Source organism: Passer domesticus, chromosome 11 (assembly GCF_036417665.1).
Source record: "Passer domesticus isolate bPasDom1 chromosome 11, bPasDom1.hap1, whole genome shotgun sequence".
Taxonomy (NCBI): Eukaryota; Metazoa; Chordata; class Aves; order Passeriformes; family Passeridae; genus Passer; species Passer domesticus.
Window position 1 is genome coordinate 2,962,603 of NC_087484.1, and position 60,948 is coordinate 3,023,550.

General features: G+C 42.4%; 2 long non-coding RNA genes across 2 annotated transcripts; both read right to left on the minus strand.

Moving 5' to 3' along the window:
• Positions 1-37,202: 37,202 nt before the first annotated feature.
• LOC135278601 (uncharacterized) lies at positions 37,203-50,808 on the minus strand. Its single transcript, XR_010346053.1, has 7 exons — positions 50,432-50,808; positions 49,956-50,031; positions 48,024-48,069; positions 45,288-45,374; positions 44,290-44,390; positions 39,531-43,101; positions 37,203-37,722 (listed from the first exon to the last, which is right to left on the minus strand). It is a non-coding gene; the product is annotated as an uncharacterized LOC135278601 (long non-coding RNA).
• A 2,817-nt stretch (positions 50,809-53,625) lies between these two features.
• On the minus strand, positions 53,626-54,730 carry LOC135278835 (uncharacterized). The gene is made up of 3 exons (XR_010346238.1): positions 54,599-54,730; positions 54,141-54,342; positions 53,626-53,895 (listed from the first exon to the last, which is right to left on the minus strand). It is a non-coding gene; the product is annotated as an uncharacterized LOC135278835 (long non-coding RNA).
• Positions 54,731-60,948: the final 6,218 nt, after the last annotated feature.

Here is a 60,948-nt window from a genome sequence, read left to right on the forward strand (position 1 = left end):
GCAGAAACAAATGGCCATGGAGGGGAAGACACACGGCTTGCCTGGGGCAAACTGGGATTAAATGATGAAAATCAAAGACTTTTACTTACAGGATGACTCAAACAGATGAGAGGGAGCAGTTTGAAGCTGAGATTTTACAGAATTAGAAACATCATTGCTATAAAATATGCTGAGACAAGCTCAGCAGAGCTCTGGTGTTTTCCATGGAGATCCACCCAGAGCTCTGGGATGTTTCCAGCTTTTAATGATGATTTTGGTTGGGACCACCACGGGCTGGGGAGTGAGGCACCAACAGCAAGGAGACCTTTAAACACCAGCATCACTTCCAAAAGGCTGCTCCAGCAACCATGAGCTCCCTTGGATTATGGACACAATCCATGTATTTGCTTCCTAGAAAAAAATACGAGTTTTTTTTCACAGAGTGTGCTGAGATTAAAAAAAAAAAAAAAAAAAAGAAAAAAAAAGAGAATTTTCACTGTTAACAACAAGGTTGACATAAAGTATATTTTTATTAAACTCCACAGGTATCTAATAATAAATAGAGAAACCAGAGAACGAGAGAAGATGAAGTGTATTTGCAGAGAAACACTGAGAGTTGCAAAAATATCATTAAAGCAATTTCATGTGAAAGTTCTATTCAATCTTTCTAATGTAGCTCAAAAATAATTGTGATCTGAAGTACAAAAGTGTAGCTAAATTTACTGTCACAAATGCTTTGATGACAAGTGTGCTGAGAAGGTTTTTAATGGGAAGAAAACACAAGCCCTTTTTTCTTAATTACTGCAACATAAAGCCACTCTGAAGCACATTTTGACACTTTAAATTTCCAGGGGGAGTGCTCATGTGATAAATTATTACAATGGGCACAGCAGATCCTGTTTTCATATAAATAACACACTCAGCATCAAACCAAACTATTGCCAATATTTCTGCAGATCTCTAAGTCCACAAGATTTTTTACCATTTCCCTTTCTGCTACAATTTTAAAGAAAAATTATACCATGGGGGCAGAACCTATACAGCTTTACTACCGTACTATTATCAGAAAATTTATTGTAAATTGATAAATATAATTTCACTGACACTGGGGCCTTTTATCACTTTTTTGCAGCTTCAAAAGTGTCACTTCAAAGATAGAAAGAAAATTACCTGTAGAGTTTGTGCACTGAAAACCTTCTAGTGGTGACTTCTTATACTGGGAAAGGTGAACAGATTAAGATTAAATTAAATAAGTGAACCAGAATTATAATTTGAATGCAGTAAGATTAAGACATAAGATGTTTTTAATGCTTTGCAAACTGCTTGAAGAGAAGAAAAATTGAATTTTGCTACATGGACTGGAGGCAGGAAGGGGTTGGCATTGGGTTTTAGGGGACGAGTGAGTGCTAGAAAGCTTTCCAGTGCTTCAGACCTGATTCCCTTGCACCTGCAGCCACAAAAGCCCTGCACGTTTGGTTTTCTGTGTTTAGTTAACTTGGCTGCAGCAGTTTGCCAGTGATTAATAACACCTTTGCACAGGAACAAATAAACACGTAGGCTGCACCGCGCTGAGCACCGAGGGCCCTGAAATGCAATTAGCCACTCGCATGCTTTTTACTGGCAAATATTAAACTACACAGCAAACAGAAATAAAGGACAAAACCGAGCTGAGCAACGCCATTACTCAATAAAAATGATACATTTATAACCTCATTACTCACATTTTATGGTGGTGGTTGCTGAAACTCGGAGAAGGGGCTGTGCAAGGTCACACCAGCAGAGTTTGGAAGAGAAACCAGACATCTCATTGCCTAGCCCAGTGTTCTTCTCTCTTTTTTTTTTTCAATTTAAACATAGATCACCATAGCAAACTTACAGAAAGGCCTCATGTGACACACAGATAACTCTGGATTTAAGATAAGCTGCATCTCTTGAGCTTCTCTGGCAACAATGGAGTTTGTTGATTGTAATAAACCGTGTGGAAGGAGCATCAATGTTACCAGAAATATATGGAATTCTTTATGGTAATGTTCTGGTCTCTCTGAACTCGGGGATGAAATTTCTATTGTGAATAAATTGTACACACAATATTGGATTTGGACTTTTGCAGCTCATAAATTGTCTCATCCAAGAGTGAACTGCTGCCAACCCAAATCCTTGCATTCTCCCCAGTGCAGCCTGGATCCACTGCTGAAGGAAGGCCAGTGGAAAAGGCACTACAACCTCTCTTTGCTGCTTGGTCTTCATGAGAACTCATTTGTTAATCACTCTTTTCCAGTTTGCCACTGGAACATTGAGTGATGCCTCTGGTGAAAGAAAGGTAGGGGAGAATGGGGGTTCACGTCAATAAATCACAATAAACTTTTTCTGTAGAAAAAAAAAATTGGGTTTTTTTCCCCCTCTCTCCAGAGCTTCCTTCTAATTTCTATTTTCTGCAAGTAATGTCAGACTTCTTTAGACTGAGATTCCACCAAATTTGACCAAAGTTGGTTCTGTGATGTCCCTTCCCAAGCTGTGGGATTTCTGGGGTGTAAAACCTCCAAGGTTGTGCCTGTTCCCCTTCCCAGTGTCTCACAAATGCCTGTGACACCGTGCCTGAGCACACTTCCAACCAAAAACAGCCTCCCCACGAGCCATGCCTGGCCTTGAGCAGATTTGGGCTCTGCTCCAGAGCCGTGTTCATCTCCCACAGGCTCGTGACTGATCCGAAGGAGAGGAAGATTGTTAAATCTTAATCCAGCTGTGAGAGAAACTTGGCAAATGAAATGACTAAAAACTGTCTAAGAGACAATGAACTCTGCTCAAAGGTTTTTGGGTCTTCTCTCAGCATAAAGCAACTAGAAGTGACTCCAGTGGAGTCCATGGCATCTCAGCAGATTTCTTTTGTTGTCAGAAATCTGTCAGAACAGATCTTTAGTTCTTCTTACCTCAGCATTACATTGAAAATAAGATTTGGATTTTTTAGAGTGACCGATTCTTATTCTTAAAACTGTAAAGAAATAATCCTTGTGAAGGATTTTTAAGAGAACCATGCCAAGGTTCAGGTCAATGAAAATATCAGAGGAGGAAATGCCGAAGTTTGTGTCTCTCACAGCACAGAAAATCTATTAATTATAAGTGTAAATAAAATTGGTATCACCTCCTTTGACAGTTGAAAATCATCATGATGAACCAAAGTCCATGATTTGGCACCACTAGGAGATGATTATTAGGAAAAATGCCCAAGAACCCATTCACTGGGGCTGCAGAAAGCACCATCCAATCCACCAACACCGACAAATGATGTCTGTGGTATCAGCAATCCTTTAATTACCTTTTCAGAACTCCCTTGTGTTTATATTTTTGTCCAGGGATAACAGGACTAGGAGCAAAGGCAGCTCTCCTGGGCATGGGAGGAATTTGGAAGCAATTAAACACCTACCCGATCTTTTACATCCTGCAGGCTAATGGAGTCCAGGATGGGTTTGGGACTCTGAGCTGCCAAATGACACCACAAACCTTGGGCCTCTTTCAGAATAAACCCGGTGTCTCATCCTGCTGCCCTCAGCCACCCCTGGCAGTGTCTCATCCCACAAATACATGAACTCAAAGCCAAGTGCTTAGTTGCAAAGTAAGGTCCTTTCCAATGTGAGTGCCACAGAATGGAACTTTTTCTCAGGCTGCATCCCCATCATCTCTTTGTCCTTGCAACACCTGAGGCTGCTCAGTGAGTGGAAGAACACGGCACCACAAACAGAGGAGGGAATGTCAGCTGTCACTGCCAATATCTTGGGTTTGTTTCTTTGCTTGCATGTACTGGGAATAGAGAATTATATTTCAGTTTTATTGGCAGCTGGTTTATTTTGTATTTACAATGACCTAGATTGCCAGTTTACAATCTGCCTGCAAAGCAGTTGAAGCTCTGCTCTCTCCCAGATGAAGACTTTGGGAATCAGCTGGCAGGGACAAACTGTACAGCACCACCAGTACTTGCCTCTTCTAATGCATCAGTTTCCTACAGAACCAGGAAAAAGAATATTGATGTAATGTCCCTAAATTTAGGATTCACAACAACAATTTAAAAAATTATAAATAAATCATAGAGTAACAGAATGGTTTGGGTTGGAAGGGACTTTAAAGCTCACCCAGTGCCACCCTTGCCATGGGCAGGGACACCTTCCACTGTCCCAGGCTGCTCCAAGCCCTGTCCAGCCTGGCCCTGGGCACCTCCAGGGTTGGGGTAAATCAATAAAGATGAGAAAATAATTCTGATATGGGTATATTACATGGAGCTGTGACTTGTATTGAGAAACATTTAACAGCAATCTATCTGCTTTCCTTCTCAGATTTTGCAAGCACTGCCATATCCGCAAAGACCCAGACTTGTTTATATTTTAAATATGTTAGAAATGGGCCTCAAGTTCAAAAAAAATTCAGTGAGATTCTATTAAGCATTGAACTTCTCAGCTTTTTTTCTTTTCTTTCCCCCCACTTTTTTTTTATGCTGATGTCTTTCAAATCTGAAAGACAATTTGGGCGGATTCACTGCTTGCTTCAGAACAGTTGTGGTGTTTTTAAATAACACTCCACTACCCAAATCTTTCTCTCTCCAGTGCTCACTGAGAAAAGGAATTAAACAAAACTATTCTGCAACATGCCAGACTACAGAATATCATTGCCCCCATCCCTGGCTTCAAACCAGGAATTCATAATAATACCTTACATAAGCATTATTTTCATTAACAGATTGATAAAGACAATGTCAAGCCCAAGAACAACCCTGACAATAAAATTGCAGCATCATCCTATTATTAGCAGCACAATCACTCAAATGCTGAAAGATTTTTAAAGGAATTTTGGGATCAGGGTTGTGTCAGCAATATATTAATGATGGCAATTCATGGTCACTTCAATCACACATTTAGGGTTTGTTGTTCCAAGGTAAAGGATTTGCTCTTGTTCTTTCATCCTTGTCTCTTCTACTGTCACCCACTGCACCATCAACATTATTAAAAAAGTTTCCCTTCATGTTCCCTCTCAAGAAAAGGTTTCCCTTTTCCTGTTGTCCAAGTCCCTCTGCAGGAAGGAAACTCAGATTTATATAAAAGTGAGAATGCACTGTGGACACATTATAAACAGTATTTTAAGGGCAATTTAAACCCTGCTAAAACAACATTTTGCATGGTCATTCAAGGAGAGGTAAAACATTTCCTCCTTATAAAAGCAATGGGAATATTAAAATGATGCATTTCTGCAATCCAAATGATGTTTTGCCTTTGGTGTGAAAGAAGAATTCTCTGAAGGACAAGATAAAATGAAGACGTGACATCTTTATGAGAAACAAGGAATGACGTGGGCTGTCCACCTTCTTCCCATGAAACTCCACCTGTGAATTGGTGTTTGGGATGAAGTTCTCATCACCTCTGTCCACTGAATTAACAAAATACTCAATTTACCCAGGGCAGGTGCCTTGTTTGTTTAATTGATTAGCTTCTCTAAGAGGTAAATGTGTACCACACTTGGAAGAGGTTCCCAGCTGAGGAATTCCAGCCCCTGCTATAGAGATTCCACTGAAGTCAGCAAGTCCAGCACAGGAGCAGATGGAGCCTCAGTGGGACCAGGCTGAAGCTCAGATCAGATATTGCCTTTGTGCCAGGAAAAAAAAATGTATCAAAAAGCACCACGAGAGCTCTGATCAACATCTTCCTCCTGGATAAAGAAGAGTACTGATAAAAATTGTGCTGCTTGTGGAAATGGGTAATGCTGCAAATGGAACAGTGGCTGATTTTTAAATCCAAATTACTAACAAATTACACACCTTACTAACAACCTGCACATCTACTCACAAGGGCATACAGCAGCCCCAGGTGTGCTGTTTGGGGACCTGATGGAAAAAAACACATGTCAGAACACAAAGGAAAGCCCTGTAGAGCAAAACCTGAGCTCACAGTAAAAACAGGAGATAACACCTCCCCTGGTTTTTTTGTAATTCATCACACCTCTTGCAGTGTCACAGCAGTTTTGCAGCTTGCAAAAGTTATTAAAGCTGAAATTAATCACAATTACATTTTTTAAAAAATATGAGAAGGTAGAGAATTCAAAATAAAGACCAAATGAAAATAACCTGAGCTAGCATTTCTCATTGTCCAGTCTGTAGCTGGAACTTGTCACTGTTGACAGGTGAGGAGAAGAAGCCTCATTATTTCTCAAAAAAAAAATAAAAGTAATCCAGAAGAGATGCATATGAGAAGAGAAACAATCAGAAGGGTTTTTCCCCCCCTTCTTTACATTTGGGCACTGAGATTTATTCCTTTACCATCACATAATTCCCACCCCTCAGGAGCTGGTTTCCCAAGTATCTGTAGGCCCAATCTGCTGCAGTTAGAATTCACTTTTCCTGCCAGGCTGACCAAATGTTCAGAAAACTAAACCTGGGACATTTCTATTTGCATCACATAAATCTGTCTGGTTTGATTCACAAGGGTTGTAAAACCCAGGTTTACCTGGCTCCCACTGAGCTGAGCATTTCATTATTTTTTTCTCCCAGCCAACAAGCAGGAGGACAAGGGGAAACAGCCCCAGGCTGTGGCAGGGGATGTTCAGGTTGGACATTAGGAAAAACTTCCTCATGAAAAAGTGAGGGAAGTGTTGAAAGGAGATTCCCAGGGAGGTTTGGAGGTGTCCAAGGAAGGGCTGGATGTGACACTCAGAGCTCTGTGCTGGGTGACAAGGTGGGGGTCAGGCACAGGTTGGAATCAATGGTCTTGAGGGCCTTTCCAATGTCAGTGACTCTGTGATTCCATAAACATTGACAGGTCCAAGCTGCCGTCATCCCTCCTAACTCCATCAGCCACCACCCAGCACCCCACTCCCACCCAGCCCTCACTGCTCTGACAAGCAAGCCCAGCTCCTTTCCTCCTGCTCCACACCTGAGCCATGAGGTTCAGCAAGCTGACAATTGCTTCTTTTGAGGGTCATTTGCCTGATCACTCTCATTTCCACAGGCAGAAAAAAGATTTCCTCTCCTGATGGATAATGTCTGCACCCAAGAGAGGGTGACAAAAGCTCCCATGACTATTTCATGACTCCACGTAGTGACTGGCACAGTCAGTGGTGAAAGCTCCAGAACTAATCCATCCCTGGTGATTGCTCCAAGATTAGGATAATAAATTACTCTTTTTTTCTTCTTTTTTTTTTTTTTCCTGTTGGCTGGCACAAAAATCAAAAGGGATTAAGAGCTCACTTGCTCTGTCCCTCACCTGAGATCTCTCCCTCCCAGAGTGACCCACGGCTCTCTAGGGTTAATTTTGTCAGGCAGAGGAGCTGAGCAAAGCTCTCCCACCGTGGAGGAGCTGCCCCATCTCCCGATGAACAGGGACATCTGAGCACCTGCAGGGAGGTCACAGCTCCTCTGTGCTCCTGGCTGACCACCCCAGCTGCTCATGAGGAACCCACCAACCCAGCCCAGAACAGCCCAGAACCACCCAGCCACTAATTTATTCTCAAGTCTGTGCAACCCTAGCACAACCTCACGAGGATAATTTGCATTTTTTTCCTACAGTGTCAAGATCAAAGAGCTTGGCTGGCCCAGAATCCAAACTTTCAACACTCCATGGGTGAAGCCTGAAGTATGTAAGAATTTTGGGCATGACCAAGTTAAGGAATTTGTCACATATTAAGGAGAAGGCTGTAATTATCTTTGTTATCCTTCACCCAAGGAGACATATTTATGTTGTCTTAGGGGTGAAACCATAAAAAGCCAAGCAAAACTTATAAAAAGACCAAATAAAGAAAAATCCATATCATCATCTACAAAGTTTGACCACAGAACTGAGTAATTTCTGTCCCCAGGAAGAGATGGAAAACAGGCCATAAGAACAGGCAGGGAGCATCAGACAAAACATAACTTACTCACTTTTAAAATATGCCTTTTCACATTGTTCTGTTAGATTTTGCACTTTGCATTCCATGCTGAACCCTTGAATGATTTGTTCTAACTCTCTGCAATCTCAGGTCTATAATTTCCAATGGTGTTATTGCGTAAGAGTGATAAAAATACAGATTTTGCAATTTAATATTTAATGAGAAGTCTGAAGTTGAAGAGCTATGTTACGATCTGTGGATTTAAATAAAAACACAATATGGTGCTGTTTGGAGATTTCAGAGTTTCTAATGCCCGCCTAGCTCTGAAAATGCTCAGCTCTGAAAATTTGTCTCTTTTACCTTGAAAACAGAAAGTAACCAGAGTCAGGCACAGCGTCATAAAACCAACATTAATAAAAAAGGGGTGAAACAGCCACCAGCAGGTCACTTCTACACAGAAATTGCAATTATTGCACAGAGAGGGCTCAATTGTTCATCCAGCTACACTGTGCAAATGCAGGGGTGGGATTTGCATATGCAAATGTTGGTCTTTTCATATTCAGATACATACACCTGCAAAGTGTTTTTTGGAGGTCAGCTGAAAATACTGCCTAAGGAGTTCAGACTTTTTCAACACATCAGGTATTTTCACAATTATTCCTCAGACTGTCTTGCCCTTGATTTCTAAATCACTCCTTTAAATCAAACTAGCAAGATTACAAGGGAAAAATATCATTAACAGATAAGGGATTATCCTGGAAGGAAATTAATACAAATTAACAAATTACAAACAAGGAAGAAGAATAAGAAAATCTCTTTAGGGCTGCATTTTCTCTTGTCATACAGCACCCCTCACCATGACATTACAGAGATCAACCAACAGGAAAGATGAAAGACCTGCTGTGGTCTTCCCTGCTTCAAACACTTCAAAACATGGAATTCATCCAGTAAAGGATCAAAAGTTGCATCTTTCACTGGAACTGCATCTCGTTTCACAGCGCACATGCAGGTTACAAATATTTCTGTGTACATTCTGTGCATGGAAAATGTCTTTGGCAAGGGCTCAGGCACCAGGGAGGATGTGTGGAGGCCAAGGTGTTTGCAGGGGACCAGCTGGAACAGAATTTTGGCCATTTGCAGTTCCATGTTGTGATACAAGAACAGCTGAAGTGAATTTTGTCTCCAGGAGCACACGCTGCCTCTTGCAAATGCCCTTCAAAACACCACAGTCCAAGTGAAGAGAACGGCTACTCAAAAAATGGGGAAAACTGGCAATTTGGACAGGATTGTGGCTCCTTTGGTTGAGCACCTGAGCCCCATAAGCACATCTGTTCCCTCAGAGTCTGTGTTCTGGTCATTTCCATGGCAGCCAGAGATGCAAAAATGAAGATAAAGCACTGAATTTCCAAAGCTACCAGAGGATGAAAGCATGGATACAAATCCAGAAGCCCAAAAAAGAGGCCAAGTTCCACAAAGGCTCAAAGGCTGATACTTGACAGGGCCCCAGGTTGACATCAGAGTACAGAAATTCATAATTACTGTCTTGCAGCTCATTTCTTGGGAGACCTGGTAGGTGAAACATGGCTGTGCCATTTATTCTTATAATCCCAGGGTTTGAGACATCCTGCAGGAATTCTGATAGATGAGAAAAAAATCAGTGTCAGGTAGAAGCAAAGAAATGTTCTCCTGATTTTTGCAAACGTCTACCAACATCACAATCAAGAGTTTTTCACCTTGCTAGGCCAAACTTACCGAGTTTCACCTTGAAAAGATTAAGATGGCTGCTTTGGGAGATGCTGAGGAGGAGTAAATCCAGTTGAGTACAGTTCCCCAGTAGAAATGAGCGTGGTGGCTCAGGATGATGCCTTGTGAAGGCTGAGCTAGAGCAGAGGCTGGCCAGAGTTCCAGAATAAAGCAGGGATTGATTCAAAGGATCTCCTCCATGGATCCCCCTTGGGCAGCACCAGAGCCCAGCCAGGGCTGCCCCCAGGATGAACCCAAATGGTCCCAAAATGCACGAGCGCTGCCGGGGTCTCTCCCTGGGCTCAGCTCTGCTCCATGTGCACATTGCAGTTCAGTGTCCAATCCCACTGCAGCCCCTGCAGTCCCACCCTGCTTGTTTTTCTCTCTGCAGCCCACGGGCTTTGTGCTCCTGGGCTGAGATTGGGATCATTTGTCCTTGGTGCCCAGCTGGAGCAGGAATTGTTTTGTCTCCCTGCTCTGTGCACAGAGCTCACCATGCCCTGATGTGAAGCTCAGAACTGCACACTAAAGCAGCACAGAACCTGAAACATAGAAAAGATAAACCTGAGGCATCAAGGACAGTTCTGGGTCTCCTCCCATCCAGGAGCAGTGCCACCAGTGCTGCCTTCTGAGGGGACCCCTCTCAGTTCCTCTCTGGGGAAAAACCAACAGTGAGAGACTTTCCACCTCCAAACAACTCCTTAGGTTGTGTCCTTCCCTCACCCAGGCAGGAGAGATGGCAGGCCTAAATCCCACATTATCACCTTTCCCTGCTGGTTTTTTCATGTGGAATATCAGAGCAGGATGTTTGAGCACATACAACTGGTGGCAAAATCAAATATTTCCTTTTAAATTAAGGCCGTAGCAGGAAAACCACCATTTGCTCAGGACACCAACATTTTATCCTTGCTTTTCCTGCAATTTCCAGGACATTTTTGAGAACAAACTGAACTTAAAACCACAGAACTTGTCTGCACTGCCCTGTGTGTACTTGCGTACCAGTCTGGGTTTGTATTATGCTGCTGTGGCAGAAGAATCATAAAAGAACCTCAAAACCACTCCATTAAAAGACAAGTTCTGAGCCCTCACATCAGCAGTTTTCCAAGTGCTGGTGCAGTCAAATGAGCCAGCATTGTCATCTCTCAGCTCATTTGTGGTTTGGGGAAATGAATCAAGACTTTCCAATGTCTGCTCTGTGGTGAAAGATGCCCACAGATAAGTAGGACTCCTTTTATTATCAATATGAAGTGGTATATAAAAAAATATTCATTTCCAAAGAGTGAAATACAGGTAAATCTTGTGAAAAGTTGTGTCTCTCAAAGCACATTAAAGGAACTTTTAAAAACTTTTCTAAATAAAATCCTTAACTCTGGAGATATGCTTGAGGAGGGGGGAAAAAAAGTAGTAAAAACAAAAACAACATAAAGTCTACAAAACCAGAAGGAAACATAATTTGATGGGAATTGCAGGTCATTCCTGCTGCCATCAAGAAAGGAATTAGGGTGTGGGGGACTGCTTAATGCTCCATCATGTGGAACATAAGTCAATAAAATTTTAGTTATTCAGTAAAATGCCATTGCAAAGTCTCCTTGCTTGACTTTGCCAGGGCTGCTCTGCATGTCAGGTCTGAATAAGTTTGCTGGGAACATTTTCTGTTTGCTCTCCTTATCTGAGCCATTTATTACAATTGATGTAACAATGTGTTATCACATCAATATTAATAGGAACACACTGATAATAAGATGACTTTTCATGTTTCACAGTCATGCGTGGAAATTGTATCCCATCATACAAAATATTTCATAAATTACTGGCAAACTGTGGTAAAACACAGTAATTCAATAACATCACAACATACAAAGAAGTCAAAAATAGCAAGACTAATATTAATTTTTCGGTTTTGGGGTCATATAGGAAGAGATTGGTGAAATAAATTAAACTGATTTTGGATCAGCACAAAATCTCCAAATGGTATGCAACAGGAATCTTCTGCATACAGAGATTAATGCCTCCACAATCAGCTCACTTAAGGCTGCAAGGAGCAGAAATTCTGTGAGGAGTAACACAGCAACAATTACTGAAAACTGAGACAAAAAAAAAAAAAAAGATGGAAACCACACCAAATTTCAGGTTGATAAACAGCCAGGCAAACCAAGTGCAAATTAACACAATCACCAAGGAACAGGTGATCTGCATGACCTGTAAGTGGGAAATGTGGCCTCAGTAATAAGAGAATCAATGAGGAATCAGCCAGAAGAGCACTTCTTTCCTGCATGGCATGTTTGCTGCCTAAAGGTCAGGGAAAATGAATTGTTATCAGCACCTGGCAGCCACACAGGGATGCAGAAACATCCAATTCCACATCCCCATTGGTCAGGCATCCCTTACCCTCAGCAGGTTATCGTGGTTAAAACTTCACCTGGTCTCAAAAAAGGACCGAGCTGAGGACAGGGATTTGAAATTCAATATATAATTAGCTATTCACAGCTGGAATAGTCACTTGCCATTCTGAAGCAGACAGCAGGAAAAACAATGGGCAAGGGAGGGTTTTCACACACTTTGCACAGCTCCAGCTCTGCAGGACACGGAGTTTCTGTGGAGGGAGCGGCGCAAATGTCAGTGACACGGTGACATTTCATTTCTCACCGAGGTTTCTCTGCTGAGGTGGAGCCCAGGCCTTACTCAGAGTCTAATTTTAGGCACTGCTCTCTCCACAGAGCCTTGGGCAGACAAAAACCCCCAAGGTGGAGCCCCCAGAGCTGCAGGGCCAGCAGCTGACTCCCATCCAAAGGCGTCACTGCGCCGGCTCCGCGTCACGCCTTGGGTCAGAGCATCCATGGATGCAATGACACAGGGAGAGGGCAGAGCAGGCTCAGGGATGAATGAAAGATAAAGCTGGACATCTGCCAGCTGCAAACTCAAAAAAAAAAAGTCCCAATTCAATAGCCCAGACGTGATTTATGCCTGGTATTTAGTAACATAAACACCGCGTGTGTTGAACAAGATTTATGTGCAATTTGGGCATTGCTTGTACCCGAATCCATCTTTAAATTAGAAACACCACACACTTCTGATCAGGGAAAAACAACCAACCCCTAAACCCAGGTAAAGCAGAATATGACAACGAGCTGGAAAGAGCAACATTTTTGCATGTCAAAATTAATAAATGTCATATCTTTTGCTCATGCAGAAAAAAAATGCAAGGTCACTTTCAGCAGCTCCAGTGAGCACTAGCATACTGTATGTGGGGTTTTAACATAATATAAAGCCATCTGGTATGGAAACTCGAGCTCAGCAGATGCATTTGGAAAACAGAGCATTCATTTTTATTGTGCACTAAAATTACATTTAAAGTGTGCTCAAAAGCATAACTAAAACAGATTGTCCCTTCCAGCATTTGTGTTGCAGACGTTGATGGGGCCTCTGTTTGTGGAGCCTGTGTTCAGACCTTTGGTCTGCCTCCTCTCCCTGTCATAATATTAAAAGGGAAACATCTTTCTTTCTGATAAATACAACTCCAAATAATAATCTAAATGCTCTCTTATGCTTGTTAGCTATTCAGAATTGCCTAAGGAAATACAGTATTAGATTTCAACATTTGTGCTCAATGAAAATCCATTTGACCAGAAAAGCAAAGCATTACAGGCTGACTGGTTTTTCTATTAGCTGCATTAATTCTAGGTCTTCACAGCAAAATAATTATATAAGAAAAAAAAGGCAAGCAACAATATAAGGTATTTTTTCTTCCTGGTACTGAAAAAGCCACAGATCTGGAACAGTGGTAACACTATACCCAACACCCTTTTAAGTAACAAGTTCATCTAGAACTTCTTATTATGAATCCACATTTTTGGAGTTTCAGTGTGATTAGGTTTTGTCTCTAGAGAATGGAAATTGCTTACCTTCCACAATGAAATAAAGACAATCCTAACTAAACCAGCAGAATATTTGGTCTTGCATACAAAGTATGGTAACTGAAGAAGTGAAAACAATTCTTGATCTCTTTGTAAGATTTCAGGAAGACAAAATGTTCCAACACAGTTTTCAGTCAGAGAGGTCTGAAATCAATAGGGGCAGTAATGTTTTCTTTATCTGGTGAAGTGGGCAACGTAAGGAAACAATCTCAAAAGTGACTGCATTTTCCATAAATCAGAATTAACCTGCAAGAAACTTTGAAGTCTTTTAAAAAGCTGTTGAATATTTTATTTTTTGGTTGGTCAACTCTTTCCAAAATCCCACACTCACCAATTCTATTCTTTTAGTGTTTGCAAAGAGAACTTCCCATCACCATCAATTTTCCTCTCATTTCTGCTAAGCCAAGCTTATGTCCCAGAGAGGCACAGCTTCAAAGTGCCTTGAAACATTCCCTAGAGTTACTCCTCTTTGCTCCCCTCCTGCTTCCAGACCCACACATGCCTCCACACTTACCTTGCTCATGGACTTAGGTGGCTCAGACCAGAGGATCTCCAGGTCTCCAAATTCTTGTTTCTCTCCCAGATCTTCCATTACAAGTGGAAAGAATTTACCCATGCCTCAGCTGTAACAGTGCTGGCTCTTTTCCTTCTCTTTGCCTACCCTAAATTCCAGCTCTCAGTATCTCCTATAATGCAGTAGTCAAGCTTATAATTCACTTTTGCTAGAAGCCTTTAGATGATGCTTTCAATGAAGGGCTCTACATGCATAAAAAATAATAAATACGTGAGTTGGAATGTATTTCAGCAATATTCCTCCTTGGAAACTTATTGTTAATGTTGAAGCTCTGGAAAACATAGAACACAAGTCATATTTAGCTTTCTTTCCTGTTCTGCCCTTTTGGTGTCACAGATTCATGCAGTGGCTTTCAAGACTCTTGTCACATAAACCAGTTTGATTCCAATACCAAAAAAACTCAAACCAAACCAAACAAACAAAAACAAAAACAAACAAACAAAAAAAAAAAAACAACCAAAAAACCCCATTGAATACTTTGAGGTTTTTTATTGTTTGCAGAGAATGAAAATATAATTGCACCTGGCAGAGGTATGGAACTGCTGAAAGTGAAATTGATTCTGAATCTATGGGCCCAGAGTAAGAGCAGAGAGAGGTCTGAGAGCCTAATTACCTCAAAAGTGATCTGAGATGTGCAGTGAGCTTCTAGAAATGTCCTGCCTGTCAGCTTGTGTTACTGAATGGTGCCTTGTGGGTGGTTAAATCAGTGACTGGATGAATATTCCCAAGGATCTCACCATGCCCTCGGAAAGAGCAACTCATCCAGCGCCTTTTCAATTCTGTTCTCTCTGCTCCTCCACCTTTCAGATGCAAGTCCTGCTCCCAGAGCTACAGAGAGCTGCTGGAGCCAGGACTGCAGCCCGTGGCTGGTTTGGGAAGGCAGTGGATGGCACAGGTGGCACAACATACGCTGTGTCCTCAGCGGGCACCGCTCGCGCCACAGGTGCCGCCGTGTTCACAGCCATGAATAAATGAAAAGACATAACGCAGAATCAGGCTGCAAATTTTTTAATCTACTTGTCAAAAGTTATTTGAAGGATTAATTACCTTCAGCTACCGGCTCGCTCTGTGTTCTGGCCTGTATGATCACAAATTGCATTTGTCAAAACAACGGGGTTGTTCAACGCGCGTGATTCGCGTGTGTCGTGTTCAAGGTGCTGGAAGGGCTGTGCTGTGTGACAATCCACCACACCATGGCCTTCCAGACCTGAAGGGACGGTGGAGTGGGACTTTTTACAAGGGCATGGAGTGATAGGACAGGGGGAATAGCTTCACAGTGAGAGAGAGGAGGTTTACATGGGATATTGGGAAGGAATTCCTCCCTGTGAGGGTGCACCCTTCCAGGCCCTGGCACAGGGTGCACAGAGAAGCTGTGGCTGCCCCTGGATCCCTGGAAGTGTCCAAGGCCAGGCTGGACAGAGCTTGGAGCAACCTGGAATAATGGAAACTGTCCCTGCCCATTGCAGAGGGTTGAACTGGATGATCCTGAAGGTCCCTTCCAACCCAAAATTTTATGATTCTCAGACTTCCACTGTCTCTGCAATGGCGTCTGCATAGAGCCCTGCATGGATTTTGAGAACAAAATATTAACATAATTCTGTCATTCAACAGAAAAATTCGAGGCTGAGGATGGCAAATCAGCCTGGAAGTGAATACAACAAGTTAATGAACTGTTGGATGGACAAGCCTTCAGAAGCAGTTACAATTCTGGCAGTCACAGGGAGGGCTGCCTGCTTTCTGTTAGAAGCAAAGAACAATTCAGGAGCTCTTAAGGTTTGACATTTACAGAAGGTCAGGCTACAGACTCTCTTCTGGCCTTAAACAATGCAAACAAAAGGAGTTTTCTCTCTCATAAATTTTTGTTAGACGAGATACTCTTAAAATCTCTGGAGCTGTGCACAGATACACTGGATGAATATATTTCCATCTTTTAGACCCAAGATAGGTGTGGAAAAGAGAAAGAGCAGATCTCAACATTACAGGAGCAACTTCCCTGAGAAGTATTTCTCATTTCTCTTGTGAAAAATAAATATATGGTAATAAAAACAATGAGGAATGATGCAGAAGCAGCACCACAAACAGCAGCAATTGTACCATTTATTTACCAATATGATGGAACCACAGAATGGTTTGGGTTTGAAGGGACCATAAAGCCCATCCAGTGCCACCCCTGCCATGGGCAGGGACACCTTCCATTGTCCCAGGCTGCTCCAAGCCCTGTCCAACCTGGCCTTGAACACTTCCAGGGATGGAGCAGCCACAACTTCTCTGAACAACCAATTTTCCCCGAAATCTTAAAAATAAATAAGCAACAACAACAACAAAATAATCTATCCATTCCTTTGTGGAATTCTGGATCTTGCAACCAGCTCTCTTTCACAGTAAAATATCTGCGTATGTGTACCTCAGTTGTTAGTGCATCTTCTGCCTTGATTAAACAGCAACAGCTGTTAATCACTAAATTTCCACAGGCATGACCCAGACTGTCCTTTGTATTTAGGTCCAAGCCACACATAAATTAAAATAATGATGAACTCCATTAAAATAAGGCAGTGAACTCCAGCTACAAAGGTTTGTTATCTTTGCCAACATCTACAAATAACTCCTCAATTTTAATGAGATTTTTCTCTGTTTACCATACGCCCAATTAGTGAGCACTTCCTCTCCCTGTGCTTTACAACCCTGGGAAGCTTTAGGCAGAGAAACCCAAAGGAAAGGGGCTGATAGAGCTGGTAGTGCTGCAGAAAAGAGCAAGATTTAATACATACAGTGGAGCTGCATTTTATATAGGTTGCTCTGGCATAAGACAATGACTTTTGCAGCAGCCACCTGGAATTAATTGTGTGGATGCAGAGCTGAAGTTTAACCCAGGGTAATTTGGTGAGGAAGGAGAGGTCAGTGCCACTGGGAGTGAAAGTTCTCCCTCACAAAAAGTGTGATTTGAAGCTGTGCTTCATTAGGCTAAAGGTAATAATGAAATCACTGTGTTTGGGAGTCTGTGTTTACACTGAGCTGCAAAAAAGAAAATTTACCCCAAAGTGAATCTGGGCAGAGGGGTAACAAAAGAAACCCTCCCTTCTCCAGGGCTCTAAAACTGCTACACAGGTGGATGTGGATGAAGTTTACAAGCAAGACTCAGAGTATTTAACCAGAATGAGCAACATTTACATAAAACACCACTGGTTTAACTCACTTTTTGCATTTCCAATGTTCCTACAGCTTCAAAATGTTTCTACATTTCCACATTTCTACAGCTTCCAAATCTGTGGCTTTCTCACACCCAGGTGACACTGCCAGTCTCTCACTGGGAAGTTCTGAGTGTCACCAAACAGCACAAGAGACCATGAAAATATCTTCAATTCTTTCAGGAGGAATTACCAGCTCTTAACGATTTTAGAATTGATTTCCACCAGACAGCGAGTACAGAGGGCTGTGCCCCAGCACTGCACACCTGACATGTCACCTGTGGCTGTGACAAAACCACCACAATAGGACAAAGTTTGCTTTGTCAAACATTTAAAGCATCAGCCAAGTGTTTGTAGAAGGACCTACTTCAACTCCATGCCAGCACCTCACATTTGGCACTGGATGCTAAAACCCCTTGCAACAACACATTCCAAACTCTTGAAGGCTCCCACTGTGTTCTCCCCAGGAGAAAAATGGAGATTACACTGTCTCCCACAGTAATAATACCAACTTAAACAGGGATGAAAGAAAAGAGGGAAAGGTAACAAGGGTGAATCTTTTTCACTCTCTGATTAAATCAACTCTTTACTCAGACAAGAGTCCTTGCTTCTCCTGAGCTCTATTTTAAAGTCTGAGTTCAAATAAAATATCAAATGGTGTTTCCTTTTCTCTCCTGAAGGAGAGATCAGTAGAAATGGTTTGGTGGTGAGCAGGCAACACCATCTAACTGAGGAAATTTGGGTCTGAGAGAGACAACTTTATATCCATTAAAAGCATAACAGGCAGCAGAAAATACAGAAAAGGGCAGACACAAAGCCAAGGCTTTAAAAGCAAAGAACAGCTTGTCTCCCTCCAGACCCAGGACACTTTTAAATCTCCTTTTACCTGAACTCTCCAATCAGGTGTCTGGATGATTAAAGAGGCACCTGTGAGGGCAAAGTTTTCTATTAACTAACAAACTTAGTTAGAAGTGAAACATGCTTGGACACAGCAGAAAAAAAATCCTGATCTCAACACAATACTCACCAATACAAGGTGAAATCTTTGGGATGAATTTGGATAAATAAATCGACCCTTCCAAAAATTCCATGCTGGAGTTGACAGCTCAGAGATCCTCTGTTACAAAGGCCAGTCTTGTCACCTTGCACCACTCTGGTACCAGATCTCCATCCAGCTCTACCCAAAAGGCCAACAAATCACTCCCACTCTCTCATTTTCCCATAAAATTACTGTATTATTTAGGCCAAGTTATGAAAGCTCTTTTATTTCTGAAACTTCCTCCATCCTGATGGTAATAAACCAAGGACGTTGACATTAATTTTATCATTCTCCATTGAGCTGGCACCCCCAGGATGCTGCAATTCCCATACTGGAAATGCACTTCAGTGAACTTCCTATAATGAAAACTTCATTAGAAAATTTAGACTTCAATTAAAATGTGAAACAGCCAGAGTTAAAATACCATTTGTGGTGAAACTGTTCTGCTAAATGCAAGATTCCAAGACACTAAACAAAATGGATCTAGTTATTACACTGAGTTTTATCTGTTTTTCTGATCAGTACTAAATGCCATTTGAGACAAAAAATCCCCATATATTTGGGGATACAATATCAAGCTGATACATTAGTTGATTATTATTTTCTCGTTACAATTTTTAAGGACTCCTAAAGATTTATGTGAGTAACTTGTGTTTTGTGCTGACAGCAATTTTGCATTGCACTTTCTCACTCCTGTGATTTGCTTAATTTGGTTTTATATTTGCAAGTCCTCGAACATAACTTGCCCTGATTAAAGAAGGAAGAAAATCCTCCCCTCAAACCCAGTTTTAATTTCTCAAATTGTGCTCTGATTACTCTTTTAGTGAGAATTCTACTGACAAATTTCTGCCAGAATATTTTTTCTCATGTTCCCACACTAAGACAACTTTTAACTTACAGCTAAGACAATTTCAATTCAAAACGTTGAGATAATCAAAAGAACGAGGCAGTGTATGAAATAATTCAATGTCATCAGTTTTATACAGGGTTTCTTTTGCTGAAGCTGTAAATATTCAAAACAGGTGAACAAATAATTTATGGGCCATTTGGGCAGCACATGGAGCAGCTCTGCCCCAGGGGAGCCCCCAGAGCATTTTGCCTGGAGCTCCACAGGTACAGACAGGAGAATACAAATTGTTCCTCCTGCCTGAGACTGTGCCCAGGGAAGGAGATCACCTGGGGAAACTGCAGCTGCTCAGACAGGAAAGTTTGTGGAGCGAGATGCATTCCTGTCCACTGATGTGCATCCATATTCAGGGAGTTTTATGTGTGCTCCAAGGGGAAACAGTGACTCCAGAAAAGAACCTGGAGGATTTTCTTTCAGCATTGTTTGCTTTAGGATTTCTTGAAGTGGGAAAATGTTTTGCACTGCCACGCCACAGAAGGTCCAACAAAATTCCATTTTCCCCAAGTTTTTGCCACTAGTTTTGTCAGGACCACAGATTTTTACCCCACATTACACCCACCCACTTTGCAGGGTTTATCTGCTATACAGCCTGTTGAAAGATATTAAATGCCATTAATTTGGAGGGAAGATGGCAAATATTTCAACGGATGATAATGGGGTTTAATGGTGTGGCTGGGGGGCTTTTACCACGTCAGTTACAAAACACTTCAGAAATGTTGCTGCAATTTCTGCCAGCACCATCAGGAACTGCATCAAGGCAGTTGTGTGAACACAGTCAGAGCTGAGGATGTGCACAATGGTTCTCTTAAATATGAAAAGCAAAGAGATTTTAAAAAGCTTTGCAAAACTTTTGCTGAAATATTTCTGATTACCCTAACAGAATATATGGGATGGTTCTCAGCTTTTCCCTTGTACCTCAAGCTTCTTTGCTTATTATTCTTGGCTAAATCTCCTTATAAAAACCTTCTCAACACCATTTTTTCACCCATAAATTTGATCCCATTTCTGATTTGAAAAACCATAAATTGCTAACAATAAAACTCCCAAATCTCTAGTTTTCATATATATTAAGCCACTGCCCCATAGACTCAACTTATTGCACAAAAATGAATGGATCAATCTGCATTCTGCCTTAATTTCACAGTTTATAAAGTTTATTCCCTAAACCACCTGCAAGACACAAGGCATTGTTATTTGCTTACCTTCTTGTTCTACCTTAAACTCTTAATTAAGGAAAAAAAACCAAAAAACACAAAACCTAGGTACATTAAGTTCAGGACCAATTATCTTGCATGACATCCTAATTTTCCACTCTTTACTTTTCCCTCCCCTAAGGCTGGGCACAAGAAGAGTTTCCACGGCTGGGGAGGGTTGGAAACAGCTCCAGCAGAGCCACAGTGCCAGTGTGGGTGCTCCCCCCAGTGCTCCCCGTGTCCCAAGGAACAGGGACCAGCCCAGAGCTGATCCCCGTCAGCAGCACCCCAGAGCCTGGCCACTGCATTAACCTTAAAAAGACCTTTTAACCCCAAATTAACCCCAAATAACCTTTCAAAAGAACAGATGGCACAGAATCATGGACTGGTTTGGGTTGGAAAGAGCCTTTCAAGCTCACCCAGTCCAACCCTGTCAGTGCAGCAGTCACAGAGTTCCCTCAGACAGGAGGCTGCTGTTGTGGGTTTCCCTGACTCTTTTTCCTGAGCTCAGGGCAGAAGTGATGGCAGTGCAGTTGTCCCAACACCAAACTCCCTCTAGACACCAAAACTGCCCCCAGCAGCCTCCTGCAGCCACACGTAGGCTCATTCCCAGTTTGGGGAGAACAGATCTCTGGCAAACCAGATGTGTCAAAGGACAGCAGAATTACAGTATTACCATAATAATACACACAATTACAATAATATTAATAATAATATATAATATTACACATAATTACAAGCAGAAGTCATTACCTCTCTGATGGCTGTCCAACAGCTCAGTGAAAGCTCCTCATGCCCACGTGGAGCTCCTCAGGACCAGGACAGCTCCAGCCCGTTGTCACTGCAGGGACACAACTCTCACCTCACTGCTCTTGCTCTGCTGCTCTTGCTGGAATTAAAACCACTTCAAGAAATTTTTAAAAATATTATTTCATTGCAGCAACTACTTACGGCAGCAAATGATAGCCCACAGGGGGCAGGGTTGAAAAACCAGGGATTTGTTTGTTGTAATTCTTCACATTCTTGGGCCAAATGTTCTGCCAGTTTAGCAGTAAACAACGTAGAGAAATGTAAAGGTGTCACTCTGCAGACAACTAAAGCCAAAGCTACTTTTATGTAAACTCCTGGGCATAAGTACATAATCTGCAGCACTCAGAGAAGCCCTAAGACAACAGAGTGACTCAGAAATGCTGCTCCTTTGCCTTGTTTTGGGGGTTTCTCCTTTTTTTTTTGTTGTAATCAACATGCTCTGTTTGAATCACAACACAGCAGGTAGACAAGAAGGAAAATCCTAAGATCATTTGATTTTTGAGGAAGCCACTCTTCTAAAAGGATGGGAGGAGATGCATCTTCCAACAAACCTACCTTAGGTTTTCCTACACCATCCTCAAACCTGTAACTCTTCAATAATTTTTAAATATGTAAACAGAATGACAGACTTCAAACCAACCAAATACACAAAAAGTAATCAACATTTAACTGAGTGGGCTGACCAGGCAGAGCAGAATCCATTTTGTCCGTGTTTTTCCCCTGGAAGCACTGGAGGCAGCAGTGACAGCAATATTCCAGCTGGCTGTGGAAAGGCCTCCATCCTGCTGTGATCCAAGCAGACACACACATGTGCTCCTGCAGGGTGACACATCCCCCAGAACGGAAGAAGAAGAAAAGCAAATCTCATTTACAAAGAAGCCTCAGCTTAGGAGGCAATTTGAAAGATGAGAATGAGGAAACATGTAATCGACGAGGCTGGTAATTAGAAATGATTTATTGCCTTCCCTTGTTAAGCCTATTATTAAGACAGAATATTTTCCTACTCCTACTGCTCCTAACGTACATAAAACCTCAATTATTTACGTCTTTTGTTCTCTACAAAAACTGCAGGACAACTGGTTTAGCAACTTCCACTTAACTGAGAATCAAAGCACTGTTAGCTGCATTTGCTCACTAAAAATCTTTCATGAAGCCAGCAAGTCCAAGGAATTTGAAAAACTCAACTTTATTCCCCAGTGAAAAGCAATCAACTGCTCTCTCTGTGTCTGCATTTTCTGTGCTACCACAGAAAAGTGTTTCCCAAAATGACTGTGCATCTCAGCACGCTTTGCCTGCAAAGCTTAATTTTTCCTGACACTTGTCCCAGGGTAAATTTTTCAAAAGAGGTTGCCTTAATTTCAAAATTGACTTTTAATGATACTCATATTTCAAAAGGCTGGATCTTAAATATACTGATTTTTTGGTGTCACTTGGATAAATTCATGAAAGGACACAGGCCACAGGACCTAAAAAAAAAAAGAAAAAAAAGAAAGAAAGAAAAAACTCAAACCCAACCAGAACCAAACACCACAATTCCCTGGCTCTATGCATCACTGTCCTTAACTCACCACACAGCCAAGGCCCCTCGTGTAAAGACCTCATAACACCCTCATAAATTAGGATTTTTTTTTTCCTCAGCTAGCAAAAAAATAAAAAGGAAAAGCTGGGGGAGAAAATATCACTTCCATTTATTTGGCTGCTCAGTAGTTGGGTTATTCAGAGGCACAGGAATACCTATATCCAATTTCTTACCCAAAAGAGATTCAAGTCTATATCATTGCTTTTTGACAGGTTTTAAGCTCTTGGTCCCAAGCAGCTGAAGCTTGTTCTGGTGTAAGAGCAGCTGTCAAAGTTAAGCAATTGTACAAGAAATTATTAAATGCTCAATAGGTTAAAATCAGAGAGCAGACACAAGCAGAGCTCTCCAGCACAACTTCCATGATATTTTTATTAGTGGTGACACCCACTGAAAGCAAGTGCATGAAATATGAAACGCTCACCTGAGAACACACCTCTCCCACAGCCCCTAAGACTCCCTGTGAAATCCCTGGCACTGAATTCAGCACTGTTTTCCCCCAGCTTGTGTCAGCACACTGCACCAATTCCAAGTGAAGCCAGCTCAGAGCTATTTTTCCCAGCCGGAGTCCCCTGACAGCTCCATCAGCACAATAGCAGGTATTTTCCACTTCTGCACAGTGCAAGTGTCCTGCCTCCTGAGCAGCAGCCTCACAGGGCTGCCAGCTCCTTGAAATACAAACTGTGGCACACAACACACCCCAGCAGTGCCCAGGATCTGCTCCTTCATTGAGGTGTGTGCCTCGAATCAGCTGAACAATAAATGCTACCTGTTACTGACCTGCCAGGGCTTTCTGCTGGAATTTCCCTGTGCTCCCACTGCTCTGGGCTGCAGGAGTGGCTGAGCAGAGCAGTGCTGATAGCGAGAGCCCTGACACCACTCCTGAACAGACTTTCTTTCTTTAGGAGAACTGATGTGGATGGACAAGAACAAATCACTTCTTGGGACCAGACTGAAGAGCAGGAAGCTCAGAAGCTCATCATGTTTTCAATCATGAAGCCATTCTAATTTAAAAATGATTGTCTTTGACTACAGGGCTTGCATCTCTGGTCTTGCTTTTTGGGGTAAATGAAGTGTATTTTATCCTCCATACATACATATATGTATGTACACGCACATATACACACATACATAATATCATACCTATAATACCATATATAATATCATACATAGCATGTATTTAAACATCCTTTAATGCTATCTCTTCCACTAGCCCCAAGCAGCCCCTCCATGACCCTACCAGCTGCTGTGAGACCATTTCCCACCTCTAACAATGAATCCTCTCACTTACAAACCTCCTACAGCAAGCACAAAAACATCAAGGATGAAGCAGTCCCATCAGAAATGCAGCCTGTGGGGTCAACACCACACCAACTGTCCCTTTCCATGGAGTTTCCATCCATCACCAGGGCTGGGAAACCCACTCAGGTGGGAAAAATCCCCTCCACCCTTCCTGGCATTTGAGAGCTCCCAAAGAGAGCTGTAGAAAAGTGAACTGCAGTAAATCTGCTCCTCACCATCTGTACCTCAGTGCTGAAATCATCCCAGGAGGATCAAAACCAGTAAGGAAAGGATGAATTTAAAACATTCTTGTTATTCCTTACCTGGACACAAACCCTTTCCATGTCACCTTTTCCACACTGACGATTTGGTGATGCACTCAAGACTTGGCAAGAAAACATCCAATAATATTTAAATAATGTTTAAACTAGTACCTACTAAAATTGAGAAGTAAACATTTCTGTTTCGCTCTACTCCACAGGCAAATGTATATTTTCATAGATAAGCCAATTATTTTAAATTTGCAGATATAAAAGCATTTTACAAATCATACCTCTGTACCCAGCAATTAATTCTAGGTACTATCTCCGTGCTCATGCACTACAATTATACACTAATAAAAGATAATTATCTCAGTTTCAAGTGTCAGAAGGTTACATTGCTCTTTTTCAACCTAAAATATGCTTTGTTTTTAAATGTAAGGCTCTCAATGGCATTTAGGATGATCTAAACTCATTTTTGGGGTGTCCTGGACTAATAATTTTGCTCTGCAGCAATGCTGGAATATGAACACGTGTATTTTTCTATCCCACGCTGCTGCAAGCTTACATTTTTCTAGTTTTTATAAAATACCCTTCTATGACTTTTGTGATTTCACAGTGCAGGGGTGGGAGAAGGGCTGGCCTGAATTGTTGATCAATGAGGGTTAATCAATATGAAAGTTTCAGGTTAATAAAACACATGGGAAGAACAGGATTCATGAGTGAACTTGTGTCTCAGCCCTGTGAAACTCTAATTAGGATTTCTCACAAGACTTTTATGAGCTTAAGTGACCAAAAACCTCACCCTAGAATAGTTTAATATTACTAAACATAGAAATATGAAATATTAGTAAAACTTTCTGCAAGCAGTTCCCACATGATAGTGCAGATTGAACCCTTACAAAGCCAAAAAGGGCCATTACACCAATATCTGAGTGTGATTTACCTAACTGTGACCAGTGAGCACCATGCTGAGAAAGGATGAGGCACTGAAGGGTTTGTGGCTTGAATTCATGCACTCATCAGACAAAGTAACTCGAATTTACACAGCTTTTCTTGGGAACTTGCAGAACTGCATCAAGACCCCATTTGCCAGGTTTAGGGTCTGGCAGCAGAGCCCAGCTGATTTCCCAGTGGAACTCCTGGGTTTGGGAAGGGTTGTGCCCCTGGCTTGGGGTCTTCACAGGGAATTTAAGTGCATTAACTCACAAGTGCTTACCCCAAAATCCCATCCCATCAGACAAATGCAGACCCTGTGCTGGGAAATGAAGCAATTTCTGCTGTTTGAGAAGCACCTCTTGAGTTTCCCAGCCCTGGCAGCTCCAAGCCATCAGTGCCAAGCTGCCCCTTGCCTGTGGAGGCTCAGCACAGATTCCCCTTCTCCTGACAAATGACAACTGCTCAAGATGGGATGTTCTTCCTGCTCATTTTCTTTCATAGGTGGCTCTGTTCCCAGGGCTCTAATGTGATTCAGCTTCACAGCCAGGCTGCTTATATTTCTCCTGGAGATTGCAATTATATTTCTAAACTATTCTTTGTGTTGCTGCAAGAATCAAACAAAAGGGGGGGAAAAAATGTTAACGTTTCAATGAAGGAAATTTCCATAATATGTGGTGGCTGTCACAATCTTGCTGATAGAAATAATTACTCCTCCTGATGTAACTACACTAAACCACTGAGAAATGGGGATAAAAACTGTTACCCATCTGTGCAAAGCTCTTTCATACATGCATATGAAAGAAGAGCTAAATACAAGATTAGAATACTCTGGGATGTGCAGCAGGACACAGATCCCAAGGTGACAGGCACTTCTTACCTCAGGCCCTGAGAGGAAGGAGGAATTACCTCTCTTTTTAACAGCTACAAAGGATACTGGTGATTTGGGATAACTTTTCTTTGGCCTCCACGTGATCCACTAGATTATGCATGCAAATCCCCAGTTCTGGCTGATAAACTGAAACAAAAGCACACTCTACTGTAGCACGAGCTAATGATATTTTTCTGAGTGAGAGAAACCCACATTCTCTGCAGACAGCACACATTGTTTGCAGATAAACCACTGAGAGGCTGCACTGCCGAGCGGGAGAACAAATCAAAAATTAAAGAGCATTTCCAGGGGTGCTGGGGTTCTGCTCTCACCCAGACACCAGCCAGAGGACAGTTCAATTTCTCACCAGGTGCATCTCTGATCACTTCAGGATATCACTTGTACAGCTGGAGAATTCAGCGTGCTTGGAAGCACCTGGGCACTGCTGGATTTGCTGTCTCAGGCACTTGTAAAGGTTTCAGCAGCAAACCTGCCTGAAAGCAAAGCAAATAAGCATTGAGGCAGCAGCTCCTACACAATTCCTGAGCAAAGCTGAATGTGGGAAATGAGTTAAAAGTTAACTCAGAAAATGTGGCTGAGTCCCTGTGGGCATGCAAGGGGTGCCATACATCACAGCATTGCAAAAATGTGAGTAGGGAGACAGTGGTTGTTGAATTAGAGAATCAGAGAGTGGTTTGGGTTGGAAGGGATGTAAAAATCCCCTTGTCGAAATCCCCCTGCCACGGGCAGGGACGCCTCCCAGTAGGACAGGCTGCAGATCTGTTCTGCTACGACCTAAGCCAAGACCTAGTGTTAAACTACTCCATAACTGCACTGCCAAATTAGAAAGTGCCCCCAAGGTTAGAAAAATTGCACATTGCCAACTCCAGAAAGCCACAGGCAGTCTGTTATGGGAACTCCTGCCTGACCCTGCTGAGCAAAATGACCTTCCCTGCCCGGTGGCAGCCAGAACCCATCAGCACAGCCCAATTCCACTGGATATTCCAGAACTTCCAGGAGCCACAGAGCCCTCACAGCACGTCTGACTCCCTCCACAGCCATCCCAGCACAGACAGCTCCAAAATCCTCCCAGCAGGAGAGAAAGTGAACAGCCTGGATTGCCTCGGGGTGGAATTGCACCTGCAGCCCAGCACAGCAGTGAACTCCCCATGCAAGAGCAGAGCTGCTCAAACCCTCCCTGCAGCAAACTCAGCCCAGGAGATGATGCCTCATGTTTTGACTTTTCTATTTTTCAAGTTCTGTGCTGCTTTAGTGTGTGGGTCTGGGCTTCACATCAGGGCATGGTGAGCTCTGTGCACAGAGCAGGGAGACAAAACAATTCCTGCTCCAGCTGGGCACCAAGGACAAATGATCCCAATCCCAGCCCAGGAGCACAAAGCCCGTGGGCTGCAGAGAGAAAAACAAGCAGGGTGGGACTGCAGGGGCTGCAGTGGGATTGGACACTGAACTGCAATGTGCACATGGAGCAGAGCTGAGCCCAGGGAGAGACCCCGGCAGCGCTCGTGCATTTTGGGGCCATTTGGGTTCATCCTGGGGGCAGCCCTGGCTGGGCTCTGGTGCTGCCCAAGGTGGATCCATGGAGGAGATCCTTTGAATCCATCCCTGCTTTATTATGGAGCTCTGGCCAGCCTCTGCTCTAGGGCAGCCTGCACAAGGCATCAGCTGAGCCCAGGGCTGCCATCTCCAGACCCCCACTCTGAGTGATTGGGGCTTCACTGGGGCTGACTGCAGGAAATTAATCGCTTTTTTTGGAAAATCCTTACAAAACAACTCAGTTTTCCACAAGGTTTTTAAGGAAGGGGAGGATGTACAGCAGCAAGGATTACTGGGTTTAGAAATTTGGGTTGTTCTGGTCACAATTTTACTGAGCCTGACCATCCTGATGGCACTGTGCACCGAGTTGTTTTTCAGGGATTTTCCCTTTATCACACATGGAGGCTTCTCCAGTGGGCTTTAACCCCATCATGGTCAACACAAGCTCCTCAGAGCAGTACAGGAGAAAATTATGACTTTGGTGATCCATTGGCCACTCTGGGACATCCCACTGGGTTTTGATCCTATGGTGCAATTCCTGAGTGTGGGAAACAGTAAAGAAGATTTTCAGAAAGCTGAAAGCAGGCCTTAGAAACAGGGAGAAAACTTAAAACTATCTGCAGCTGCAAAGTCTGAAAGTAGAAAAAGTTACAATAGTACAGCAAGCAAGGACATGAACCAATAGCTTGAGTTTTAGGCTTGGCTGAGACGGACCTTAAGACTGCAGAAAAATATCTCAGCAAGATGGGAGAAGGTTTTAAGCTTAATAATGGAGTATTGTGTATTTCTAACAGAGAGCAAACAAGCATTGTGTGCTTTTAGTGGTTGGCTGGAACAATTGTCTGTGAGCTTTAGCAATGTGCCATTGGCTAGAAAGTTTTTTAAATGCTCTGGAACAAAGAAATCTTTACCTGCTGCTGGCAGGACGTGAGCTTTGCCATCTTCCTGTGGTCTCAGCCCTGCAATGAGGCTGATGCTGCAATAAAGCTCCAAGAACAAATCCCACATTCCATCCATAAAACCACACCGAGCAGCAGGAAGGCTCCAGCCCTACATCTCTGAGCCTCTCAGGCTCCTCCTCAGCCCCGTGGCTTGGAGGATGCTGCCACCAAGAGTTTCCAAGCCATAAGTGGCACGGTGACAGCTGCTGTCAGTGAGGACAATGAAAATTGGCAGATTTAGCCGAGTATGAAGCATGACAAATTGCAGGAAAGCAGAGGGAAGGCAGTGCTCCACTCGACTGAGGAGTCAGATGACATTTGCAGGGAAGCTTGTGGGAATTCTCCAGACAGCCTACAAGACGTGCTAAATGTTATTTGCATTAGAACAAATCATAAGGTATCGACTGCAAAATCATTTCCCTTTAATGAAGACTTGGAGGGAAAAAAATATCAGAGTCAATTAGGAGAGTGGAACTACAAATATGTTGTGCTTTACACATCTCTGAAGCATGAAGGAGCCAATAGAGTGCATTTAATAAAAATGAACAACAAAATTGCTGTCTGCATTCCTTAGCCCATGCTCCTCTCCCTCCATCTACATGAGTGGTGCATTTCCCAAAAACATGTTCTTCTGCACAAAAAGAGAGATCCCACACTTGCCTGCTGTTTCTTACCACTGAAGGGGAATTGTCACTTCATCTCTTCTCAAAAAACAACCCAACTGCACTGCATCAGTGCCTCACAAATCCACAGCTGAAACCATAATCTACCTTTGCTCAGCATGCAGAGGAGGGGCCCTTTTATTTATGACAGATGTTATTTTACTAAATAATGAATAGGTTTTGTTTTGTCGGTTGTCTGTTTTCTCCTTTCACAATATTTTGTTTCAACTGCTTTAGAATCTGAGTGAAATTCTGATTTTTCATTGCACTGCTGTCAGGTGACGAGTGAGAAAAAATGCAACAAACATTTTCAAGTGCTACCTAAAAGAACTCTACAAACTGATATTGAAGAAGGATTAATTTTCCTCCAAAACACTTTTAACAACACTTAAACAGTGCATTTCATAGCTCTAACAGAAACCAGAATGCATCTGAATTTCAGCTTGCATTTTAAAAGCAGCACAATCAGTAACAATGTTATGCTATTTCTTCACGATTTACTAAAAGGCTCTATCTAAAAATTACTGTTTTTTCTTATCAATTTGACTGTCATGTAACTTACCTGGAGATAACCAGGAGGAACAGCGTGGGCCACCCACAGACATCCCTTATCTCTCAAGTTTGAGCTGCTCAGATAAGCCCAGGGGGTGACAAGATATTCCAGGAGTGTCTGGATGCAATCCTGTGCCTGAGCAGGGAGGGAGGTGAGACACAGGAACCCCTTGGTCCCTTCCAGGCTGACCCCTCCTGTGGCTCTGTGACAGCTCTGCTGCATTCTGTCCCACTCCTTGGCCCCTCCGTGGCAAGGAGTGACAATTACAGCACACAAAGTGACATTTTTAATTAGATACCACACTCTTCTGAGCCAAGCAAGTGACCCAGAACACCTCAGTGACAAATATGGCATTTTACTGTAACATGAATCTAGGTGAAAAACATGACTCTTAATTTAAATGCCTATTTTTTTCCTATTGGGTAAATTTTTAAACACCTAGCTCTGAGGGATGAAAGGGTACACAAAGAAAAAAAACAGATTGAGAGTTTTTTCCTTCTCCTTCATATTTTATAATAAAATAATTTAAAGTTATTAAAGACCAATTCCAGCGCTTCTTTCCTCTCAAATTTCCCACCAGCCAGTTGAGTCACAGCACCTCCATCCTGCTGGACAGGAGGTTTTATTCCAATACTTCAGAGCAGGGAGTTTGAGCTGCTTTATAAAACCCTCAAAAAATTCCACATTCCTGTGGTAGAGCAGAAAAATAACAACAGAGGCACTGGATTGCAAGAGAATTAAACCAAACCCAGCTCTGTCAGGGAAGGTAGAAAGATAAAAAAACCCTGAACATCCCTTTTCCACCACCCCTGGCCACATAGACACAATTCCAGACCTCACACACCACAAGGAAGCTGCATCCACACAAGGGAGGAAGAAAAGTTTGGAATCAAGACCATAAATGTTCTATATATTGGAATTCTCTGCTTCTGAATCTCATTTAAAATAGAAACAAACTCAGATGGTTCCAAATCCAGTGTCTGTAACTGCTGTGGTTAGAGGGAGAAATTGTCTCCGGCTGGACAGAAGCAGGAAATGGGGAAATCCTTGGGAAAAACCTTTCTTAGAAGTTTTCAACAACCTAACAGAGTTTGAGAACATGATGTGGACACTAATTATGCACTAGGAACAATGAAGAGATTTTTATGATAGCAATCCACACAACAGGCTGTGTTTGCAGAAAAAAAAAGCAAAAAATAAATAATAAATCAGTAAATGTTGAACAAATTTTCATCCACCTTTCTACTCCTCACATACAAACGCTGCTGCTCCCCCCAGAGACTGAGGCATCTGCAAGCTCTGCTGTACATGAGGGGGAAAAATAGAGCAAGACAGTCAATATTTTTGATAAAAGAGAGTTAAAAGGGAAACCTGAAATCCCTAATGTTGTCCTCCATGTCAAAGAGGAATACTTTTATCTTCCTAGAAAGATTACAGCAACAAAAAGAAAATATTCCAAGTCCTGATTTCTCAGGACTTTCAAAGATAAGGTGGTGAAAAATAAACTTTTGGCAAGATGTAGGAAAAAGGTCTTTGCTGCGTGTCTGAATTCATCTGCAGCTCAGCAGTTGCCAGAAAGCACTCGAGGTTTCAATTAATTATCTGTTTCCTATTGAGATAAGAATGAGCTGCAAACTCTGCCTGGGCTGCTGAATCTGGGTAAAATCTGTGTTCAGTGCTGGAGTGACAGTGGGGAGAGACCTGAGCATCCTCTGCTGAGTGAATCCTTCCCTGGGAGGGAGGAAAAAGATCCCTCTGCTCCTCCCCAGGACAGAATTTGCCATTTTGGATCATTCATTGTTTTCTAGGGATTTCTCCTCCCCAGGTTTTCCTCTGCCTTAAACCACCGAATTTTCAGGCAAAGCAGGGTGATAAAAAATAGAGTTTAAACCAAGCAGATGGCTGAGAAAGAGCAGCCACACCTTCCCATGGAATAAAAGCACAACAGGGTGATTTCAGGCTTCTCAATTCAAACGTGGACCGGGGTTTTCTTGAGAAAAACTGCACTTCTTAAAAATAAAATACTCTTAAAACCCACTTTTTCCTTCCACCCCTTCTTCACCTATTCTGAATTCTTGGAGAATTCTCACACACCTACAGCTTCATCTAAAGAAAAAAGCCAGACCCTTCCTAGTCATAAATTTTGCATTATTAACTGTAAAATTCTAAATGTCTTAGAACACTGAGCAGCACAACAGCACCTTGAAAAGGGATGTGAAACTATCAATCCACAAACAGTGGAATGTCACAAATATTAAAATAAAAATTGAATACACAAAATCTGCTGTAAATCTGGGGGGAAACAACCCACAGAGTCTGAAACAATTTTGATATTCCCTTTCAAGAATCTGAATTGATGGAAACAAGGTCGAAAAAATGATGGAATTGAAGTCAAACTTCAATTTTAGAGGCTCAATATGTTGCAATTTCTTCTGAAGTTTTCAAGACAAGAACTTCCATTTTTTTAACTAAAAACAATCTCATCTGTCAACTGCACAAAATATTTTTTCAAGATGGTTGGCTGGAGAAACAAATCAGAATAAAGTGGCTGTCATCAGTAAATCAGCTTTGACAGAGCAGTACATATCCCCAATTTTCATGGGAAATACCTGTTAAATTCCCTTCTCTCAGGAACTGTTTTTCTCAAGGAAGAAAAGTGGCCAAGGTAAGAGAAGTAATTGATGTATTATCCATGATTATCTCTCATTATTTTCATCCTTGCTTAACATGCCTCTCCTTACTGCTGTTCAGAGTGATTCAAACCACACACAAATCATCTCTGCCTTCCCCCAGACACCCATCCTGATAAAAACAGGATTTTGCAGCAACAGAATATCAGGCAGAAAAATCTCAGTAACCATCAACCACTTGAAGCATGGTAGCTCTGCAAATAAGATGTTTAACAGCAAGGTTTCTGCTGTTTTGCACAATCCTGAAATAAATGTAAAATGTATTTATTGATTTTGCAGTCGACGAGTCAAAGTCGCTGTTCCAACAGAAGAAGCTCAAAGAAAAATATATTAACAAAGGAAAATACAGCAGATATTTATATTTACTTACATTTCTGAAAGTCAGCACTACAGGCACGGGATACTGCTGGTTGACTTTTAATTGCACCTTATTAGAAATGTTACCAGTGATGTAAATATCCCCGAGAATGAAGTTCTTTAACACACATGGCAGCACAGCTCTGCCATGGTCTGGTGACACTGCAAAAGTCAACAGTTCTACAGAGAAAGGCTCCAGCACAGCTGAAAATACAAGCCTAAATAGAACCTGCCATTTCATCAGTTCAAGGTCTATCAGCTTACAGAGCATATTTTAATTTTTTAAATTTTTTTCTTAAGAAAATCTACAAGCTCTTCTGCTTTCAGCATCTGTAAATCTCACTATGACACTTCAGAAAACTTTAATAAATAGGAAAGAGAGTTTTAACATCTCCTCTATATATTAAAAGCAAACATGAACTTTCTCTTTAGAGGTGTCTTAGATGAAGGAAAAGAAAAACAGCTCAGCAGCTCCCAAACAACACCAAACCCACACTGATGGCCCTAGATGCTCCATTGGGAAAAAACTGGGAAAGGATTTCATCCTCCTGCAGCACCATGATTCCATCAGATGCCAACATCATCTACTCACCTTGCAGAAAGAAATCACAATAAAAAAAAAATCAAAGAAAAACCCTGCTCCTCACTGAAATATTGGTCAACCCACCAGAACCTGAACTTTTAAAAGATAAAAGGACATGGTTCTCTCATTGGCATTGTTCAAAACCAAATTATAACCAAGGATTTTCTATTTTGATGGGGTGTGTTCAACATAGACAACTTCATTATCTTCACTACATGTGCTAAACTTTTTTCAATCCCCAAAGATTAAAATCAGGCATCAGCAGAAGAGCATCTGCTCTTTACCCCATCACTGATGTCCCTGATCTCAGGCACTCAGTCCCAAAGAAAGCTGCAGGAACAGGGACAAAAATTTACCTTTAGGTTACCTCCAACACCAATCCAACAAATTGTGTCACATATCAATATTTCCTACAGCCATTTCTTACTCTTTTGGAATTCTGACCTACAGGAGAACAGTCTGGGGCCAGCTTCAGCATTCAGGTGTAAATTGGGGTTTTTTGTGGTCTGATTTTGCCCTCTGCTCCTGAGGCTCTGGAAAAGGCAGTGAATAATCCACTCACTAATGACAAAATTCAGGTTCCAGCTCAGTGCAGCCCAAGCACTGGCTGTGCTCAGCTTGCTTTGAGGTCCAGCAGTCCTGCAAAACATTCAAACTCTCCATCTCTGAGAATAACAAAACCACCAGCAAGCTGAATGGTTTTCATTAAAAGAAACTTGAATAAAAAGATTTTGTTCTGAATGGAGGCACTGCTCTCCTATGGACTTGTTTTCATGCCTTTTTTTCCTATTTAAAGAGAATTCACAATGCTTCCATTTTCTATTTCTTCCTGCAAAACAGATTCCCTGAAACTGAGCAACTGAAATAAAAATTAATTAAACGTTGGACTAAAGTAGAGATTATCAAGGTTTATAAATTCCTTCCTTTGGGATAGAGGCTTCTGTTCAAAAATATTTAAAGAAAAAGACCATATAACTACACAGCTTTTGTATTAAGCTACTTATCAAAAGCTTTTCAGAGAGGAAAATGATAATGTTAAATGAAACTCATGGGTACAGTTTATTCATTTTATGGAAAATTTAGAATAAAGAGCAGCAGCTGGGTCACGTGGAAGGGACTTTGTGCTCTCTGTGACATCATTCAGAAATTCACCAAATGGAATGAGTTGAATGATTTTGGGGGAAAAGAGCAAGGTCTTGTATGTTGGAGTTGTTCATCCTCATTTTTCTCATTTGTAGTCTCAGAGGCATCACCCATGAACAGGCTGCAGGATAAGAGCATCAGCTGGGATCACCAAGTGGAGCACAGGCCATGGGATTTCCCTGAACTACTTTTAAATTCCTCAGAAACTGAATTTGCCTGAATTTATTTTCACAGACTTTGACGAATGCAAATAGCAATTTATTGATTGAGAAATACTAATTATTGTAAGTAACAGAAAGGGAGAAACTGCTGCAAGGTGCTTTGTTGGTTCATAAAGATTCCAACCAAATCCTAGGTGGGGTTTAGGTATAAATCTGCATAGAATGACAGAGCACACGTCACATTTTTATCTCTGCCAGAGGTGGGATAGAGCAGAAAGCTCTGAAAAACACAGTCTGACTGAGAAGATTTCAAACTATGAGAAATGGCAGCAAGATTTTATTTTAACTCCCAACAAACCTGCAAGGCACGAGGAGCTCATCCCGGTGCCTCGCATCAAAGCCGGGTGTCAGGATTTGCCAAGCAGGCAGAGCAGCTGGAATTGCTGAGTGGAAGTGTTCTCAGACTCTCTCTGAAAGCATCCTCAGACACCCCAGCTCCCTGACTGCTGCAGGAATCAGGCTCTTGCTATTTTATCTGTGTGCTTTGAACGTCGGAGCTCAGCTGAAAAAGGCAACGGGATGTGAGATGCTGCAACCCGTTGGCAATCAGTGTCTGGAACTGTGGCAGTCAGCACAGTGCAAGACAGGAACTGGAGCTGGAGTCAAGGCAAGCGCCAGGAATTCCTGAGCTGAGAAAAGTTCCTGTCACTGTAATTGAAAGCAAAATGGGTCATAGAATAGATCAGGAAAGCCAGAAACTGAGTGCTGTGAGGTGACAGGTGGAAGGAGCCTTCTAAAATTTGGTGTGAACGAGAGCATTGCACCTCCTCATCTCCTAAAATCTTTAATTCCTGATCCTTCTCCAAAGCCATGACAAAGGTCACTGAGCAGACACAGCACTGAGATCAACACCAGAATTTAGCTCCGTGTCTTGTCCTGAGCCCACTGAATAAAAGGTCCATGACTTCCTTCCACATCAATGGCAAGGCTCTGCCTGAATCTTGTGGGAGCAAAACCAACCCTAGAAAGAACCCAAAGCTCTGTGGTCCCTTTATTTTATCACCTGCCCTACACCTGCTGGGAGTGAGCAGCAGCCAGTGCCTGCCTGAGGAGTAGTTTGCCAAAGCTTCTTTGATAAATCCCAAAGATCACAGTCCCCTCTCTCAGATCCACACAGTCAACAGTTTAGAAGGCAAAACTTAGTCCCTGCATTGGTGCCTAAATACTTTAAGAGTCTGCCAGCCCATTTCCCTGAACCATGTATGACCCTCTTGGTTTTCCAGGCTCCACTGAAATATTCTCAACCAAAAAGGGATCTGCATTATTTCCTGAGGAGAAAAAAACCCAAAAACCTGCATGTCAGAAAAGCAGGAAATAGCCCTAGGACTTAAGCACTCAACCAGTGCACCTTGCCCAAGATATTTTCTCTTTGAGAACTCCCTCAGTACCTGGGCACTGCAGAGAATTCTCTGAAAATGGGCATGACTCTTTCCTGTGTCCCTGTCCTGTGTCCCTGTCCCGTCACATTAATCAGTTTGGGTCTGCACGTGGCTAAGCCAGTCCTCCCCTTCCCAGTTCTTTATCTCATGTCTGTATTCCAGCCCAGTCTGGTTCAGCTCTCCTTGTTCAGCTCTGTCCCTCACACCCAGCTCCAATTCCCATCTCATGCCTTCATCTACTCCCATCTCCCTTTAGCAAAATTTTGATAGAATTGCCAGAGGTTTATCTTTACTAATTTTGTTTTGCTGTGACCATAATGATTCATTCTGTCCTTAATCCCATTCTGAAAACAGTCCCTCTTTATATTCCCCTAGATTTTATCCTGGAGACCACTCCTTTACGAGCAACTTATTAAAAACAGAAACACCAGAAACAAACAATTCAGGGCAACCTTTTAAACTTAGATTTAAAGACACCATACATCCATGGACATAAATATTTCCTATTTATCAAGCAGGAAATTCTTCAATTACTTTTGAAAATCTTTCTTCACATTTTGACTTAAATGAAACCCAGACACCTACACCACTTACATATACATATATATATAGATATAATTTAAATTTTTTCTAATGTGACACAGAATGTACATTGCTTGACTCTATAATCTTCCAGCCCCTGCAAAGCTGTTTCACCCTCATTATTCCAGACTGAGGTCTCCAGGCACCATTCCTACACCTAACCACCAGAATTTAGTTTGGCTCTCCAAATGCAGAACCCAATTGTTCAGTGCCTCCTTTCTGAGTAATGCAGATCAAATGAAGGCAATCTGAGTTGGAAGGCTGTCACACCAAGTGAAATCTGAATAAACTGGCAAAGTCTAAAAATGAACTGGCACCTCATTGAAAAGTCTCAGAATATCTCACATTATGTAACATCACCGGAGCAGACTCAGATCCGAGCTCCACGCCAACCTCTGACCTCAGAGTGCATTCTCAGGGCTCTGGAGCTGCATTTTGCATTGATCCTTTACTTCCCAATCCCATCCCACACCCAGCTCCCCCTCCTCAAGTCAGTAACATTCACAGTTCAATTTTTCTTTTATCATCTCTGACCTCCTTTGCCAGAAAACCCTTTTTTATCTTTATGTTAAGACATGGGCAGTAATCTCTCTCACTGCCAGGTAACTTTAATGTGGATTGAACTGGATTCACTCCAGAAGAAAAAAAAAAAAAAAGCAATTTAAGGAATAAGAGCCAAGATTCAGATGGAGGAAAAAAGCTTACAAACCTTTTTATATTTGAACAGGCACAGATGTCTCTCTTTCTTGTGTAGGTACAGAAATGATTAGAATTGGTCAAGAACTTCACAGGAAAGTTTTAAGAAATATGAATTTTAAAACAAAGCATTCAGAAACTTCTTTAATGTAAATGCCCTAAGCCAAAGCTATCTGCTCCCTTTCACACATTACCTGCTATTAAGGATTTTCTTTCTTAATCTGCTTCCAGTGGGGTCTCAGCAGATCCACCTGTAAATACAGAAGGGTTTGTGAAACAGCTGAAGTATCTGTTTTGAGCATGGCCACTTAAGAGATCAGAGAGCTGCACAAAAGGACATCCAGCTGGTTAAAAAGGAACAAAACCATTGCTCTGCTACATCTTCTGACCACGAAGAAAATTTTTCTACCATCTAAAATGTCTCTGGTGCAGTTAGAGTTCAGTGTCTCTCACCCAATCTGCCCTGAAAGGAAACCCAGAAGATTCTGCAACAACCTTTGACATTTTTGAGTGCCATTGACACATTTTTCCCTCTGCAGAACAATTATATTTGTGCAATATGTAATAAGAAGTTCAGGTATAATCAGTTATTGGCTCACAGAGTAAGATGCATAGCCCTCCTCGAATTTCCCCCACAATTTTTGTTAATATACAGGCTAAACCTCTCTGATATTGAGCAGATGAAACCTCTTTGCCCTTCTTGGGGTTCTTGACTCTAGGCCCTGCCCATGCCCTCAGTGCAGGAGGAAGCTGCATCCTCCCCCAGCCCACGATGGGGAAAAAAGCCTTTCCCCCAAAGTCTCTTCATCAATTCCATGAAGTTCTGAGTTATGACTCAGCCAGGCCCTACCAGCAATTTCAGAAAACACATCACAGGGTATCATTTTTATTCCCTGAAGTACATCACTATTTTAATCTGGAGTTGTAATTGACTCCACTTTTAAAGGAGCTGATAAAACGCTCAGGGAGTTGTTGTGCTACCTCCAGATAAGCAACCCTGGCAATATATAAGGGAGATAGCCCAGCCAATGGCTGGGGGAATGATTGCAAACACATTAGAATGATCCTTTGCCACATTGATCTGTGATTTTATTTTATGCTATCTATTAATCTCTGAGCTGCATGTTTTGAATCATCTCAGAGGGACTGGCACCCCTGGCCATGCTGTTCCCCCTTCCTGCAGAGTCCCTGCCAGCAGGGCAGCACGGGACACAGCTGGTGGTGTGAACATGATGGGCAGGACTTGATCCTGACCCAGACAGAGGCAGGGTTATCAGGGCTGATATTGTTTTCTGCTGGGTGAGATAAGGCAGCACAGCTCCCCTCCCTTCTCAGCAAACACGCGTCATGTTTGGTGACAGCAAAGATAAAAATCCTCTCAAGATAGGGACTCCTTGCAGGGCTTGAAGGGATTCAAGTCTTTCCAGGGCTTGAAGTTGCACTGAAGGTCAAAAGCAGCAAGGCTTCAGGCAGATCCTGCCTCTGGAATTCAGAGGAGCCTTCACAGCCACCTGGAATCAGAGAGTTTTGGGAACAACAGGAAAAGGCACTTGGGGTGGGACATGAGAGACAAAGAGAGAAATGAAGCAAATATTCCCTAATCCTACCCAATCCATAATTGTGTCAGCTCTTGGAATGGGATGTCTCTGCTTGCTTCAGCACCTGCTGGACTAGAAACCTGCCCTTTGCATCACAGCCATGCAGCAGAACTTAACCTTTATGTTCATCTTTTCCACGGATCATTTGGAAAGCGCTCAAAAATTAGCCATCATTTCAGTGCCTCACAGAGAACTCACCTCCTTCATCATTTGTCTCCTGTGAGGCAAAGATTAATTCCTTCAAGGAGAAAAACAACATGCCCCAGGAAGGTGTGATCTGATTGCAGGAATATTTCTTCCTAAATGCCACCAATATCCAAAATTTCTGTTTATATGCATTAAATCACTTCCATGGCTGGACATGCTTCAGCTCCTCAGTGGGGAGTGTAAGCTGAGAACGTACAGATTAAAATGAAAACTATTCCTGTTTATGCTTCCATGCTTTTTGGTCATCAACTCACCTCAATATCTGAGAGCTTCACCAAAGGCTCTGTTCTCTCACCTCTCAATGGATGAATGGAGCTTTATCTACAAAGAACTCAATCACAAAAAGAAAAAGTTAGAGGTTCATTGTGTCCCAAAATCTCTTTGATTTTTCTACAAAGCCAGCTCTGTTGAAGGCCCCACAGCCTGGCAAAGCAGTTCTAGCAAATCTGAGGAGCAGAGAATTCTCTTGCATAAATAGTAAACAGCACAGACATTGCTACAATCATGGCAAACATCACTTGGACTTCTTATCACATCTCACATCAAAGTTATCAATTACAGGCCAGAGATTTCTAGCAAATGAGCCTTAATTAACACTGCTGCCTCCAAATTTCCTTATTCCTGAACATTCCCAGCTGCTATGGGAAATTAATTATGGCTTAAATCTTGTGGTTCTTTCTTTAGTACTTGTTGCATGGCAACATTCATTTTTATGTATGAGCTTCTCCCTCCAAATGACTTTATAATAGTCTCACCCAAAAGATGAGCTGTTAAACTCTTAAGCAGAGATATTTACCCACCTTGGTTTGGTTTTTTTGGGGCTTTTTCACTCGTAGGACATAAATTATTCATTGATAAGAGGGGCTGTAATGTTCTGGTTGGTTCCAGGCATCAGTAAAATCAATCAGAGGATTCAACTGGTTTCTTTTAACAATCAGTTCCACAAGTGAGGAAAGATTATTGGTTGAGGATATTTATCACATTTAAATTTTTGATTAAGAGGCTGTTTCTAGAAAGAAATTGCAGATGTGAACTATCCCATAGAAGTTACTTTTCCTTCCTGAATTATTGGTTAAAATCCCCATGGGATGGAGCAGCCTGACCAAATCCATGGCATGCCACAAGCAACACTGATCAATATTTTTGCTGATTACAGTCAAAACTTCCAATGCATAACAAAATAAACCCCAGAAGAAAAGCAACACATGTCCAGAATACAATTGTGTCTCATTTTGAATGAACTGCAAATAACTTAGTTCATATTATAACATAAACAGCTACTAAGAGGAACAATCTTATTTTACAACATCAGTTCATAACCCACGAAGATCAGGATTTCTGATTTAAAAAAAAAGAAATTCTGAGCTTCAAAAGAAAAAAAAAAGTATTTCAAAAGGTACAAATTGAAATAAAATGGAAAGAATATTGAAAAAACCACAAAGTTCAGATGAAAGGAAACTTTCCCAGCAGAGCATGTACAAGCCTAGAGTTTTAACTATGGCTCTGCAGCAAAAATGCCAAGGAATAACATCAAGGTGACAGCACAGTTTCCTTAAAGTTTTGTTCTCTTGTCACAACCTCCTGTGAAATGCCAGTATTTTCTGACCTCACCTGAGATGACTATGGACTTTATTTAATGCCATTTATTGCAAAAAAGATCACAGCAACATTTAAGAATGTGGGTTTAAAGTCTACAAGGATAATTACTAAAGTGAGGATTAATTAACTGAGTTAAAATGAGAAACAAAAAAAAAATTAAGAATTTTTTATCAGTTATTAAATAAAAGCAGTAACTTTTATTAAAAGCACTCCACCCAAAAACTATGACCTAATTATAAAAAGATTTAAAAAATGATACTGATTTTATGCCTTGAGATTCCATAATTCAGACATGGCCAAGGATTAGATCTTAGATTTTCTATTCTTTGTTCTCCCATCACTAGAATTTATTAGGAGGCACAGAATCTTCTCCATGTGCATTAAAGGTTTGAGCAGCTCCTGTCTTTAGACTTTGAAGCTGTACCAAACCTTCCCTAACAAAGGCCTAAATATATTTTATCCTTCAACAGAACATTGTATTCCTCTGTCTGGGAACCTCTGACCACCGACACCAGAAATGTGATTTGAGTCATAAAAAATGTAATATTTCAAGGTAAAACAGATTCCATAAATCAAGGGAGAAATTCAGGATGATGGAGATCACAGGATCTTCACATCTGATTTTTGACAACATTTCACGTGCTCCCAGACTCTCCTGATGGAAGGGGGAATCCTCCTGCAGCTGCATCCATGAGTTCTCCACTGAGAAACACTTACTGGAAAAAATCTCAGAAAAGATGAGGACAATCTCTCATGAAGGCTCCAAAAAACCCCATTTTCCTCAAAGAAAATGCTGAATTAACCATCTTATTCTATCCTCTCATGACCAAGACTTTTTTTTTAAGTATTTAAATTATTTTTGTCTATGTCAAAACAACACGAGTTTTTACTTTTCCTAATCACTGTTCTTTTAATATTTGAGTTTGCACTGACAAAACTGCTGGATCCAGAGAGAAACAACCAGTTTTTCTCTCTCCTGAAGACATTTTTATTCAAAAAGATAAACTGCACTCCAAACTGCCACTGCAGCTCTGCAATCTGTCAGCACATGTGAGGACCAACAAACCTGTTCCCAAAAGGAGATGGGCTCAAAATGGAAAACTCACACCTCAGTGGCTATTTTTAATTTAACTCTTTCATGAGGCTTTAAATCAAACCTCATTTCAGTGAGATTTGAAGACATTCAGGAAAAAGTTGTTCCAATTTTGGAAAATTCCAAATTCTCATTAGCTTTTCACAGGATTTCAGTATTATGAAACTGCCACCAGCCCTGTGGAGGGAACATTCACACACACACATGTATTCAACGTGACCTCTTTTTGTCTCACAGAGACTTTAAATGTCCCTGAGTCTGCTCCCTGCAAGTCCCCTGACACTGGGTTTGTCCTATGAGCCAGAAATCCAGCTACACTCAAGCAAACAAGTTTTCCTTCTGCTGTCCCTGCTAGTCTCCAATAATATATTCACAGTAAAGCAGGATGAATTATGTGCAGAGAATAAACAAGATCAAACTCCAACGTATCCATATTCAAGCATTCAAATTGAGTGTGAAAGAAACCTCCTAATGGGAATTCTTTTTTTTTTCTCATTTGAACCAACTTCCCCACTTCAGTAACATCCCCCAGTTTTCAAAGGGACATGGCAACAAGTCTTGAAAAGCTGAGTTTGGATTCAAGCTAAGATTGGATGTTGTGCTGCCTTGGTTTGAAAAGCCAGGTGTCTGCTAAGGAAGATTTCCTTGAAATGGAAAATGTAAACCCCCTTCTCTGAATTATTATAATTTTGAAATTAAGGGGCTGTCAGGCAAAGATGTGGGAATAATAATAACATAAAAATGCAGTAATCCAAAAAACAGTGCCAAAGTCAGTTTAGGAGCTGAGCCCTGTGGGTCAGTGGCACAGTCCCATCCCATGGGGGCTCAGCCCTCCTGCAGTGCCAGCTGTGCTTCTGCTGGAGCAGGGATCCTGCAGTTTTCCTCTGCAGCTCCAGGGCTGCTGGAGATGGGCCTGCTCTTCCTCTGGGAATGCAGGGCAGGAGAAAGCTGCTCCTCTGGGAATGCAGTGAGCAAAGGCTGCTGTGCTGTTCCAGGCTCAGATTGTATCCAGGTAGGAATGCTTGGCTCCTCCCCTGGGCGGAGCATCTCCCCATGGGATGCTGGAATTTTCTCAGCCATGGAGGGACACTCAGTGGCCATGGACAGCAGAGATCTCCTGGAGGGAGGATTGGCTGTGGGAGAGATAAAGAAAAAACTGCCCCATGAACAGAGAGAACTGCCCCAGCTCTGACAGATGGCAAATAGAATTCACACATCTTACAACCCAGGATATGTGTTCATCCATCACTGGATGAGCACAGCTGGACAATGGAGAGCCAACCCTCCCTCTTAGGATAACCAGAGCTATCTGTTCTGCATGAAGTTTTTGGGACACAGGGTTTAAAGCCCCACAAAGGTGAGGGATCTGTGTTACCTGTGGCTGACAGCTCGACCAGGACAGCCTCGTGCTGCTGAAATCCGCAGGACAGCTTGGCACACGCCAAGGTAATTATTTCTGTTAGCACAGGCACTGCCAGGAAGGCATTAATCTGGAGATGATTAGAACCTGCTGTTTCCTTTGTGAATGATTTATCTATTGACTGTAGGAGTCATTTATTGATAATTTACAAATGGAGAACACGGCGCGGCTCTGCCGGCTGTTGGCAGCCACTCCCCGAGCTGTCCCCAGCAGTGCGCTCCAGCCACGTCTCCCTGTCATCCCTCGTGCTCCAGAGTCAAGTGGGAGGTGTCCCTGTCCATGGCAGGCTTGGAATGAGAGCAGCTTTTGATGCCTTAAATTTAACTTTTATGTTTTTCAGATTCTGCACTGCCTTAGTGTGTGACTCTGAACTCCACACCCAGTGCCAGCAGCTCTCCTCTCAGCTCAGGCACACAGAACAATCCTTTTCCAGCCCCAGAACCAAGGACACCGCTGCAGCTTCAGCCCCAAAAGTGCAAACAGCAGGGGATGGAGGAGAGCAAACTGGGAGGGTAGGACTGCAGAACCTGGGGCTGGAATTGGACAATTGACCCCAATGTGGAAATGGACCAAAACTTATGAAAGGTTGAGAACTCATGACTCGGAGTCCAGCTTGGGTCAGTCTTGGGCAAAGCCACGGCCAGGCTCTTGTGCTGCCCAAGGTGGATCCTTTGAAGGCCTTTTAATAAATCCCCACTTTAACTCTGTCCAGCCTCTGCTCCAGGCAGCCTCTCCAGGGTTCACTTTGAGGTCCCTCCACACCCAAACCATTCCATGGCTCTGAACCACGCCCTGGGCTTGGAGCCTCTTCACCCCACACCCAAGATCTCCACTTGCCCAAATCTCACAACCCAAAGTCAATAAAACCTTCAAGGGAGCAAAACAGAGATAGAAAACCCACAGCAAAATGGGAGAATTCCTTTGCTGTTCTCAGTAAATGCCTGTGTTAATTTATCTTCCTTTTTATCTTCCTCTCGCCTGTTTATGTGGCACAAACAGCTCCTGGAAGAGGTACAAAATTTAGGAGAAGAGAGCCTCCTACCTCAATCAAAGAAATCTATTCCATGACAAAGGAAAAAAGATGAAAGGTATTTGTATTAGCAATAAAAACACCAGTGCTAAGATTTTTTATTTTTTTAACTGTGAAGGACAAAACAGAAATCATATAAAAGACAAAAATAAACAGAATTAATAGGAACTCAAAGCAAGGACAAGCTGCAGGTCCCTGATGGTGTAACAAATTACAAAGCAGGTAGAAACTAATGTCAAGAACTATTTATTCATCTCTATAATGGGAACAACTTCAGGCAAGGACAATAATCACAAAGCAGGAAAGTGTTCATTAATTAAATGGAAACAAATCAGAATTGCTCAGGCACAGCTTGCCAAGGATCCTTTTGGCAGGCAGAGATATGCAATGTTCCTCCTTGTGCTCAGAACCTTTTGCATGACAAGAGGTTGAAGGAAGTTTATCAAGGCTCCTGCCTGCACAGGTAGCAACATTTGGTTTGCTGCTTTGCAAACCCATCAAAAATGGAAATCTTGATGACCAATACATATGAAGGGCTTAAAAAATCTCAACAGTGAATCACAGGCCATGGTGAAACCCTTGACTTGTGGCCAGGACCAAAGGAGGTTCTCTGTGCTTTCCCATCCCCTGTGATCCATCAGTTGCCATTCATGGCACCAGATCCTCACCAGATATTTGGGAACCTCTCCTACCTCTGTACCAGCACCTTGGGTAGCACTTAAATACTCTTAAAAATCTAAATTTCCTTTTACAATTGTTAAAATTCATATTTCCCCTGACTGGGAAGGGAGATACAAATGAGATCTTCCCCTTGCTAGCACAGGCATAATTTTATTACAATTTCTGATATTTTTATGATTATTACTCACAAGGCTTTCTGCCTTTGGTCTGTCCATGCAGACATGTTGTGATCTGCTCTCAGAGCCAGTCCTTCAGAAACCTGGAGACACACAATCCTATTTTTGGAGCAAAGATAATAAACATTAGGCAAAAAAAGAGGAATTTCTGGAGATAAGCAGTGCCCCAGCTGGGGGCTTGGGCCATGAGTTTGAATCCCACTGCTTGAAGTCTACAGTGTTTGGGGATTTTTAGATCTGACCCTTTGTGGGCGTTTTCATCAGCAGAGCTTCAAAGGGCTCAATCAACCGAAGCTCCTGAAACATCCAGGACAATTTGCATACTGAGGGACAATTTATTTGCAGGGTTTCAGCGTGTCACAAATTAGGAGGGCTGAGTTATGAACTCCTGAAGGCCCCGATGTACAGAGGAAACTGCAGTGAATCCCTAATGACAGCCCCATAAAGATGATGTGATAAATACAACATTAAAAACGCAATAGAGGCATGAATCTGCTATAATTTAAGCAGCTGCCATCAAACACAACAGGGCTGCATTTTTTGTTGCTTTTTTTTTCATTACTGCATCAACGCAGAATGGTTTGGGTTGGAGGGACCTTCCTTCCTTCCCTTCCATCCTTTTCTCTTTGCAAATATATAAAGCAAAAAAATCCAGTCTGAGGAAACCACATCAGCTTTTCCACATACCAAAATCTCTAAAAAAAAATAAATAAACCACTCTCCACATTAAATGCAACTTCCCTTTTTACACCACCTTTTTCCAAGTGGAAGCCTCCCCGTTTTTTTCATTGCACCCTGAGCTTCACACAGCTCAATGTTGACTCCACAACCAAAAGAAAAAAAAAGATAGGAACATGAAGATTTCCATAATTCTCCTTTGTATTCTGTGAAGTCACTGTAGGAGTTTTATAGGGAGGGAAAAAGTAATTTCTGAAAAGTGAAATGAATGCAATATTCATGGGGTGATCCGACAGACCATGTTTGAAGAAGCATAAAATTATCTGCCTATGAAGGTCAATTAGTTTTGACATTAATTTTGGTAGCAGAAGTTAAACCATTTTTTTTTCCTACATCAGTGATAATATATATATATATACACACACAGCAAATTCTAGGAAAAAATACAGAAACATTTGCAAATTGCAAAACATTTTCATTATTATTTCAATTTACAAGGGAACTGGAACATCACTAAATACTTTGATATTATTTCAACTTCAGGCAATGAGCATTGCTGGCACATTCCTGGTGGGGATGGGGCCTGGTTATTTTGCAGGAGTCAAACCAAAGGCCATTTAGGAAAAGTGCTTAAGAAACTGATGGAAATTAGAAGTTATTTGGAACCGAGCACTGAAAACCATAATGAAATCTTATTTCAAATTAATTACACTTTTTAATCGAAACGGTGGAGATGGTGCCAATCTAAACACAACGAATTACAACAAAATCTGATGTAAAATAGAAGTAGTTTAAAGACTTCCATGGAAGGGAAATAATTTATCATTCTGCACGAGAAATTTCATTTTCTGCTTTAAAAAACATGACTTGCCAAATGAATCCAGCAATAACTGGAAACAGACCAACTTCTACAAATGAATGTTTTATATTTTCAAGTATACTTCAGTTAATTACAAAATTAATTGGCCTTGAAAACACTGGAGAGTCTATATTTCATCACCCCCACCCCAGGCATGTGGGGGGACACTTTTAACCAAATCCTGTTCTCTGGTCTGAAAAAAACCTGCAGAAAATAGCGTAACTTTGGGGGGGTTTTGTGGTTGTTTTTTTATTGAGTGGGGTTTTTTTATTTTTGGTGGGGTTTTTTTAGGAAAAAAAATTAATTATAATCTTTGCAAGATCCCAGAACTGCAGTTGGAGGCTTTAGAAGAGCCAGCTCCCCCCAGAAAAGATAGGAACACACATGACAGCAACATTGCCAGCACACAGTTCCTCATTCTTCATTTTCAGGATCTTTCCCCCATAAATTTTTATCAATTTCTGACTGAAATTCCCAAAAGGAGAACACTGCAGTCCAAATTTGAGCATTGCTGCTGATGTTTTCCTAAAGAGTCTCCACTGGAAAGGGGCATCCCTGGCAATCAGTCAGCACAGGGAGAATTTTTGGACTTTATCCCAACGCTGCTCTGCCCAAAGCTCCATTTCCATCCCCATTTCCCCTCACAGGATACAGAATTCTCTCCCAGTTCTGGAAAATAAATCTGCTTAATCCATTCCTAATACACAGAATGCTGGGAGGTAAGAAGAGGCAGGAATGGCTTGGAGAAATTTATTAATAATTTTTACAAAAGAATAATTTGTGGGATTCTTTCCAGAACCAGAAATAAATATAAGGAATAATTTACCATTGCTCAATTTGCCATAACCAGCTGAGGGAGCCTGCCTTGGCAGATGGTGTTTCTGATCAACAATTCCCATTATTCCTTCAAATTTAAAAATTTAATTGCCAAAATTAAAATGTTCTGATGCCTGTATTAATATTGATTTCTCTTTCCTCATGACTTGTCAATTCTAATCTCAGTATTATTTTTTTTTTTCCTAAAGAAAAGTCACCATTGGCAAAAAAAATTAAAGTTTAAAGGAGCTATGTCCTAAAAAGAACCAAAACCAAACCATTTGGTCACTACACCTGCCAAGGTGGTCAGATGGGAAGGATTTTCTCAGCCCAGTGTCACAGCATCCATCCCTCTCCCTACCCAGCACTTCTTTATGGAATATCAGGACTCTCACCTGTATTGTCACTCAGCTGTCCCATGGTGTCACCCAGGCTGTATTCCTGTTAAAGGAGCAGAAGGAAAAGGTCTATAACAGCTTTATATTGTATCCATCACCCCAACAAGGCCCTCACTCAAATAACACCTGAACTGAACCCTCAGGAACTTTTAAGCTAAAGAACTACAAAACTTCCAGTCAAGACACAAAGGAAAAAATAGAAATGCATATTTCTACCCCTCTGTAAATTAGTGATTAGACCCAGCCCATTTTGAGCAGAAACACGCCATCTTCCAGATTTTCATTTTTACAGATCCACAGCTTCTTTCAGCTTTGGGGAAATTCAAACATCTGCTTATCCTGGCCGAGGCACTCAGCATCCTGCTGCCAAGCAAGTGCTCCAGTCAGTGCCCCGTGGTTTCTCCCTCTCCACCCTTCTGCTGGCTGCAGACAAGCAGAGCTCCAGGTTCCCTTTCCTGCCTCTGTGCAAGCACCGGGCTCGATGGATTCTGCTGCTATTATTAGGCTGCCCTGGTTCCCCCTGAAAGTCCTCCCACAGCTCCCAGCAGGATGCCAGGAGCTGGCAAGCTCGGAGAGCCTGAAGGCTGTGCATCTGTTACGAGACTGACAGGTAGCACAGCAAGTTAAAAAGCCCATAAATTTGCAGCAGGAGGCTCAGCCTAGACAAAAAAAAAAAAAAAAAAAGAATCCCTGTTTCGGTTTGTTTTCCCAAGCACCAGGTCATGCTCTGCCACTGCTGCCTGTCAGGGTGATGCCTCAGGTTTTGGCTTTTCTATTTTTCAGGTTCTGTGCTGCTTTAGTGTGTGGGTCTGAGCTTCACATCAGGGCATGGTGAGCTCTGTGCACAGAGCAGGGAGACAAAACAATTCCTGCTCCAGCTGGGCACCAAGGACAAATGATCCCAATCTCAGCCCAGGAGCACAAACCCCGTGGGCTGCAGAGAGAAAAACAAGCAGGATGGGACTGCAGGGGCTGCAGTGGGATTGGACACTGAACTGCAATGTGCACATGGAGCAGAGCTGAGCCCAGGGAGAGACCCCGGCAGCGCTCGTGCATTTTGGGGCCATTTGGGTTCATCCTGGGGGCAGCCCTGGCTGGGCTCTGGTGCTGCCCAAGGTGGATCCATGGAGGAGATCCTTGAATCAATCCCTGCTTTATTCTGGAACTCTGGCCAGCCTCTGCTCTAGGGCAGCCTGCACAAGGCATCACGGGAACCCTTCCCATTCCCTGGGGTGTGGATCCTCCTGTGCCCTGTGGCAAGTCCTTGTCCCTTTCCCTTGTCCCCTCTGAAGGATGTGGCTGGCACAGAAGGAGCAGAGATGTCACGTTCTGTCCCCCAGACATTGGTTTTTCTGGGACTGCCTCTCTGCCTGGGGTTCATCCCAGGGTTTTTCCATGGCTTGGATAGGCTGGATCCATGGGAATAGATCCAGGGCGTCTGAACCTGGAGCTGGATCCTGACTCTGGTGCTGAAGTCACCAACACTGTCCCTGTCAGCAACAGCTGGGGCTGAGCTCAGGGGACACCTCCCACTGGAGCAGGCTGCTCAGAACTTGTATTTTTACGAAATCATTTTATGGGAAAAACAGTGGAAAATGTCATACCTTGATAGGACACACCTAACTCAGACTTCAGATTGGGGGACACCAATTATTTGGTGATTTTAACAGTGTGGGATCTGCATGATTTGAAGGAATCCAGGCCAGGAGAGGGAATTAGAAACACCTAATCATCAATTCCCTCTGCTCTAGCATGTCCCTCCCTAATGCCAGTGTAAAATGAAGTAAAAATCTTGGAAAGACCCAGCTTTTCTGTGTTTTATAGTTGACAACAAACCCACAACTAAGCCTCAAACAGCCCATCCACACCAAGTCCTCCCACCCTGCCACAACCTGCAGGCAGCCAACAGGCTGAGTAATTAGTACTTACTCAATTAGTAATTCTGAGTGAGGAGAATGGGCAGGGAGATCTTCATGCAAAGCAGCAGAAGTCTAGACCCTGCTGCCTGAAAAAGTGTGATGAAAATAAAAATGAAATCCTGAACACTCCCAACTCCCTGTCCTCAAAGGTGTATTGTATCAAACTCCAATTCTATTCTGATATTTCTAGTCCAACAAGAAAAAATGCATTTAGAAGAGTAAATGCTGCCATTCTGAAGGTTTTCAGTTCACAAAAATGACAAAAGTGGGCTAAAAAATACCCACACCTGCTCCAGCTTCCAGAACTTCCCTATCCCACTCGCTCGCTGTGAATCAACAAATTCAGGATGATGACCTGGGCTGTGAAGGAAAGGAACAGCCAGGCAAGGATCAAAATCAATATATGGGCCCTTCCCCAACACTTTGCTCCCTTTCCTACCCAACAAATCGATTCCCAGGCTTCAAAGGCAGATGGAGAGTTCTCACCCTCTAATTGACCACTCGTGGAACACGGAGTGAAGAATCTCAAAGGAGGATTTTTGTAGCCTGGTAACTGCTCTTCAACCTGTAAATCATCTTTAGCAAGTGATCAGAGAGACCTCTGAGAGACCACAGCCAGCAAAACACTTGAGAAAGTCCTGAAAAAAAAACTAACTCATAAAACAGGGAAATATTCCACTCTGCTGGTGTTGGTCGTGAGCTTTTCTTGACTCCACATCCCAACCTGGAATCTGTGTGCCAAAGGGAAGAGGTGGCTTCAGGCTGGTCTGCACTGATGATCAGGGCACAAGGGGACACTGAAATCCAATGAAAAACTGAATTAAAGCCTGCAGGGACAATTCCAGTAGCTGCAATTCCATATAAATCACCACATCACTTCTATTTTCCCCCTCCTAAACTGCCACTCTTCCATCCTGCAGCTCCTCTGAATAAACTTCCCACACCCATGCACAGCAGAGATTTATGCTCCAACTGTTGCACAATTTCAAATAAACTTGATTATTTTTTCAGTAGCCTTGGGCAGGGTTTGGACCTGGCCTCTATTAAAGCTTGAGTTTTCAGTTGGTTTTACTGCTTGGCCTTTTTTCTTTCAGACTAGCCATAAATTAAAGTGTATTAATTGATAAGAAAATGCCTTTTTGTGCATGTGATGCTGCTGTGGTTGATTCCAGGTCACTCCTTTTTCACGCAGCTTTACATTAAATCCCTTCCTGTCTGCTATTACAATTTTGCTGTTTTTTTCTCTGTTCTGTAACAAAAATGCCTCGTTCCCCCCTGGCAGCAGGTGTCAGAGTGCAGCCAGTGGTTCCTAGGTGTGCACCAGTGGCTGCTGACATGGACACGGTGCCGTCTGCCGATCCCCCCAGTTAAACACAGGCATTTATTTGCAGTCTGTACCTGCAAACCTCGGCAATGCACTCGTGCCACCTATTGGCAAATAGCAGCAGAGTTCCCATTTCTGCTGAGCAAACCTCAAGGAAAAATCCCAAATTTGGAGCTCCAAAGCTGCCTGCAAATTTCCCCATCCTCCATGAAAACCAGCAGGGTCCACAGTGAATCCTCCAGAATTCTGAAAACATTCTCCTGAGTCAAATTCCTCATTTTATAAATTTCTCTTTGGCAAAAAAACTCCAAGGGTAGAAGCATAGCTTAAGTGATATTCAGGTTTGTTCATTCATTTCCAAGTATTTCTATTCTCAAAACACTTTAAGAAAATGCAGACTTACAGACATGCTATGATAAGTCTGGCAAATAGAACAGGGTTCTCCAATCAATAGAGTGTCTCTGAATATTCTCTTGCAAAACAAAATGCAGTGCCCAGGCAGTTTGGGGAGTCCTGCTGTTCAAATGGCAATAAAGAACACGACAGGAAATATTTACTGCTGCCAGCAAGGCAACAGACAGGTTCTCATTACCTAATGACAGAAACTGAGAACTCTTTTTTTTTTGTTTGTTTTTTCCTTTTAGTGTATTTTTCCAATCCAAAAGGCTGAGTTAAGAATGCAGTACATTTATGAGCACGTGTCCTAGGAAAATGTGTGTGGTATCTGAGAGCCCAGGAATACCTAACGTGTGCATTTCTTTTTTCATTTCTTCTGAAAACTGATGTAAAGCTGGCTTAAAACCCAGTGCTGTGTGTGGCTGGCTTCACTCTGAGTTCTTTTCATCCCTGATAGAAGCATTTCCTTCTGCATAGGATGGTCATCCATTTAATTGCATGGTACAGAGAAAAAAAGCAAAGGAAAACTCAGCTGTGGAGATAAATCTCAATAGAAATGTGATGAGTGCTCCTGCCAAGAATCATTTGCAAAACTTGCTATTCAATGCTAACCATCAGAAGTGGGACATCCACGAGCCCATCTGGGAATCTGGAGATAAGAAGCTGCTATTCAACACCCAGAGCAGTTTGTTCCTGGCCAGGAGCAAACCCACCACTTTAAATCCTGGTAACTTGGGGAAAAAAAGGCATTTTTGAGCTGCCACAGCCACAGACCCTGAGCTGGGGAACTCAGGGTCTTCAGGGCCCACTCGCAGCTGGGGTTTGGAACTGCTGAGCTGAATACCTGACAAAGCAGGAGCCCAAAAGAGGGGGGAAATCCAGCCTGAAAACCACATTTAACACTTCTCCAGGATGGGGCCACAGAAGGGAATTCTAATGCTGAACTTGGGCCAAGAGAACACAAATGCCAGTGTCTTTTCTCCAGCTAACAGATGCATTTCTATGTGGCTCCAATCACACTGCAGACTGTGGAATATTCCAGTTATTCTGTCTTTTTTTTCCCCCCTAAGGATTTCCAAAATTCCCTTAGGGCCTTAAGAAAGAAGAAAAGAGAGAAGTCACTCTCTTTCCAGATGAAGATATTTGGAAAAGCCTCTTCAGCATCTGCTGTCAGCTGTCTGGTGGGAGGATGAGTAGACCTGGAGTATCTTACTCCTAACAGAACTTCGAGCCACCCAAAACCCAACGCTCATTAATTCAACAGAGATTGTGCTGAGATAATGCTCATCCTTGAATATTGCCAATTCTTCATGTGCAGCAAGGCAAATTATAACTTAATTGTTCATTATTTCAACATTGTTACTTATCCTTTAATAGAGGATTTTCCTCCATCCAGTCAAAATGGGAAAAAAGCCCCAAAAGAAGTCAAAGAGAAAAAAAAGGTACTAAGATCAAAGCAGAGCTGCTTCAGTCAATCCTTTCACTCAAGAAAAATGTTGGATCAATAAAGAAAAGCCTAAAATTCTCTGTTTATCTATCAGCATTAATGTGAGGATCTGAGAGAGCTGCACACCCGTGAGCTGCAAATCCTACAAGTGTTCAGGCAGCTCATGTTCAGCACATACTGCCCTGGCCTGGGTTCCCATGGCAGCAATCATTCCTGAAGTTCCTCAGAGATGAGGTCCCAACACTTTTCCCTGTTTTTCCCTGCTCCTCCCATCTCCAGAGTCAGCCTCCGGTGACTGTGCCTGACTTTCTGTGCAAATTGATTTTGTGCCTTGGGACAGGACTCTTGTCAACTTTAAATCTTTTACATTCTGCTGCTCTGAACTGAGGGAGCTCTGCTTTGCTTCTCCCAGCCGAGGCCATTCCTGGCCCCCGGGTAAGCAGCACAAGTTAGAAGGTTTTTATAAAGTTTTCTGAACATCCTTTTCTTTCATCTCCAGCATTACCTGGACAGAACAGCACAGGGTGCAGTGGCCTGAGGCCAGACTCCAAGAAAGCTGAAGACAGAGGGTGGGGCGCTCTGGAGAGGTGTAGAACACAAAATCTGCTCCTTTTATCTGCTGCCTGTGGAGCACAGCCCATTCTGAGTCCCACACAGCATCCTTATGTGGAAACAACCCTCAACAGTGGGGTAGAAAATTGACCTTCTCTCTGCCCAGCCAGCTCCAGGCAGTTTTCTCTCTTCCATCCACTCCGTGACTTCTCATCTGGCGCTGTTCCTGCCCTGAAAAGCAAATGGAGGAATAAACATTAAACTCACAGTAAAGAGAAAACCACTGGCTGGCATGCCCTAAAAATCCTCAGCTGAGGGAGACACAGCCCTTCCTCTCTGGCCTCAGCACAGATTCCCTGCCCCAGGCTTCTCAAGGAGGCACCTCCATGGAGCCAGGGCTCAGTCTGAGCTTGATGTGCCCAAACCAGCCCAGAAATTGCTCCTCTCCCACCCCTCCACTGCTCTCCTGCTCCAACCTGTGACACCTCTCAGTTCACTCTCCTGTTATCCCATCCTAAATCCTTCTGAAGCCACGGGAGAAGCCCAGGGGGATCTCATGGGACACAAAGGAAGGCTCGTGCTGGGCCGTGGGACAGGGACGGGTGACAGGAGAGCTGCAGGCACAATTCCATCCTGCTGCCCCACTGATGGCTCCTCTTGATGGCTGGTTGGGGACACCTAAACACAGAGACCAGACAAAATTAATTAAGAATTAAAGAAGTAATTAAAGGAATAAAAAGCAGTTCTGTTTATTGGAGGCCCTTCAGGTACATCCAGGGCAGACCAAGCCCCCCAGGGCTGCACCCAAAATGCTCCACGGCTCACGGGTTTCACACTTGGATAAGTTTGGGCCATTTGCATTTTGGGGGCTCATCCTCCAGTTCCAGCTTCAGCTCATGCAGTCACTGACCCCCAGTTTGCTCCCCCAGCTCACTTTTGTTTCCATCTCTGGCCCTGAGGCAGGGAGGTGTCCTTGACTGCCAGGCCTGGAGAGGAATTGTTGTGTCTGCCCAGGATGGGGAAGCAGCAGCTGGCACTGGGTGTGGAGCTCAGAGTTACACACTGAAGAGCTGCAGGGGTACAGACACATGGAAATAGAAAAGCTCAGATCCTTAGGCATCACTCTGGCAAGACATTCCCTGGAATTCCTGCCCATGCACTGCAGAGCTGAGCTGAGGGGGAAAGGCTGGCCCCCAGCAAATTTTGTGTGCAAATTAATAAACAGGAGCTCTCTAATGGCAAACACTGGATGGATCCACCTCCCCAGCAATGCCAAATCTCACCTTTTGCAGGTAGAAGAGTTGAGAATTATCAAAACTAATCCAGGCGGGCTCTCAGGAGAACAAGCAGTATTCAAATGCAATCAAGGCAATGTGAAATTGAGTCTGTGGAAACTCCTGGCACATCTCATAATGGATTGCTCAAATATGATAACAAGTACACTGATTTTTCTCTCTGAGGCAGATTAAGGCAGTTGCTCTAAAAACACAAGATTAATCTGACTCGTGCTTTGATACTTATTTGTTCCAGCATCAGGTGAAAAAGTTCTGTGTGATAATGCAAAACCATCCAGCTGGGCATTAAGAGCAAAAATATGCCCACTGAAGCAGTGCCATCCCATAAATTAAAATTAATTAAGCTTAGGCATCATCTTGGATGGGAACAGAATTTGCACCTGTAAATCTAACACTGAAAATCTGTGTTATTTTTTTATCAAACATCTCTACAATTATGTTAATCTTTAGTTGACTTGTGACACCTTAAGTTGACATTTCTCATACTTTCTGGACAAGAAAGCTTGAAAATATTAAAAAATGCTGTTAAAGTAATAGGAATTGAAGCTGGATGTTTTTAATCAAACACAAATAAAATACTGTGGACATAAGCCGCAGATTTCTTATCAATTCTTTAGGAATTCCTTTAGATTTACTCAAGTGAAAATAAGAATAAATATCAGCAGTATTCACTAGTTCTGGTCTTTACTGGCAAAATTCTACTGACTTCAAGGTACTTAATGGAAAAACAGAGAAAAAAAATAGCAGCCTTTAGTGAGATAATTTTATACATGGATGGACAGATAAAATAAAATTCCCCGCCATTAAATGATCTGGGATGTGACAGGAAAAGTTAAAATAAAGCAAGCAATGAATTCCTTTCTTGCCGAGGAAAGTTTTGCTTTCAGAAAGATTGATACCCAGAGAAGAGGGAGAAGGGAGTGGCTGGAGGAAAGAGAGAGGAGGCTGAGTTTGTGTCTGGAAATTCAGCAGCAGCTGAAGGGCTAAGCAACCTCTTGTCTTTCAAACTCCTGCTCAGGTGGAAATATTTCTATAGCTGCACAGTCAGTAGGAGCCCACTCAGCTCTGGAATCATTAACAAAAGAGGTTATCTCATTAAGCATGGAAACAGGTCATTTGGATACAGGGGGAAAAAAAAGGAAAACAAACGGAAACAACAAAAGAAGGAAGAAAGATTTAAGAAATATATTTATTGCATGGACTCCAATACAGAACCTGCTAAAATAAAGAGACCCAAATAATTCTAGACATTAAATCCAGTTTTCGCTCTTCCTCAGCAGCCTCATTCACCTCATCCAGGAGGACAACTTTCCTTTCCAGTTGAGCTCCCAGAGCATCCTGACACTGAACTGCTCCAGGAGGAGAATTTTGCTGGATGGTTCCTGAGTGGAGCCACCTCTGCTTGATGCCTTGTGCAGGCTGCCCTAGAGGAGAGGCTGGCCAGAGTCACAGAATAAAGCAGGGATGGATTCAAAGGATCTCCTCCATGGATCCACCTTGGGCAGCACCAGAGCCCAGCCAGGGCTGCCCCCAGGATGAACCCAAATGGCCCCAAAATGCACGAGCGCTGCCGGGGTCTCTCCCTGGGCTCAGCTCTGCTCCATGTGCACATTGCAGTTCAGTGTCCAATCCCACTGCAGCCCCTGCAGTCCCACCCTGCTTGTTTTTCTCTCTGCAGCCCACGGGGTTTGTGCTCCTGGGCTGAGATTGGGATCATTTGTCCTTGGTGCCCAGCTGGAGCAGGAATTGTTTTGTCTCCCTGCTCTGTGCAGAGAGCTCACCATCCCCAATGTGAAGCTCAGACCCACACACTAAAGCAGCACAGAACCTGAAACATAGAAAAGCTAAACCTGAGGATCACCTTCCCAAAGGCCACTTCCTGCCTCCAAACTCATCTTCAGTTTAACTCCACAAACCCCGATCTTTGTGAAAAACACCATTAGGAATGTCTCTGAGTAACGAAGAGCTTTTCATTAATTATCTCAGTAAGAACTAAAGAAAAAAGAGCAAATACAGTATATGAATAGAACATTACCAACAAGGCCTTTCCAACACTACCATTTTAAAAAGGTCTGACAAAAAGCCTGAAACATTACTTTTAGAATTTATAGCATAGATGGAAAAGCAAGTGAGATCTTCTGTTGCTTTGAATATTGAATTTTGGAATATTTTCAATTTTGAATACAAAAATTAGGTTCTTCTAAAAGTTATGAGCAATGGCATTTTTTTTCCAGATAATTGATTTAATAACTAAGCATAGACGTTTCTTGAATTTAGGACTGCAAAAGTGATTCTCCAGCACCCTGTGCAAGTGATTTCTGTGCTGGAAAAGATATCTCACATTCTTTTGAAAGGAGAAGAAAATACACTTAATTTGAAAGCATAACATCTGATGCTACCCAAAGATTATAACATTTCTTTTTTCTTCCAAGCACTTGATTATTTTTTCCCACTAATATGATTTAGAAACAAACAAAAAACCCCCAGATTTAAAAGAAAACCAAGACACATCTTAACGATTACTTTGATAATGCTAATATGCCCTTTAAAACGGAGTCCAGCTGGGAAATTGAAAGGGTGACAAGTGGAACCAACTTGTATTAGGTTGGCATGAGACCAGTCACTGGCATGGCCTAAATGACAGTGACTGCATCTGGGAAGGGGTTGATAAGGAAATCCTGTTACAGTGCACTGCTAGATTATTATTTTTTTTCTTAAATTACATTTTACATGATTTTTCTTCTTTTTTTTTTTGTCATTTCTTCATTTTCTGACAACAAAATTGTTTCATTTGAAACACTTTTGATTAAGCAAATGCCTCAATGATAGCTCCCAGCGCTTTCTTTTAAGTGAGGAAAAAAGTCTTATGTAAACTAATCTGATCACTCAAAGACTTTGGCTGGGCATCCTTCCAGTCAGAAGTTTAAAATTTATGATAGTGGTTTACAAAGTACCTTCCAAGTGAGGCAAAGAGAGAGCATAAGCTCTTTAGGTGACCTTGATCTCGTCAGCTTCACTGGAGGTAATCCTGGGGGAAGGATTCTCTGTTTCCAGCAGGAATCAGACTGGAGAGGTCACTGATGGAGCCCTCGGTGTGTGCAGAGGTGCTGGGGAAGCACCAGGATCATCTGAGGTCCCTGAGGGTTGAGAAGAAGGAGGAGGAGGAGTGAATTGAGAGGGTCTTGTCAAAGGTTTTCACGCGGCCGATGCACAGCTCTGGTTACAGCTGGATCTGCCACCGCCGTTCCTCCCCCTCAGACACAAATCTCCATCTCCAATTAAGCTGTCCTGTGACTTCACAGGTCTCACCAGCCTGGCACGGCTGTCACAACTTTGTCAAGAGAGGTGGGGTGTTTAAAATAACCCTCCTGCTGCTGACATTTGTGTTTCCAAGGAATAAACACGAGCCCCGCCACCTCTGACTTCCCCAGGCTTGTTCTGACTCTGAATCACAGCACAGAGCTCAGGGTCCATCCCTGAACATTGATCCAAGGAATTTTTAGTTTCTCTCCATTCAATGTGCTGGGCAATAGCAACATCAAAAATACAAGCAGGAAAGGCAGCAGAGAAGAAGCAGGTGAGTCACACAAATTCCAAATACTGGGGTTTATTTCATCCTTAAGGGTGGCCAAATTAACGAGAAGCAACAATAAAATATAAAATAATCTGAGTTAAAAAATGGCTGAATTTTCTCCAGGTCTGTGGGTTGCATGCAGGCTCCTCAGGAATTTCTGGAACTGCTAGACAATTTCAGTCAGATCTGTCAGATTAAAGGTATAGAACATAATTATCTTCTCATCTAAAAATTGATTAAAAGGCATATAAGAGCACTGCAGCATGTTAATGTAAAGGCACCACGTTCTGCATTAAAAGATGCAGAGCAAGTTTTGTGAGGAGGATGAAGCATCCCAGAGTCAGAGGGTTCTTTAGCCAAAGCTTATCCAGGCTTCAAGATCCTTATTTTCTCCCTATCTAATGGCATTTTCCTAAATGTGCTCTGGAAGAACAGTGTTCCTGCTCCCTGGAGAATCCCAGAATGGTTTGGGTTGGAAGGGACATTAAACCCCATCCCATTCCACCCCATCCCACCTTCCACTGTCCCAGGCTGCTCTGAGCCTCATCCAGCCCAGCCTTGGGCACTTCCAGGGATCCAGGGACAGCCACAGCTTCTCTGGGAATTCCAGCCCTCCCAGGGAACAATTCCTCCCCAATTTCCCGTTAAACCTCCTCTCCTCCTCCAAAGGTTCCTCACACTGGCTGGATTTTCACAGGAACTCTTGGACTTCTGAGCTTTTCAGGAAGCTTCAAAAATACAGGATGAAATCAAAGGAAAATTCCAAAGCTCCTTTAAAAACATAAATAAAATTGGAACGCCTGTTCTGGAAATCACATTGCATTTTCAATACCGCAAGATATTTTAATCTTCCTTTCTGCTCTGTTTATCTGTGTCATGTTGAGTTCACCTTTCAGGAAACTGTGGGTAAAAATAGGGTCCTGTTGTCAGATGGATTCCAGTCATCACAGGACACCAATGTTCCCAAACAATCCCAAATCCTGTCAAAGTCACTGCAAAGAATCTGGGGGACTTCAAATGGCCTGAATGGTTCAATACTTTGATTCACTGTATTTTACCAAGTACCTGCTACAATAAAATGCATTTTCCTTTTAAACCAGACAATATTTCAGCCACCTTCCAATCCATTTGGCCCTATATCCTCTGTCAGGTGCAAACGAAGGTAAAATATTACCCAGGCCATACCCAGACTGCCTGACTGGCTCTGACTAATTTTCCAGTACGGTTTTATGCAAATGTGCATCCTAAAGCATTGATTTAGCTAAACATGTGCACAGCCAACATTGCTCCTGGCTCCCCCAATCATTAATTTAATATTCATTTCATATTCCCATGAAGTAGAGAAGTTATTTTACTTCACTACAGAGATTAAATTATTGACTTGGAGAAATTCAGTACATTTGTGAAAATGCCAGGAACAGAATCCAGGTCTCCTGCCTAATTCCACAAAAATCATTCTTCCAGGCACCACGCACTGCAGCTGCACCATGGAAATCCAGAAGTTAATTATTCTCAATTCTTGTCCAATATAATCTATTTACTTCTTCTTCAGGATTAAAACTAATGTTTTGTCCTGGTACAAGCCCACTTTTTCTCAATAATTTCAACATTTCAGGTGGTTTGGTTTGTTATTCATAGAATTTTTATGCAGAACACCACAGCTTAAGTTAAATTTTTAGCCTATAAATGTTGATTATGTTGATCGAGTTAATTACGAGTCAAGCCTTAAAATAAGGCATTTTATACCTGGACAACAATTTAAACCTCATGTCACATTATTTGTTAGTTTTCAAGCATTAGATGTCTCCTCTTTCATGCAGTCTTTCTGCAGCTGAAGATTTTTACATCTATAAATATTTAAATCACCTCAATATGTTCTCCCTGTACATGAGCTGCTGCTGAAGCTACATTTGTTTTAGTTTTCACTCTGAATAAAGACAAGCCAACTGATTGTGATCTTTTCCTCCTGGTTCATTTGCCACATGATTTTAAAAGGGACAAAGCAAACACACAAAGCTGACAAGGAATATGAAGCTTCCTCCCCACTAAACCAGATTAAAGGAAGTCGTCCTGAAGTTAATGTCAATGGAAATATCATGGAAACATGACTGCTTGTGGTATTTCCAATGGAAATACCAAACAAAGAGCTGTCCAAATACTACTTCTCCGGTAAATATCATGAGGATATTTGCTGCTCAGCTCAAAGGCAGGAGGATAAAATGGAGAAGAGGAAGGAGAGAGCAGAGAAAGGAAAGCTGAGGAGCAGAGCCCTCTTTGAGGATACAAAACAACAGAAGCAGAGGAAGTTCTCAGTAATAGAAATCTGAACTTTAAGGGTTGGATAGGATTCAGAACTCCTCAGGAAATGAGTGAAAAGGAGAAGATTGAGCTACAAGACCATCCAGCTTGGTCTTG